Source organism: Polypterus senegalus, chromosome 11, assembly GCF_016835505.1.
Source record: "Polypterus senegalus isolate Bchr_013 chromosome 11, ASM1683550v1, whole genome shotgun sequence".
Taxonomy (NCBI): domain Eukaryota; kingdom Metazoa; phylum Chordata; class Cladistia; order Polypteriformes; family Polypteridae; genus Polypterus; species Polypterus senegalus.
The window spans coordinates 65,502,470-65,574,558 of NC_053164.1; the positions used below are offsets into that span (position 1 = coordinate 65,502,470).

At 37.2% G+C, this 72,089-nt stretch overlaps 1 protein-coding gene across 1 annotated transcript; it reads right to left on the minus strand.

Moving 5' to 3' along the window:
- Positions 1-2,884: 2,884 nt before the first annotated feature.
- LOC120539114 (macrophage mannose receptor 1-like) lies at positions 2,885-50,211 on the minus strand. The gene is made up of 8 exons (XM_039768885.1): positions 50,136-50,211; positions 39,561-39,615; positions 31,875-31,940; positions 28,856-29,170; positions 11,934-12,275; positions 11,460-11,774; positions 5,328-5,669; positions 2,885-3,181 (listed from the first exon to the last, which is right to left on the minus strand). Exons 1-8 carry the CDS (start codon positions 50,139-50,141, stop codon positions 2,988-2,990), a joined length of 1,635 nt encoding a protein of 544 aa, XP_039624819.1. The 5' UTR covers positions 50,142-50,211; the 3' UTR covers positions 2,885-2,987.
- Between the last annotated feature and the right edge of the window lie 21,878 nt (positions 50,212-72,089).

Here is a 72,089-nt window from a genome sequence, read left to right on the forward strand (position 1 = left end):
CTCCAGCCTAACTGGAGTTTTTTTGTTTTATTTAGTTTTTTCTGTCCTACTGGACATTTGAACTTACCTTTTTTGTTAAATAGAGCATAACATTGCTAATCTTGTTTATGTTTTAAATTAACTTCCTTTTATTTTATTTTGTAAAGCACTGAGCAACGTTTTTTGTATGAAAAAGTGCTATATAAATAAACATTGCTGTTGTTGGTCTGATGAGACCACAATTGAGCTTTATGTCCATTAGACTAAACACTATGCTACACTGCAAATCATCAAAAAAACACAATCCTCATCATGAAGCAGAGTGGTGGCAGCAGCATCCTGTAGGGATACTTCTTTCCAGCAAGACAACCTCGAGCATAAAGCCAAACCTACACAAGAATGACTTAAAAACAAAGTGTTAATGGAGTGGCCAATAAAATTGAGAATTTGTGAATGGGTGCCACAAAAGCTGTTCACTCACGATTCCCATGCAGCCTGACAGAGCTTGACCAGTTTTGCAAAGAAGAAAAATTTCAGTGTTCAGATGTGTAAAGCAAACAGAGACAGAATCAAGGCTTTCATGGCTGCCAAAGGTGCATCTATTAAGAACTGACTTGAAAAGGGCAAATCCTTTTTGTTTTATATTTTAAAACAAATTAATTATTTTGTGTTGCAGACATCTGTTTTCACTTTGATGTTACAAAGTATTTTTGTGTTGATCAATGTAAAAAAAATTTAATCCAGAGTGATTCAATGTTGTGTAACAGTAAAATGTAAAGATTTCAAAGGGAGTGAATGATTTTTGTAATTACTGTAAATTATAAAATGATATTATAGAAGATGCAGCATACTGTGTCTCTGAGTTAGGTGCATCATCTCAGCTATATTTTGAAGGCAGTGCATTTAATGCTTTAATTTTTTATGTTTTCAAAAAAAAAAGCAATTGATAAAGAGCAATTAACAAGTACAATGATGCATTTGAATTCTTCTTTTGTGATTCTAGCAGCTAATCAACCAAAGCTTTATTTTTCACACAAAATGTCAACTAGACAATCACAAATACAAATACAAAAGCAGAGATAACATTGGTAAACCCTTTAACACATCCGTCCATCTATCCATCTGTTATCCTAAACTGGTCATCCAAGTCAAGGTGGCAGGGCAGCTGGAGCCCAGTCCTAGCAATCACAGGACACAAGGCAGGAATAACCCCTGGACAGGGTGCCAGTCCATCACAGCCCATAACACATTAATGAGGGAATTTAAAAATTACATTTCAATGATAAATCCTGAAGACAGAATGCAATTGTGTGCCAGCTCACTGCCATCATCTTTGGCATAAGTAAGCTGTGGGAGAGGACATTTATAGAGGATCCACTGCAACATTTGTTTTTGGCTTACATCTGTGATTGTTTTCCTACAAAATGGTGATAATCCATTGTTGATTCACACGTGGCTCTTCTCATACAACAGCAGGGTTGCTACTATTCATGCACATTTTCTTGCTTGTCTTGCCCCACTATTTGGATGCTACATTTTAAGTCATTAATGTTTTTTTCTGACTTTTTCACATAAAAACAATTTCTCGATACCTGCCAGCCTGCTTTAAACAGCATTGTTGGCACCTATAATACTGTCAATGATTAGGCAGTAAATTATGTATAAAATGTAAGTATACTTAGTATATCATAATATTCAGTATAAATGATTAAGACAACAATTGGTAACTTTAGTGGTTCAAGTGAATTTAAAATTAAAATGTTCATATGGAGTATAATGATTTATAAATTGTTTGGACAAAATACACTAAGTTATGAACCTTATTTCAGAGCAATATTTTTTCAGCTCTTTATGAATGCGAAACAGTATAATGTAAGTTCACTTACAACAAGGGCTTAAATTGTGACATTAATGGTTTATTTAATGAATGGAGAAAATATTAAAATAAAGTTTAATGTTAATATAAATATGAACAGTTACAAGCAGTTACATTTATTTACCATGGAATGCAAAGAATAGAAAAGCATGAAGAATAAAAGTATGACTTATATAATGGTTCACATTTAGACAAGGAATTCAAAAATATCTCAATGCTTCGTACATAATATTAAGTATATGCATTTTTAAAATTAAGATGTAAATAAAGTTGCAAAAATTGATGTCATAAGCAGCAGGCATATATAATTTATTATGTTAATTCATTAAATGAACGTTTGCAAATTAAAGGGATCAGTTACTTGTATCAAAATCAGACGATTCTTCTGCCTACAGTGACTCTGAAAGATAAATGGATTGCATGTTTTCAAGATTGCTTAAATACAAGAGTCCTGCTTCTTGACAGGTTGATGAGGTGTGTTGGGGAACAGTTTGGCAATTTCTGGCACAGTGAACACCTGGAACTTAGATTTTTGGCATCTGCCTTTTCAACCATCTCAATATTAGTCCACTGATGACACTTGTCCTCTCTTTTTTGATGATATTTTTATGAAAATGGCTGCATTGTGTCATACTGCTATTTTTGGAAGGGGGGCTTTGACTATTAAAAGTTACTAAAAAGTATCTGTTCCCCTTTAAAATACATATTTATTTATTTTCTGATCCAGGTGCTTCGGCTTGGAGTGCATCTAAACAGAACAAGGTGCAAGACAGAAATGAACCAGATGAAATTGTAGTCTAGAGAATGGCACCACCTTATACTCAAGGATAACAGCCTGGTTCTGCAATATTAGAGGTAAAGTAAGACAACACTCAAGAAAGTACACCATTGTTGAAACCTGATTTAACATTAAATAAGTAAAATCAGAAATGTAAAAACCAAGTAAGAGACAATTTTAATTGTTGATCAAAGGAGATCTACAAATGAAGGGGTGTTTCTTTAAGCAAGAAACGGAAGTCCAAAGGAAGTTGTTATCTTTAGAGATGACAGCACAATGGTTGGAGGAAGAGATCTGTGTGGGTGAACCACTGGTCCAGTTTTGGTAACTCAAGGACGTTTCATCTATCCAGAATCAGAATCCAAACACACGGCTTTGTCTTAGTCCCAGCCACACATTGGATGAATTGGTGGTATTTACTAATGTAGCTATTATATTCTGCTCCATCTCTGAGGAAATCCTGATGAGGTTGGAGTTCTTATTTCTACAGTAGTCCACAGCCTCTTCCCAAGTGGAACTGTCGTTGACTAAGGTCAAATTCCAGCCAACTACCAAAAAAACAAAACAGTGCATATATTACCATAAATTAAAAAAAAATCATACACAGACTAGTAATACTACTTTATTATACTGTACATTTCAATTTGGATGCAAAAGATCTAATCAATAACAAAGTATTTTTTTGTGTTCATAAGAATTATGTATGAATGTTCTGAAGTTATTTAAATTTTTTTTTTTGTCCACCACCTCTTGACTCACCCATACTTATGATATACCTTTTGTCTCATTTTGATGTCTACTTATACAAGACATCAAACTTTTTGGGATTCCCCCTATTTTTGAGGGGACATCCCAAACATGCCTTCATTTTAGTACATTTTTGGACCATGATTTGTGCAGGAAGTTACGCCCTTAGGATAGAGTAAACCAATAGGTGTTCTCAGAAAAAATTATCAGAAGGACTTAAAGATTGTGCATTCCACATCAACGTACCCTAGAGGGTCACACCCTAATAGGATACGAGAGGTCAAAGGTACTTCTTTTTAAAAAAAAACCTTGAAAACATGGAGATCTGTAATGTAGGCATGTGGACTGTTGTTTCATGCTATTTGGAGGGTGTTGATCATGAATACATTTTTGATATTTGATTCTTTACCTGTGGATCTGTCCCTCTAAGAGCCACTCCCGGGAGGTGAAAAATGACAACTGTCAAATATAAACATGTGGGATATCATTTGAGACTATTACAAGGTAAGTGATTATGAATAAGATGTTAGTTTTGGTTTCTGACATTTCTGATCCTTTACTAGGCATCTACAGTAGCCCCCTACGGACCTCTATCAGAGGGTGACAGAAGACACATTTTTATTATGATCAAAAATATTTACACTTTAAACATTTAAATTGAAGCACACATTTTAATATTTCAAATATCTGACACAACTATTTTTGTATATGATACACTTCTACCTCATGAAATAAATCATTACATTTCTTATGAACACCCCAAATTAGAGTGGCTTATGCTAATTCAGACTTTTTTTTATTGTTGCCACATTGCTGGTGACCCAATACCACATGTGCTGCTCCTTGTGAATTCATTCAGACCATTTAAAAGTTTTCAAATGTCCCAAGATTACAAATGACACTAATCCCTTCTTAGCCATATCTGTCTTTTTATTACAAGGCCACATTCTTAAGAGGAAAATAAATGAAAAACACAATTAGATGCTGGCTGCCATCATGGTGAAATGCTTAGCACTCCTGCCTCAAATAGACTTCTTTTTTTTGTGATACCAAGTTAGTTTTTTTTAAAGTAAAAGTTTTTAAATGTATGCTTGTTGTGAGTTTATGTTTTCAGAACCCTTTGTTTTCTATGTGTTTATTTTATACAATGCTTATTATTGTCTAAAAAAATAATCCTCATTCCTTTTTTTGACAACTTCAGATTAATTTCTAACTGGCCTTTCTTTATTAAAATCCTAGAAAAGACAGTCACCACCTGATCGAAGCATAATGTAGCCCCCTGTGATAATGGAATGAAGACAGGTGTCTTAGCTGTCCACAAGACTAACTTCATCAAATCCTATCTTGTGAATCCTGAAAACAAAGAGGATTGATTTTTGAACATGCGTTTTAGGTAGAATGCCCAGTGGGGGGCTGGGCAGTCTTTTGTCCATAGAACCCCTGCAGATTTTACTTTTTCTCCAGCCTAACTGGAGTTTTATTTTTTTTTCTGTCCTACTGGCCATCTGACCTTACCTTTTTTGTCACTTATACTTTAATATTATTGCCTAATCTTAATTGTTTTTCTTTTCTTGTTTAACTGTTTTTCTTTAACGTTTGGTAAAGTATTTTGACCTACACTGTTCTCTATAAAAAATGTGCTATATAAATAAATGACGTTATTGTTGTTGTTGTTGTCGTCTAGGCTGCCCTTGGGTTGTAGAAGAGCAAAGCCTTAAACGGTCTGATTAGATCTAATACAAGTGTTTCTATTTCCTTTTACACAGATGCTTTCACTATGTCTTAGAGTATACATTTTAAAATGTTTTAATAAATACTTCAAACTTCTGATACTAACAATATGATGATGGTAATGTAATGTAAGTTTATATCTTTAGTTATGTTACTTAAGATTTCCTTTTTCTTTCTTGAAAGATAGTTGGACAAAACAAAAAATGTGACACTTACCCTGGGAGCAAATTAAGTGCTTCTCTGTACTGTATTGAGTTATAACACAACATCCTTTAATTTTAACCTCAGTGCAATTTTCAGGATGCTGTTCGTTGTCTAATAATTGTGATTGATTGCTGTTATTTGTCAATGTTGATTTCTCATCATCAGACCACTTGGAGGAATTCTTGAATAGACCAATCCAGAAAGGCATGTTTTGTGCTTTCTTCCTTATCTCTTCATTTTCACTCTCATTTCTTATACTGACCAAGTCTGTGTAGGTCTTTTGACAGTAGTTCAGAGCTCTGGTCCAGTTCATACTCTTATTTATCCAAATATAAGTGTGATTGTATTCAGTTTCTGTTAAAATAAAAATTTGGAATACATTTAACTTTTTAGATTTGTTAATTTAGTATTAACATCTTGCCTGAAGAAGAGGCCGGAGCTGCCTCAAAAGCTTGCATATTGTAATCTTTTTAGTTAGCCAATAAAAGGTGTCATTTTGCTTGACTTCTCACTACATTACATTTTATTAAATTTAACCTTTTAAAATGATCTGTCCCCAGACAAATGCTGGTCTGATATTATTATCATGTGTTTCATTTTCATTTTCAGTTCTTGAAGCCCTAATTACTATTGTCCACCGGTGGTAGACACCAACTGGATTATTTTCCCAAGTTAATTTTTATTAGATACAGACAGTCCCCCAAATCAGTCCAGGAATATGCCATGTATGGTACCTCCTTAGAATGCTACTTGAAATCTGTTGACACATTTGTAGATATATTGAGTGTGTTCATTAAAGTTATCCAATATGGTTCCCAGATATTTAAAGCTGCTAACTCTCTTAACTTCTTCTCCATTAAGAACCAGTGGTTGTACTGGTTCATCATTCTTCCTAAAACTAATGAGCATATCTTATGGGGTGAGATAGGAGTCCACCTATAACTTCTGTAATATACTGTAAAGGATATCCAGCTTCTTGCTGTTAAAGGCTAAATTAAAATTAACAAACATTATTTTCATAAAAGGGTTTGGTTTTCCAAGGGTATATACTGTAACTGGCATAAGGAACAGACATGACTGCATCCCCCACTGATTGATTCTGTGTATGAAAACTGCAATGGATCCAAAGCGGAACAAACCTGTAAAGTAAGGCAAGAACAAGCGACTTCAAGCATTTTGCTAAAAGTGATACAAGTGCCATTGAATGATTATCATTTAATACTATATTTTAGGACTGGGACTTTAGAGTCTCTTCCAAAAGCGTTGGCACTCTGCGCTCTTCCAGGGAGCAATTGAAAAGCTGACACAGGATTCCTGACAGCTCCCCAAATTATTCTTTAAGGACCCTTTACTTAATTAAATCACTTCCTGGAGCTCTGTAAGGCTTCAATTTACTCTGAACTTCGCAGTTTGTATTATAATTTAAAAAGATCTTAGAAATAAAAACAGTAGAATTTTTATGACTGAATGTTGTCCCATCTGGTATTACTCTAAATAATTTAATAATATTATTGTGATAAATGTTAGGTGTTCTGACTAGGAGTCTCAAAGCATGTAAGTCCCAAAAATGCCCACTGGGGGTGGGGGTGTGGGGGGAAAATCCCATTTAAAAACCCTGGCTAGCAGCAGAGCACCACATAGAATCTTTATAAAATAAAAAAGGTTTGCTACTCACAATAATGCTCAGTAACACCATGAATTTCTAAAGAGCACAAAAAGCATAAATGAGTTCCCAGCAAAGACAAACTAAGTTCCAATTCAGTAAAAAAACAATGTCAAAAATGTTCAACAAAGTGCAAAAAAGTGTACGCACGGAAGAAAAATAACACAAGTAAACTCACAGCTCCCTAGCACATATAAATAAACCACCACGGACTGTAGGAATCCCTCTTTTATTGGGTTGAGGGAAGTCCCTGGAAGTGATGAGCAGGTGATCCCGCCATATACAGGCATATAAAACAAAGCAGATAATAAATAAAAGAATCATCAACAATGATGTTAATGACTCAAAAATTAACAAAAAGGACCAAAAACAAAGATTTGAACCCTATCCAGGGGAGGAACCCTGGCTGAAATATAATGTTAAATTTATTTCTAACACCTATAATCTTACAAGAAAGTCAGTTGATAAATTTTTTCATACAGATGTGCCCAAAAATATTGTCTTGTTATGTCATTTTTTAAATTATTTAATTCTAAAGAAGGAAATAGAGGAAGGCTGGAGCCTAGGTTTCAAAGCAAGCACAAACCCTGTAACCCCCCTTTTACTCAAATAATGCACCATTCTTCTTGATAAGTATTGAAATGAAAAGATCATCCCATCTTGAATTTCCTTAGTGTCCAGTGGAACAAAACATAAAAGCCATAAAAAGAACTTGAATCTTGTTTATTCCACAATGATATTCCAAATTGACAAGGATAAAATGTTTGGACCCTTTGCAAGTTATAGGAAATAATTGTCCCGTAGTGATCCTTCCATCAGGTTAATTGACTTTCAATGATTTTCACAAGTGTCTTTAATCTTATAATCACTCATTCGACAAGTTGAAATGGAGATGAAACTCACACAAATTTTTTATATTACACTAAACATGGGAAAGAGAGGAAAAGGCAGAGGAGGCAAGATAGATAGTAACAGTCAAGCATGGTCAATGTAAAGGTGACAAGACCCTCTTCAAACATTTTAATGTTCTTGTGACCACTGTTGCCAATATTATCAAGAGGTTTTGGTCCCATGTGATTTTAGCTGACATCTGTAGATGTGACTGCACAAGAAAAAGTGACTCATAAAGACTATGAATGATGGGAACCAAGGAAAACGTCAATACATGTCCACTCTGTCCTCCAAACTCTAAGTACAATAGTTTCAAGTCACACAATTCATCGATGGCTGGATTAAATTGTAATCCATAGTAGAAAACCTTGAAAAGACCCCACTTCTATAAGAGAAACACAAACAGACTCTGCAGTTTGCCATAATGCAGATTGTTAAGCCATGATACATCCGAGAGAGTGTCCTTTTAAATAGACAAAACAAAATGAGAGCTTTTCAGTAAACCATACCAACTCTCCATTCACAGTAAAAAAATGAAACTTTCAAAGAAAAGAACACCATCCCTACCGTGAAAAGTGAGGTTTAATGATGTTTTTAGGTTGCTTTTCCAGCTTCTTTCAGCCTGTGCAGGGAGCAGCAAAATAAGAAGATTATCAGGGCATTTTGGTGGGAAATGTAGAAATCATCTTTAGGTCAGGGGTCCTCCAACTAGTTAATGAACCAAAACATACTTCAAAAAGTACTCAAGAAAAGAAGAAAAAACACTGTACCATTCTGAAGTGACCTGCTATGAGTCCTGATCTCCTGAAAAAGCTGAAAGTTGCAATTGGGAGAAGGCATCTGTCAAATCTAAGTGAATTGAAGAAGAGTGGGCCAAACAATCAATTCAAAAATGTAGAAATCTAACTCAGAAATGTAGAAAGTGCTTGACAGCAGTTATTGCTTCCGAAAGCTGTGCTGCAAAATATTGGATTAAGGGAACTAATATTTTTGCACATGCCATTTTCACTTGTTTAATTATTTTAAAATATGTTCGTCATAAATCAAAAAACAAAAATTCTGTTCTTTTATAAAATGCGATTTAAAGAACTGTAGATACCAAACACTGCGGTGGGCTGGCGCGCCCTGCCCAGGGGTTTGTTTCCTGCCTTGCGCCCTGTATTGGCTGGGATTGGCTCCAGCAGACCCCCATAAAATGGATCAATGCACAATATTATCAGCATAAAGAGAGATTTTGTTCAGTTGCTTCCTTCATAGTCAATAGTCATGTCCGAGGATGGACTGGACAATGAGGATACCTCACATGCAACGGTTAGTGCAAATCAGTGCTCAGTGCTTTTATTCACAAAAAAAGGTGAAAAAAGTACAGTGTTCAAATAATCCATAAAAATTATTCTAAAATTGGAGGTTAAAAGTCCCATAAATAAATACATCCAGAAACAGGTTAAAAACACAATTAAAGTCCGTCAAGTAAAACTCTCATGAGCCACAGTACATTCCTCTAGAAACCACATCTCTGCTGCTCGCCCATCAAGGTCTACTCAGAGAGCAAAGATGCATAACAACAAGCATAGCCATTTTTTTTATTGGCTTGTGACCGTATCACCCTGTGAACCCTACTCCTTTCTCCTGCCACCATCCCTCTGCCTTCAACAGGTTCCCACTGGAGCAGTTGGACACTCCTCCTCCTAGTACCCTTAGCAGCAGTAACCAGGCCCTGTGACCATCGACTGCTCGTTTTTCTCAGGGCCCCATTCCTGACTGCCGCCCTCCTCTCTGCAGCAGCACTGGCTCAGCCATGATTCTAACTTTTCACTTTCCTTCTGTTTAATATCCCTTACAGTATTTTGCTCTGTTCAATCTCCCCCTCTCTTAATCATGGACTCCAGTTAAATTCTTACAGGTGCAGCATGCTAATAACCATCTTCATATCAAATACACTTAATCCAGATCATTGTTTTACTGGTAAGATTCTAGCATGACAGCATTGGATGCAACCAACACTGGAAGGGTCACCATTCTTATGAGGAGCCCCATCCTTGATCACAGTAGAACTGGCAGTTCTCACCACTTAATCAAACATGCATGTCTTTAGCATGTGGGGAAAAAAACTAGAGTCCATGAATAAAACGCTAAACAGACATGGAGAGAATATGCAAAATCCACAAAGAGTGAGAAGGACTAAATTGAAACCCATGAATTCATTTATATTCATAAATGTTCAGTAAAGGTAGAAGCATGGTTTAGCTGATGAACCTGATCATTGTGAGAATCCTGCTTGGCTGTTTTGAGTGTGTCAGCTTTCTACTGTTTGAGCCTGGTATTCAAAGATCTACTGTAAGGGTCCCAAATTGACTTGAACCTGGGAATTAGACAGATATCATTCTTAGGTTAAGTTTCAAAACCTTAGTTACTATGGCCCCACTGCATTTGAGGAAACATTTATAGTTGGGTGAAGAAACAAGAGTGCTCTGCTGACACATATGTTCCAGCAGTTACCACTTTAGAAGCTTATTTTTCAAAGTCACTCATTCTCCAGGTCCTCTGTTAGTGTGCAAAGCCACTGGCTCAGCTGGTTCTTCATTTATGACATCTCTCAGGCAAAGAAAGTATAGTACTTTCAAGGTAAAATAATCCACTATTTATTAACTGAAAAATGTAAGCCATCACATTTGAGACAGGCTGCTTCTGGAGGTGAGTGATCCCTCATCAAATCATATAATTGATTGCACACTTGTGAAACCTCAGCACACAATACCTAGGACACGTCACTCAAGCAGACAGACTCTGAGGACAACGACACTGCATTTCCCATTTTCCAGAGAAGGTCTGCATCGACAGACATGCTATCCCATTGCAGCAATGGTGGTGCAAATTCATGTGCCATTAGAGTGCCTGATCACCCAGCCCAAAGCCAAATATGTAGAATATGCCATAAAATGCTGCTGTGCTACTTTCAGAACACAGCCCACCAATTTGTGTGCATCAAATCAAATCTTCAGAGTTGTTCAGTTTGAAAGTTTACTATGTTTACTAGGTAGGTCTGTGCTGGACCTCGCCAACTAACAGATGTCAAACTTCTGTATTGAACTGGGACACTTACATCTTCTTACATTTGCCACTTCAGCTCACACCACTTATGGTTTATTTATGTAAATTATCTCTTTTTCAGGTAATATGTGGTTATTCATTAAGAGTGTTTTATTTGTAAAACCTTATTATATTAAGTGATTCCTCAGTAAAATTATACAGATGCAAATTTAAATTCAATATATTAACCTGATCAATGGAAAACATTAATGAATGCCCTTTAAGCATTTAACTGGATTTTGTAAACTGTCAAACTTATTTAAATAAAAGCAACTATGAGTGTGAACACAGGAAAAGCACTGTACAATTATTTACATTTATAAAATTTGTTTCTGAAAAAATGTTTGTCCAATAAATAGATCTAGCAGCTGATGTAGATTTTAAGAGAGAAATAATAAAAGAATAAATTACTGTTTTAAATCTATTCTTTTGCAATCTTCCTTTACTATGATGTCATAGAGGCTTTAAAGGTGACATTAATAGGATTACAAAATACCCACCGTTGTAGCACATGAAAGGTTTCTCTTCACTGCAGTCTGAATCATTCCAAGAACCATCTGACTGGAGCACTGCACATGAAAACTCTCGTTTCCAGTTTGTGTATGTGAGGGGGCTTCTGTTTGACCACTGCCAGTTATCATTTTCACGGCGGAGACCAATCCAATAATTTTTATCATGTGGAGTTTTCAGATTCTGATTTTCTGTTTGGCTCTCCACCGTCATCAAATCTGTGTAGTTGTTTCTGCAGTACCTCTGGGCATCAAGCCATGACAGTGAATAATTCACCAAGTCGAATGGTGTGGTCACTTTAGACTCTAAGAAACAATGTAAGCATATTTACAATAATGTAAATATTAACTTGACTATTTTATTAACCTGATTATTCCTCCTTTCCTTAAATCTGTATTCATTGCAAACAATCTTTAAATGAGAAATATTTTTGTAATAACTAAAAACACTATACAGAACCTTACTGTTAGTGCAGAAAAAGTAGTTCATTTTCCCACAGAAAGCATCATTCCATGTTCCATCTGACAAAATCTCCACACATGCTTCATTATGACAATAATTATCTGGCTGCTTATGTGACCAGATTTGAAATGTTGAATTCTCTCCATCAGACCACTTCCAAGGGTTGTTGAACAGACCAATCCAGAAGGGACTGCCTTGTGCTTTCTCCATTATCTCCTGATTTTCACTCTCATTTCTTATACTGACCAGGTCCTTCTTGTACTTCTCTCGACAGTAGTTCTGAGCGCTTTTCCAGTTCATTGTGCTATTTATCCAAACATATCTCTCACTTATGTTGATAGTTTCTGTGAATACACAAAATATAAAGAGACGGTGTTTAAAAGAGAACAAAGTAATATAGGTCCTCCTAATTTGCCATGGCATTTTAATAGAAGAGTAAATGAGATTTTTTTTATATTGTGATGTCCTGATTTTGCATATCTCAAATATACTTAATTAATTTGTGTACAACTTTGCTGTAATTTTAAAAATCAAAAAGCTTTATGATTTTTTTAAAATTTTCATTTAGAAATTACTAGCTGGAGCACCTCCTCGAATAAAAAAAAAATGGGGAGAAACCATCTTTTGGAAATTCAACATGGTTAAGCTCACCCCACAATGAGACAAAACTATTTCTAGATAAAAGAAGTAATCAATGAGACAATGAAACTATTATTAGTTGAGTAGAAAATAATGCACCTGTGGACTTAGAGGAGGTCCTACTTTGGCTGGTAAAAAAGTTTGTGTGTGCTGATGACAATGTCTTCCCTATGTTGGTGCTGATTTTTTGGGTTGCCACCATCCCATTACAATCTTTCTTCCCAATATGCCATATAGCCTGTATTTTAAGATGGACCAATGGCAACACACATACAAAATTTAGTGACAATCAATTCCGCTGTTTTTGAGGCATTGGCAAACCAACAAACCGTCATCCAAACAACTTTTTATTTTATGTACTGTATATAGATGAGTCACATGCAAATGGCTATTAGAGAGGTGCAACATGATTAGATTTGAGGATGTGTATTCAGTATCAAATTACCAAATTTTTGTAATTTGCCAATGGCTTTGCCAAACATTGACTGTATGAAGCAACACCCTTCTGGATATTCTCTGATATTCTTTGTTTCTGTTTCTTTTCTTTAAAAAAGTATCTGTTGCTGCTCTGTGACAGTCACTCTTGTTGGGCTACTGTAGCTATCATTTCAAGGTAAGAAGCATGATCCTTTGTGAGACAGAAATGCAGTGTGACATACATATTTAGTAAATTTTGCAGAAATCACAACTTGTGAAATTTCAAAAGAATGGAAGAATGGACTGCTAACAAATTAGCTTGTAATGAGTGAGTATGCCCATAATGTAATCTTGTTTGAATTTCCAGTTGCTATTCAACCTAATGTACATATTTTTAAAATGCATGAGAACAGTACAGTGCCATGGGAAACATACACAGGAACAACATGCTATGACTCTGGGAGTGTGAAGAAGTACAACTGACAATGGAGTGACATTGCTGCCACTGCTTTTTAAAATGTATGTACAATTAAAAAGGTAGCGGCTTTCACATGATGTGACACAGTGATGGCTATCTAGAACTTAAGCTGTGTTTCATGGTGCAATTAATTGACTCTGATATTTAAATAAAATATAATATTTACTGTCACTGAGAAGAAATTACTTCATCTGTTCAAATTTCTTACTTTGCATCATTTAATGCTTCAAAGAAGATGGATCATCCTCCTTCATAATCCAAACACAGCATGGACATGTCAAATGACTTGATGTGAAATCTCGAATATATACTAACATGCTTACTACAAAAATGCAGACCAACTTAACTGACAGACATACTCAAAAAACAGACATACTCAAATAGATTAAAGAGTCTGGGTTAATTTATTCATCATGTTGACAGCCAGCCAATCGGAATATCTAACAATCACATGTTGCAAAACCCCTGCGTAGAATTTTATAATAAATATGCCTCGTCTGAAGAGCAACTTCAGAAGAGGACAAAGCAATGTCAAAGGAGAGCGAGAACAGCATCAGGAGAGGGCACCAGCCATATGCGACCGCTTTCATCTGATCAGCAAAGCATCTAATGAACAACGTCGAGTGCCAGATCAATGCCACCCTGGGACATTCATCCTTGACATCTTTACTTTTCTGTAAGCTTTTCCTAAAGACTATATCCAGATTTTACTATCAATCTTATTTTCTACTAGCAGAATACCCGCGCTTCGCAGTGGAGAAGTAGTGCGTTAAAGAAGGAAAGAGAAACAAAAGGAAACATTTTGAAAATAATGTAACATGATTGTCAATGTAATTGTTTTGTCACTGTTATGAGTGTCGCTGTGATATATATATATATAGCAAAATACCTGCGCTTCTCAGCAATGTCGTGTGTTAAAGAAGTTATGAAAAAGAAAAGGAAACATTTTAAAAATAATGCAACATGATTGTCAAAGTAATTGTTTTGTGTATTTGGCGGCAGCGTCACGAAGTTGTTTTCGTCTAGCTGCATCAGAAAATGTACCACAACGTCTGACACGCCTCCTTTTCACTGTTTTCTCACAGCTTGGATTGCTGCTGTCATAATGGGTTTGAGTCTACATATATATATATATTGTGGCAGTAGGGGGCGCTAGTGCTCCCTTGAACCCTCAGGTACAACTCCAGACACCAGGTAAAAGTCCAAGACTCTTTATTGTTTACTAACAATGTGCACAAAGCACCCTCCACACTACTCATTCAATCACTACTAACTACAATAAACCAAATATTCTCTCCTCCTCGCCAAGACACTTGCTCCTCTACCTCCCAGCTCAGCTCGTTGTCTGGACTGAGGCACCGCCCTTTTATAGCCCCTGACCCAACAGTCCACAGTTCCTTATTCCTTCCGGGTCAGGGCAATCAGTCCCTTACTTCAATACTGGAGCACGTTGTTCCTTCCCGTCACGTGACCGTGACGTACTCCCGAGTCATAAGGCACAAAAGAGCCCATAAGCCCCCCACAGCGACTCCTGGTGGCCCCCAAGGTATCCAGCAGGGCTGTGTATAAATACTACAAAGTCCATGAGGCCCTGCTGGACCTCGGGGCACTATCCTGCTGTCAGGAGAGCTCCTCCTGGCGGCCTGGGGGTGAGGACCGGCATGAGAAGCCGGCAGTCCTCCACAATATATATATACTGTAGACATACACACATATATTTATATATATATATATACATATATATATACATATACATACATATATACATATATACTGTACATATACATACATATATACATATATATACATATATACATATATACATATATATATATACAAATATATATATACATATACCTGTATACATATATACATATATATACATATACATATATATACACACACATACATACACACACACAAATTATATATATGTGTGTGTGTGTGTGTGTGTATGTATGTATGTATGTATGTATGTATGTGTGTGTGTGTATATATATATATATATATATATATATGTGAACGATAGGGGGCGCCCTCACTCCCTTGAACCCCTGTCCACGACTCCAGACACCAGGTAAAAGTCCTCAAGTTGACTTTATTTTCTTGCCACAGTGTACAAAGCACACTCTCCTCCACAATACTCATAAATCACCAATAAATCACAATAATACACAATAAACCAATCCTCCAGCTCCCAGACGTTGCCACCCTTCCACCCAGCTCAGCTCGTTGTCTGGGAGTTCCCATAGTCCTTTTATAATCCCTGACCTGGAAGTGTTTCTGCCCAATAGTCCACAAGTCCTTTTCCCTTCCGGGTCAGGGTAAATAGTCCCTTTCTTCAACCTGGAAGTCCGTCGCTCTTCCTGTGACGACCCTCCGGGTCACAGGGCACTGAAGAAGCCCTCGGTCCTCCCTGCAGCTCCCTCCTGTGGCCCCCACGGCATCCAGCAGGGCTTTGCATAAAAACTCCAATGTCCATGATGCCCTGCTGGTCTTCTGGGACCTCCTCGCTGCAAGGAGGTCTCCCCCTGGCGGCTTGGGGGTATTGGCCGGGATAAATGGCCGGCCATCCATTACAATATATATATATATATACACATACATACAAACATACACACAGGTATATATATGTGTTTCAAATATGTATGCGTCTATATGTGTGTGTATAGCTTTGGTCACTGAGTGCAAGGGGAAAATAATAAAATATAGTCTATAAGTTATTAAACAGTAAAACATTAACGTTTTAAGAAGTACAGGTACATTGAGCACTACTGGAGTGGTTGCGAGTAAACTACATTTTAAAGATTGTGTAACACAACAGGTAAGTAGTACTAACAGCAGCTAAAATGTATATGGATCATCTCTCGGTAGTAGATCCCTTTTGAAAGGCGCTACACGACGGCTGTGGTATAGAAATTACATTTTCTATGTGAACGTTCAAATTTCTGCCTCTGGTGATGTGCCTTACCGTCATTACCAGCAATTAAAGAAAATTAGTTTTGTGTCCTCTGTAGTGTTAAGAGAGAAAGGCTTTGGTTTGGGATAAAAGGAAAAAAGGTGTAAAGAAAGGAAAGTTGCCTTTTTCTTTTATATAGTATAGAGAGATGTGCTCGCTGATGTTATGATCGCCTTTTGGGGTCAGTGGCAGTGGGTCTTGTGTAGACTGGTGAGATGTCCCTGCCATTAATCGGCTGTGATGGCACTGTCAGTCCTCCACTCGTGTGCGTGTCTTCATAATCCGAGCTGATGACCTCATAATCGTATACGTGCAAAAGAAATCGCCTTAATATTAGTTTGCCGCGGTGTAGAAAAGGGGTCCCATGTTTGCACTTGTCTGGGCTATAGCTCAGGGGGAGGATGAAAAAAATTAAAAGTGCTCACTTTGACTTAAGGCAGAAGCGCAGTCAGTGTCTCAAAGGCCGGCACAGCTATGCGCGCGGCTGCTCGACTTTTGCAGGGCAGGAGACGCCACTTTTTGCAGACACGTTCACAATATCAAAAGTCTCAGCGCTCTTTGGAGGTCATTTATATATATATATATATATATATATATATATATATATATATATAGCAAAATACCCGCGCCTCGCAGCGGAGAAGTAGTGTGTTAAAGAAGTAATGAAAAAGAAAAGGAAACATTTTAATAATAACATAACATGATTGACATTGTCATGAGTGTTGCTGTCATATATATGCCTGCCTAAATAAGTCACCCTCGCTTCGCTTTTACTTTTTTACCATTCATTTAATCATGGCTAGTGGCGGAAAAATTATAAAATGGAAGGAGGATTACACTGAGTGTGGCTTTACCAAAACAATTATTGATGGCGAATCGATTATTCATAAAGCTTGAATTGGTGATCTGTTTTTCTGTGTTAACCTCATATTTTTCATTACTTCTTCTCAAACCAAAAGGGTGCGAGCGTAAAATGAATCGGGATGCGCTGATCAATGTAATCGGTGTACCAGGAAATCATGCATTGACAAAAGTTCCCCTTTGCTTGTAATGCAAAGTGTGATTAAATGCATTATTTTTAACGCGTTATGGAGCACATGCATTGAAGCTTCTCAGCTGTGCTTGTGCTAAGAAAAGGAAAGATTTTAAAAATAACGTAACACGATTGTCAATGTAACCTTTTGTAAGTAGTGCCTGGAGGATTCAGTGTGGAGAAACTCTAGAGACAGCGTGTGTATTAACTTGTGGATTTTTCTGTGAGTATTTGGTGGCAGTGTGACGAAGTTGCTTCAAAAGACGGCATTAGCCGCGGAGCAAGCTCAGAGCGAAATGAGGTAAATGGGAGGGGAGATGATGACGTGACTCCCCCACCCGCCTTAACTGTCAATTCCCCACAAACACAGTCTCTCGGAATTTGCATAAGCACACCCCTTCACCTGCAATTTTAACTTAGTTACAAAGTGATCAAAACTCTCGTTTATATCCTGCGTCCTCTCATTAAACTTGTATCCCGCATTACCCGTGGCCATGAGAAACGCCAGCGGCAGCCTGTCTATGAACTTAATTTAAAGTTTAGGTTTACACCTTGCTTTCTTTCCGAAGTAGCAGCACTCATGAATATGGTAGTATATGTGACTCGCTCGCTTCTTATTGTTTCGCTGCCTTCTCAATTATATAATGCATGTTTTCTTAAGCGCTTTTTGGAGGTCTTCCTGGTTTTCTACGCACTGCGTTGACAGTCAGTTCACGTGATTACGTGGGAGGTGTGATGATGTCACACGAAACTCCGCCCCCCACGGCTTTTGAGCTCAACTCCATTATAGTAAATGGAGAAAAATACCTTCCAGTTATGACCATTACGCATAGAATTTCTAAATGAAACCTGCCCAACTTTTGTAAGTAAACTGTAAGGAATGAGCCTGCCAAATTTCAGCCTTCTACCCACACGGGAACTTGGAGAATTAGTGATGAGTCAGTCAGTCAGTGAGGGCTTTGCCTTTTATTAGTATAGATGATTCCTTGTTCTATTGGGTGTTATTATTCATGTAATAAATACCATGCTACTTTTAGCTTTCTATAATTTGTCTTCATATTTAGAGTGATTGTGGTAATAAGGTAATTTTATTATGGCCACCTGGAGCACTTAGACATTTGTCATACACTCCATGCTGCAAGGTTTACTAAAGGCTGAGGTGTGAGCCCCACCCAATAGTAGGTAACAGTACGTAAAGTATGGTATTCTTGGTTGATAAGTGGCCTATAGACATGAATGTTGTCCCTTTGTATGTCTGAATATATTCCTAGAAACTAAAGTAATATTTAGCTCAGAGATATATTTAAAATATTGTATGTTATTCATGCTCACAATAAGTAAGTCTCTTGAAATGCTAAGAGAGTGACAATTTGTGTTATTCATGGGGCACTTGTATGGTTAAAAGTAGTAGAGAAAAACCAGCCGTGTGTGTGCCATTAATAGGGCACTGTTGAGTTTTCTGTGTGTATGTGTATATCTATGTATAGCATGTGTGTGTTAATCTTAATGTGTGACAGCACACCAACCTGGTAACAAATCTGATTAGTACACTTATCCTTAAAGAAAATAGGGTAACTAGAGGGAAATACGATAACACAACCACTTTTTCTTTTTTACTGTCATATATCAATTTCATTTGTCCAAACTAATTTTGGTTAATCTATATGGATAAAATTGTAACACCTTCTGTCTTTTGAATTGTTTGCCTACGTTTGATGTTGTTTATCAATTTTGCAAACTATGGACCTCATTTGAATCCTCACATTGCATCTTGTCTGTTTGTTTGTCTGTCTGATTGTTTGTCAATCATGCAAAAATGACTAAGTTGATTTTCACAAAATTTGGCTTGTAGGTTGCCATTGGTTCACCGTATAATATAAACTATAGGTTTTCAAAAATTGCTTTGAAGAGTGGTGTTGTAATGGGGCAACCTAAAAACTGTGATCTTAATGAAAGTTTGCAAATATCATAAAGCCAATCTTAAAATCCAGGATACATGGTATTTCAAAAATTTCATTAGGAATGGTGGTTGTAAGTGGGATCTGGGGGCTTGGATCACAGGTTAGTCAAGTTTAACGAAATTGTACATGTATGCTATTGTTTATTCAATGTAAAATCTGGTCTTCAAAGCCTTTCAAAAGTTCATTTATGAAACAGATTTGTAATGAGTATGGAAGGGTTCAAAACCAAAATTTCATTTCCATGGCAACAATAATAAAACTATGCATTACTGCAAACAGCTGCATGGATGTTAATGAAATTTTGCATGTATATTACATTAACCGAACTTAACATACAGAGTTTACAGAATTTCAAAAAGTTCATCATGAACAGGGGTTCAGTGGAGTAAACAACACAAAAATCAGTTGTTTCGTCCAGCTCAATGGTTAAATAATTCAATGAGCCATCTGATTTATTAATGTGGAATTGAACATGTGTTTGTGAAACCACAGTAAGCCAGGAAGTAGGAAGAAGTATTGTTTATGGTTCCAAACCAGTTACCACAATTACGAAATCCATTCATACACAAAAAGAACAAATTCTTGGAGAGCAGATAAAATGATTGCTATCAGTGAAGAAATATAGATGAAAGATGGGACACATGCATCCAGAAATAGCAAAAGGGTCATTATTTCAGAAATGCATAAATATTTGCTTTCTTACTTTAAATTAGCAGCTATACCACATTCACTTCAGAAAAGGTACACCACCTGAAGCTAAGCGTGTTTGGGCCTAGCCAGTACTTGGTAGGGAGACTATCTAGGAAAAGCTTGGGTTGCTGCTGGAAGAGGTGTTGGTGAGGCCAGCATGGGCCCTTTCCCTGTGGTCTGAATGTGGATCCCAATGCTCAAGTGCAGAGATGGGAACACTGTGCTGTTAAAATTGTGCCATCCTTTGAATGACCCCTAAAAGATCCCAGGGTGTCCTCCATAAAGAGTAGTGTGTAGCCCAATATCCAGGCTAAATTTCCCACCACGGTCTAGTCATTCTGGCCCCCTAATCATCCTCTCTCTATAATTGGCTATCTCTCTAACCACTTAACCTAATAGCTCATGTGTGGTGAGCGTACTGGTGCAAAAATGGCTGCCGTGGCATCATCCAGGTGAATGCCACACATTAGTGGCAATTGAAGTGGCTCCCCACTCACTGAAGCACTTTGAGTAGTGAAAAAAAGTAAATTAAAGAATTATTGTTATTATTATTATTATACACCATGAAACAAATGTACCCAGGCAACAAGAGGTACTTCGGTGTCTTAAAGGATGTTTAATATTTTTCAAGCTGAAGTTATTTCTTCAAAGTCATTGTATATATTAGTTTGCCACATGAAACTGCATTCCATAAAGAAGTATATTTTATACATTTTAAAAAATGACTAGCCTGCTCTTACGCTTTGTAATGGAACTGAAGGGTAATGCGGTCCTATTAAAAGAGAAGCCAAATACTTTGGAGTAAGAAAATGAACCTTGTGCATTTCTGAAGCATGCTTGTGACAACAAAAGTAAATTGAAATTTTTGTCCTTGATCATTTTCTTAAAGTAAAGATGTGTTTCATGCTCATTTGTGTACTTTCAGCAGCTGCCATAAGTGGGAGTTATGACAACCCAATGCCAAAAAAAACCTATACAGTAATGAAAATGGCACATATATGTTTCACTGTATTACACTGCATTGTATTTTTTAATAAAAGTTTTAGGTTTAAAAAGCCACTTTTTCTGCGGTTTCAGCACACAGAATAAAAAAAGTCAGAGAGTGCAATAGAGCAGATTAAAAGACCACAAATCAATTATTGATTTTTTAAATGCATTGCTGAGGATATGTTAATGAAAGAGCTGAGCACAATTTTTTGACTGGGTAAATTCACTGACACTCACTGAAACAATCTGCAGATACCTGGGAAGAACAGGCAGACTTCATGTGGAGGTCTGGCACTGTGAGGAAGGAATGACAGCTCTGCACTACCACTACCACCTATATAAAACATGTACATATGTACTGAACTTTCTAAACTGCAACAAGTTTAAACATAGATGAATGACCTTTGTTAAAGTTGCCCAAATGTATATGTGTATGTGTGTGTGTGTGTGTGTTTACCATACAATGGACTGGCACCCTTCCAGTTTGCAGTTGGCCAGCATTGGTCACAAACATGAGATTATTTTTTTTCTTTATCACAAATACAAACTACAAGATGTAAGTAACATATAAGTCCATAATAATGTTTAGGAGGAACATTCCTTTAATCAAGACTCTTTACTTTTCCTCAATCTACAGTCCTTCTGTACAATTTAATTATTCTTCCTATAACAATTTCCAAGTCTCTAAGTACCACCTTAGTAGTTTCTGGTGCTGTCGGGAGGTTATTAACCTCTTCACATATGTAAACATCAGAAAAATGTAAGAGCATTTTCTTTTTTATAACTCCACCCTTCAGTTCCTGACACATTTCACCTCCTTCCTGATAGTTATTTTACTACAATACTGAAAGTATCTCTTTGGGTCATCTTTTGCTTCTTCAACTGCCTTTAAGCCTTCCTAATATGTTTTTAACTGTTTGAACAGTGGAACAGTTTTTATTTCAGGTTGAAAAGCACCCCTCCACCACAACTAACCATCTGACTTATCTCTCTTACAGTCCAACTGCACATCCCCTTTACACATTTCTCAGCAAGAAGTCTGCTTGCTCTTCTTGACAAAAATGTTATAATGCTCCCAGCCCAGACATAATTTTTTCCTACATACTAAGACATTGTGCTGATCAGCTAGCACATCTATTTACAAACATTTTCACTTAGTCTTTGGCTCAGTGCAAAGTCTCTGCTGGTTTCAAAGAAACTACAAACATCCTTGTGCCTAAAAAGTAAAATAGTCTCTGTCTAAATAACAGCTCTATAATAACGATTCTTTGCCATCTCAAATCTGTCACAAATTCTCTCTTTGATCCTGATTGCTCCCCATGCCAACAATTTAGTTAAGAATGCATTAAACATGGCTCTTCACTACATCTTACAGCATTTAGACACCTCATCTTCTTACACAAGAATTGTGTGTATAGATTTCAGAGCTTCTCCATAGCAAACCTCTCTGTATGAATTTGGACTATGCCATATACAGTATCTCTCACTTCCTAAGGAACATAGGTACACAGTGAAGATGTGTGAATATCAGCCAGGGTCCCCTCAAGTCTGTGCTCTGTCTCTGTTCCCCTCTCCACGCCATAGTATGCACTTCCAGTGGCCCTTCTGGTAACCTGCTGAAGTTTGCTGATGACACCACCCTGATTGGTATGATTACAAATATGGATGAGGAGCTATATTAGGGGGGAGATGAATCAGTCTGTCTATTCGTGTACCCTCAACAATTTTAACTAAAATTCCTTGAAAGTAGTAGAAATCATTGTGGATTTTGGGCAACAACCCACCGCAGAACACACACACACCCCCACACACTAAGTACACACTAGGGACAATTTAGGAACGCCAATGCATCTAACCTGCATGTCTTTGGACTGTGGGAGGAAACCAGAGTACCCGGAGAAAACATGCAAACTCCATACAGGGAGGACCTGGGAAGCAAACCCGGGTCTCCTAACTGCAAGTCAGCAGCGCTACCCACTGCACCACCGTGCCGCCCCTTGTTATGTGTGTTGATGTAAAACCAAGAGAATATCCTAGCAACTGTGTTGTCTGGCAATAAAGTTTAAGTTAATTTCCATTTGGATTTCTGTATTTTGGGGAAAACTTGTCCTGTATGTTGTGGCGAGCGGCTGGATGCCCTAAGTGTGGAAGGACTGGGGGAGAGAGTATTTTCAGGACAATTTCTCCCCCGGGCCGACAGAGGGCAGCTCTCTTGGTTTCCAGTGGGGCCACAGGTCATGAGCATGGGAACTCAACCCTGCTGGGGCTCGTGGCCACTGCCAGGGGGCACATGGACATTTTCAGGGCCCTGTTTGGCCAGAAGATTCATTCCCATCATTATTTAGCCAAATGTATGTTATTCCTTCCAGGTGCCCTCTAAAAAAGGGGCCAGTTCCCACCATTCTTTGGACAGAGTTGGAAGAGGACAAATCCTGAAGAGGAGTGGAGGCGAATGGACAGATGGCAGAGAAGGAACTATTGTGGTGTGTCATACTGTGTCTTGGTGCTGGTGTATGTGCACAAGAACTGTAAATAAATGGGTGTAGTGTGGCAGAACCTATCTTGTGCCTGTATGTGTCCGGATTGGCTTCACAATGTAAAATATTAAAATCTTCCCTACACATCTTCATCTGTCTTTATATGTAAAACCCTATCCCAATTTATTTTATTTAATTGCTGATACATCTGCTAAAAATTTGCCCTACTACAATTAAACCTAACTGTTTTAGTTTCTAGCGCTTCTAAAACACAGTGAAATTATATTATATTATGATCACTAGAAACTAATGATTTGATGATTGCTACCCTGAGTTCTATCCTAGTTATCACAAAATGCTCAATCTAGACAACTCATAATTTTACTATATTTTATTTAAAAACAGCCATTGATTACATCCAAAATGTCCTGCTAATGTACTCCACTATTTGTAAAGCTAGCCCTATTAATTTTTTGGTAATTAATTTTGGCCTTGACTATAATATTCCCCTAAAACTTGCCTTTTGAGGATTATTAAAAAGGTATATAGTAATACAATTGTCACTATTACATGATCTATACCACACTTGTAATTTGAATCATCTATCCCCAATGTTTTCTAGTAAAATCCAAACATCCTACCCAAGCTCTAAAATGTGCATTCAAATCATGCTTTAGATAAATGGCAAATTTCCTACTTTTTCATCCTGCCAGTATTTCCTCAATGATGTGTACCCATTTAGGTTATATTCATTCCCATCATTATTTAGCCAAATGTATGTTATTCCTATTATTTCATAATTAAAGGCTATTACTAAATACAACTCATTTATTTTATTATTAACTAGGGGGCTCTACCCCCTGCTCGCTTCACTCTCCCACCCTGTACTGGATATACAATTTAAAGAGTTTGTTATTTTCATAGGAATTGTTACATATGCATTATTTTCACTTTTACTGTAAAACTTTAAAAAAATACTTGTCCTTTATTTTCCGGTGGTTAAATCTCTTTCTCGCAGAACGTATAACGCTCCTGGCGTTATCAAAGGGGGGCGGCTGAACACACACTAAGGAGATGCCGTCAGATCATGTTGTCTTGCTTCTGCTGCTGCTGGCGAGCTGCCTGTTATGTTTGCCACGCTGCACGTCGATCATTTAAAAGCCTATACAGCAGCTGTCCTTTTGCCACTTCGTGTCTCTGCCGCTCGTGTTGTGAAGGGTGGGGGAGGGCTGAATGTGTGCTAAGGAGAAGCGGTTGAATCATCTGTTGGTGAGCTTCGTGTTCTGTTTGTTGTGTTGCACGTCGATCATTTAAAAGCCTGTACAGCAGCTGTTCTTTTGCCACTTTGTGTCTCTGCTGCTCGCGTTGTAAAGGGGGGTGTCAATGCACACTAAGGAGAAGTGCTCGGATCATCTGCTGGCTTGCTGCTGCTGGCGAGCTGCGTGTTCTGCTTGTTGCTTTTCATTGTTTTAAGAGCAAGTGTCTCTGCCAAAAACATTCCAACAACTGCTAGGTTTGATGTTCCTGAACTTGTTTTAAATGTTGTCTCGCTGCCTTGTTTTCCATGACGTTAAATTGTCTCTCATGGGACGTCAAATTGTCTTCCAAGAAGATCACATCTCCTTTCCCTAGTCTCCCTCCCAAGATTTTTTTTTATAATAGAGAGATATTCTGATCATTAACACATGCATTTTAATGTATTACTTACTAGCTTTTTAACAGTGAACTAGAACTTTCACAGTTATCATATAAATGTGTAGTTATACTACTGCCTGTAAAGTTATGTGATGTTGTAAGCCTGGGCTGTCCTAAAGTACCTGTCCTCCCCCACCCTCCCTATATCTTCCAACAACTTACTCATGCACCTTCCCAAAATAACAATACTCCTTTTTTTACCATTAACAGCAGAAATGGTCCCATCTGTTACAAAATGAGTTCTAATGTCCCATAAACCTAGGCCCCTCTATCCTACAGCAAGCTTTGAGTCACATGTTAGGCCTGCTGATTTCCTTAATCTTTCCTGCTCTGGCACATGGCATATTCAGAACTTCAGAGAAAACCACCTTGTCAGTCCTGCACCTAAGTGTTAAAATTTGGATTGCAAAACTGACAGTATGTTCTTATGTATGTAATTGACAACAGGATCCACCCCCTATATTTGACCCTTCAGAGAAGGTCTCATACCTGTGGATGCAGAAGACAATACACCATATGAGACTCTCTGTCTGTGGATCAAACCTGCTCTCAATTCCCCTAATGACTGATTCCATAATCATTAACTCTCCCTTTCTAGGGACTGGTTTTGAGGTGACCCATTGGGGCTTCTCATCCCTACCTATGACACTGTGTTATGTTTGACTGTGATGAACCTATTCCTACATCATTAATCTGGATTAGTCTCCCACGCTACTTTGGGAATGCAAGATGTGTCTGTAGCGGAAAACTGGCCAGAATCCACAAGTTGTTTACTATAAGACATGCTAGCCAATTCAGAGACATTGAGCTTGAGATAATGGATCAGCTGGAATCTCTGTCACATGTAGGCCAGCTTCTAAAAATTTCAGGACATGAATTGTATTGGCCCCATGATTAAAGTTTGTTTGGGTGACAGTTAAGCTTCTTGAAAATGAAACATAAATTAATTACAAGTTTAACAGACTACAGCACCTGTTTAATATACACAGGCCCTCTATAAGCCCCTGTACTGTATTTATGGCTTAAAGATACTCTCACTACTACTTGCATGTTTTCTTCCCACTGCTACACACACTTGAAGCTGTCTGCTGAAAGAGTTTTCATCTCTTAATAGATTTTCTTTACTCATGTTTATTTCCCTAAAAACTGTCTCTTTTCTGCTTTCTTTCTATCTTATGCAACACAACTATCAATACTATGCCCTCCTTTTAAAATGTACTCTTGCCTTCTTTACCCTCACCTTCCTCCTTGTGCCAGTGCTTAACAGCTTGTGCACAATGTGCCTGAGTTAACTAGAATTCCATTACTTTCTTCCTTACTGGGAAACCCACACACATATTTACTGTTAACAGATACAAAGCTGGCTAATTAATTACTATTGTACTGCTGAGTTATGCCATGCTTGCTGCTGCCACTGCCTTTTATGCATGTGCTGCCAAGATGCACACACATACCCTTCACTCACAAGATGCCCTTAATGCAGGGCAGTTGAAAAGAACAGCCAAAACACCCTTGCAAATGTACAGAAAACTGTAAAAATTACTGCATGACCCCTTAGTTTTAGGAGGAAATGCTGTTGTGTAATTAACTTTCACGCACAACAACACACAGCACCCCACTCTCAGTTCACTCTCACCAGTAAAGATGATGTTAGCATGCAGTACACATATTGTCAGTCCGAAAAGCTTGCATCACTTAGCAAAGCACAACATGTGCCAAATTAAATTTCTGTGTGACAATTCTAGGGATAAATAGTGTCACCTGAGCTTGACATGACATGAATGACAAAACCTACGCTCTATACTTAGAGGCTACTTTAGCAGTTAGAGTAAAAGCTATTACATGTATCAGAATATTTTTAGTTACTGGTGTTACCTAAGCTGAAAATAGTAACCTGTTTTTGTGGGGCAAATGTTTAGTCTTTTCAAGGTGTTATTTTTGTAAATTCTATAGAAAAACTAAGTGTTTGAGATGAAAACTTCTATCTCTTTTAACTTGTAGCTCAAGTGTCTGACTGTGACTTGCAGGTGCTGGAAAATATCATTCAGTAAGTCTATAAGACTGTCTTTTTACAAGCAAAAGACAATAGGTAGGTAGGACAGAATTTTTTATCTTGTTTGTTGTGTATTGTGTTTGCAGATGCATTTATATATATACATTTTCTATAATCCTTGTAATACAAATTATGTATTTGTGAAAAACAAATTATGTATTTTGTTTTTTAAGTGTGTCTGACAAAACAATTTACTAGCATGCCTGCCAACTTCACATAAGAAAGAAAGAAGATTAAAAATAGTTATGAGCCCTTTATATCCACATAAACATTAAATTTGATAAATCAAAACACATTTTTCCCTACACCTGATATTGACAGTTGCTATCCCTGAAACTTATCCTTTAATCCTCCTTGATGGCTTGCACTGTATGAATCTCAAATCATCTTTTTAAACTCAATGAATTTTATTATTCCTGAAGTGAACTTTAACTCTTTAATCTTCCCACACAATATATTTATTGTGAGTCTTTGAATCTACTGTGGCCTTCAGGGTGCACACCAGTTGCCCAAACACAGCCAACACAGACACCAGGCACAAGTTCCAGCACAACACACATTTATTTTCAGTGAGAACACTTCCCTTTCATTTCCACTTGCAGCACAGTACAATAGAATCACTAATAATCACAGTACTTTCTTTCTCCTTCTCTCTGTTTTCTCTCTCTTGTCCTCCACTCCTTCGCCGGCAAGCTTCATCTCTCTCCTGGAGTAGTGACACCGGAAGTGCTCCAGGTGCCCTGCAGTCTTCTTCTGGCAGTACTTCCAGTTGTGGCAGAAGTGCTGCAATAAAAGGCTCTGTATTTCCTACAGCATCCCCTGGTAGCACTCACGGGACCCAACAGGGCTGTACAAAACTCCAACTCCCATGAATCCCTGTAGGAGTCGGTGGTGCTGCAGCAACCCAGGGGGGCTTCCCTCTAGTGTTCTGTGGTAGGTAATGCCCTGAAAATGCTCTCTCCCCTGGTGCTTTCATTCAGCTGGCGTCCAGGCTGGGCAGGGCCCCTAGATGTCTGTGACACTATCTAGACCTGGTGTCTGAATTTTCTGTTCATCACTGTATTGGTTTATGTATTGATTAAAAAAAGTTAGCTAATGTTGATGTGGAGATGGGAATTAATTTAAGCTCTAAGTACTACTGTTGAATCTCTTCCTTTCCTCTCCAGTGATATCACTTCACATATTCCAGTATCATATCCTGGATGACTACTTAGTAGAGGAAATCCTGGAAGTTTTATATCTTGTATATTATGTTGCATGTGATACATTCATATCATTGTATTATATTCTTTCATGCTTAGCTATATTATAAAATGACTTTTAGTTCATATAAGATCTTGTTTTTTCTATGCTCAATGAAGTTATCTAATTACTGATAATTTAAAGGGCCTATTGGTTTAATTATATGCTAGCTTTAGAATAATCATAGAATTATTATGATAGAATTAATTGATGTAGAAGTGGTTATTTTTTGGTTTGAATCAATAGTTTTTCAGAAGCTTTCTACATTATCTTAATTGTTATGAGTACTGTACCTTTGTAGCACATGAAAGTTTTTTGGTCATCACAGACTGAATCATTCCAGGTGCCATCAGACTGGACAAAACCACAGAAGAAATTTCTTTTCCAGTTTGAATATGTAACTGCATCCTTGTTGGACCACTGCCATTTTACTTCATAAAAACTCAAATAGGTACAAAAGTTATCCTTTCCAGAAATATTTAGTTTTTGCATTAGCTGATTCACAGCAGAAACAGCTGCTGGGTCTGAACTGTTCTTCCGACAGTAGTTGTAAGCTTCATGCCAGACTGTCACATTGGAAACAACATTAAGCACAGATGAGCTGAGCCCTAAAAATAAAGAATTAAAATTAGAAATAGAAATTAAAATAGAAATCAGAAAAAACAAAGATTTAATAGAATTGGCTGATAAAAAATAATGTTCACTTACTATATGCATTTCAGAGAACCTTGTGCTTTCACAAAGCTCAGGATGAGACTGTTTAGGATTTATTAATACTTAACAGGTGTATTGCATTTTTCGTGCCGCTATTTATTGTTTTGTTTTTATTGCATGTTGTATTTTGACATAAAATCTAGCAAGTAATTTAAAATAGCAAACCTTAATAAATATTGTATTTTGCTAACCTGCTTAATGTAGACCAGGGTCGTGGGGAGCTTGGAGCCCATCCCAGTTAACACAGACTGCAAGCAAGGAACAAACCCTAGCCAGTCCATTGCAGGGTGAACACACACCCTCACACCCCAAGCAAACACTAGGGCCAATTAGCATAACCTGCATGTCTTTGGACAGTGGGAAGAAACCAGAGCACCTGAATGAAACCCACACAGACACGGGGAGAACATGCAAACACCACACAGGGGGGACCATGGACATGAACCCTGGTCTCCTTATTGTGAAGCAGCCACTACACCACTGTGCCACCCTTGCTTTAATAAATTTTATTTATCAAAATAAATCTTGCCTTTCCACTGATAAAATTAGGAACTTCACAAGTCACCAAGTTAAAATTATAAAATCTTAATATTTTATTGTCATTGTAAACATTTTTTGTTTATTTCTCATACTTTGATATGCGTTTATCATACTAATTATTTATTTTATTTATAATGTGTATTTAGTGCTACTGACACATAGCTCCAAAGTCTTTGGACACTTTTTGTTTGACAGTTGCGTTTTTCCAGTTTTTCTCCCATATCTCAAACTCATACATTTCATACTAATCTGGTAAATGAAAATTAGTTCCCATATGAATGACTGTGGGTGTACATGACTGTTTCCTGCAATGAGCTAGTCCCTTGTCCAGAGGTGATTCTGGTCTTGTTCTGCATGTTTTTAGAAAAGGCTGTGTATCCTCATGCCCCTGAACTGGACTAAGCAGGTTTATTATACAAATATTGTCAAACATGTGTAAATAGGAGACAACTAAAGGGCCTGAATAATAGTAATTCCATGCCTGACCAGGAGGTGGCGAGGTGCACTAGTTGTCTCTCTCAATTCCCTACAGACTATTCTCAGGAAAACCCACCTGGTTCTGTCACTGCCGATCACTTCACTTCCTCCACTGGCCTTTAAAGTCGCCATCTTAAGTCAATAAGCTTAGTTCAATGGTGGACTCTGATCTGTTAAGATCTGTTATTATTTTCAAAGCATTTGCAGCCAGGACACAATATATGGGTGGCTGCCCCAAACCTTTATGATGTCTCAGAGTCATCTTTATCATAAAAGATATATTGGACTTTGCAAATTACTTCATATAGTAAGACTGACCAAAACAATCAGAATAATACAGTAATATATTTTCCAAAATTACAAACATATGAAAAAGTTTAAAATATGGGGAAAGAAAATAAAATGTACATTTTAGGAAAGCGTTGTGATATTTATGCCAATTGGAGTGTTCAGTGCCATTGTTGGCCATTAACAGATGAGGGGGTAACAAAATGATTTTAAATTTGTAAATTCAGTGTATAAAAAAGTTTTAATTACTGAATATTTCAGAAATCTACAATCGTCATATTTCTCTACATGTATGATATTTTTCAAATTAATGAAAACATTTACAAATTCAAATTTAAGGACGTGGAGTGGCACTGGTGAGGGTTTGTATTTAATCTATTTTTGTTAATGATTTTTAATTAATTCCAATCATTTATCACTTATATTTGGTTGGATATAAAACAAGTTTGATTACCAAAAAAAAGCTAGTTACTGAAAATTGACTACGAACCTTTTCAGGATCTCACAGCACATTTCCTTTCAGCCTAAATAACTAACATTTCTACTTTATCTATTGTCTGTTTTATTAAGTCTCCAGTATTTTCCAGTAAAATGCGTTTTGAATGTTCTGGACTATTTTCATGCAGTTTTAATATATGGCCACAATTCTTCTAGTCCGTTACTGTTTTATTGGCAAGACTGTAAACTTTCTTTGAGAAAAGCCTTCAGTAAAAACAACAAAAACTGTTGTGTTTCCTCAGAGTAAACCAGCTGGTCTCTTTCTGCAAAAGTAGTAGTGACCACCTGTTCTGTCTTCTCTCCTTGGAAAGATCAAATCTGTCTCTTTCTGACAAGTTTCTCTCATCATCAACTCTGCTCTCACATTACTTGACAGAGCTCACCAGTCAGCTGGGTCTAAAGGTGTTGCTTTGACAGGCTCAGGTTAGGACTGAAAAGAGGTGCCAGCAGCCTACATACCGGGAGATGTAGAGGAAACTCCAAACCCAGGGGTGTACTTGTTTTTCCCCTGCTCTAGCTAAACCACACAATTTAACCAAACAAAAAACTGACAGCGACAAAACATAATGAGCTTAATGTGTGATAGCAGGTTAACCAGCACAGAGAAGTGAACAAAAACAAAGAAAAATATATGATGAAACTTTTTCAAATAAAAGAAATAATATATCCAACATCTTTATTGTACTTTGCCACATACTTTAAACAAAAAGAGAAAATATTGAAAGAATTTTGTCTGTTGCAGATTAATTTAACCTTTATAAACATATGCAACATTTTACAGCTGGAAGTACTTACCTGGAATTTGTATACCATTGCTTGAGTATAAGTCAGCTAGTGCTGTTGCAGGATTTCCATCATCTACTGTAGATTGAATCAGATATGGACAGCCACATGAGTATATCTTATGAATTATTATCATTGACAATAGATTACAGTTAGACAAATGCTATGAAAACAATAATAAAAGAGCTATCAAATGACGCATATAAATGCAGTGGAAACTGTTGACCCTTACTTGTAAGGTCAGATTCTGAAGAACAAAGCAGCAGCTCTCTTATGAGACTAGCTTAGCCTTTACCTGGAATTTATCAGTTATTTGTGTTGTTTTAAGAAACTAATGGTGGCTACACAGGATTTATGTGTACCATAATGGAAGCATAATGATAATGTGTGTGTGGTGTGTGTGTGTGTGTGTTAGTGATGGTTGGTAAAGGAGACCTAGTGGTTTTCTGGCATAGGGCACCAAAATGGTGTTAAAAGAAAGGTGAATTATTAAGTTTCTTTCACATTTGAAGAATCAGTAGATCTCATGAATGGAGTATGTCTGTCTTCTAACTCTGTTATCTAAATGGTGAAATGACTGTGTGGAGTCTGCTCGGTCTTCTCTTGTTTTTACTGTTTTAATACTAGAATTACTAGAGCCTTCGGCCCACCTTAAATCCACTTGCACGTATCTATTCGGCTCTTTTGTCTTGTAAATGCGTTGATAATCCCAAGCAGCAAGCTGCCTGCTATAACATCCCCCCCACCGGAGAAACTGCAAAAATGTCTCCCAAATGAAGCCTTGTTTATCAGTGAGTCAGGTACCTAGGCTAAAAAAAATATATCGTTATTCGGAACATGTGCATTTCACATGTGTTCTGTGTCAAAAAAGATCAGTGTAAGTGTAGGATGACAGGAAATGTTGAACACATACCTAAAAGACAAACGTTTTCCATGTTTAATTACTAACAATAAAATTTATACATGAAGTGTATAATGTGTGAAGACTGAAGTCCAAATATCAAATAAGCACAAAAGATACAAGTATAACAGAACAAATGTGCTTTTTTCCCCTCCCAAGACTATAGCTGAAGAAAAAGAAATCAGGTTAGTGTTGCTTGTCATCCTGACTTCTTTGGTAGTACAGTGGTTAGAGTTGCCGACACCTATTCAGAAGATCCTGGGTTTGAGTGTTAACGTCTCCCAAAATAAACATTTTGAGTAGTGAGCTATTCTTATTCTTACTATTATAGAATAAAAGCATATATTTGATTTGAGTCTGTAACAGATGGTGTAAATGTATGGTACTTTTAAAAGTTTAGCATTTTTTTATTCAGTTTTATTCTCTCTGTGGCGTTCACGCTCGCCCCGATCTGACACTGCTGTTTTCAAATAAAGACATGCTATAACAAAGGTGAACACAGATCGGAGAAAGAGAACAGAAGCCCTCCCCACAAGAAATGTCCACTCACATATAAGAACAACGCAGCTGCACCAGGTGTAAGGGTGTCATTCTGCCAATCACCTGTCCTTCAAAGAAACAGCACCGCTTACAGAGCTCGCCAGCGTATTGTGCAAACTCCTGTTTGTGATTAAGTTTTGTGATGGTCTTTACATAAGAAGCATTTATATTTTACTTATATAAAAGCCAGATCGAATGTTACTTATCTTGATTTATTTACTTATCTTCCTACAGCGTAAAGTCACAAGTAGGCTGCAGAGCTTCCTCTGTTTGATCGACAAGGGAATGCTCACAAATTACGCATGTAATGCCACGAAAAATACCTGCTGACACTTTAGTACGCGAGCAATGGTACGAGAATGCAGACTTTTTTTGGGCACATACACCACACTAGTGTTTAGATCTGGATGGTGTAGTGTTGGCGAGCTCTGTAAGCCGTGCTGTTTCTGTGAAGGACAGGTGATTGGAAGGATGCCACCCAACTTCATCCTGTATCCAAACGTTGCCATCTTTCTCCTTTACGCCTGGTGTAGCTGCATTGTTCTTATATGTGAGTGGACGGGGAGAAACTGTGCGGGGTGGGGGGATGTGATAGCAGGCTGCTTGCTGTTTGCTGCTTATCAACACATTTAAAGGACAAAAGACGCTGACGGAGAGGTGCAAAGCATTTTAAGGTGGGATGGATCTACGAGTTTTTTCATAGGCTCTGGTAATTCTAGTGTTAAGACAAGAAGCAAGCAGCCTGCTATTCTATCCACCACCGTCGCAGAATGTTCACTAAGTTCTCCCAGCTATGCCTTGTTTAATTATCTGGGAGTGAACTGCTGGAGTTTTAGAGTGGAAATAATAGATTGTTATTTGTAACACATGCATTTCATGTGTGTTCCGTTTCTACAGTAATCTGTGTAAACACATTGTTAAAACAGAAACTTTTTCATATTTTAGTAATAAATGTTACAAAATGTAGGCATAAACTATAGAATGTGTGAAGCCTGAAGTCCAAAGATCAAATAAACACTTTCACAAAAGTTTCAAAGACAATACAACAGCTTCCATGGCGTAGTGGTAAGATTTGCCAGCTTATAATCGAGATTCCCCGGTTCAATCCTGACAGTCTCCTATATTTACTGTTTTTAGTAGAAAGCTGCTCTTATTGTTAATATTATACAGTACACAGATACATTTGGTTTGCATCTGTAACAGACCGTGTACATTTATAGTACTGTACTTGAAAAAGTTACCTTTTTTCAGTTTTATTCTGTCGATGATCACGCTCTAACACAAGCCTCTCCTGATCTGACGCTAAGTAACAGCGCCAGCGTAAATTCACACCTGATCTGACACTGTTCGTTTTCAAATAATATTGCATTAGTGTGATGATGTTTTCTGATTGGTACTATTCAGGTCATAAAATTATTTCTTCAAAATGTCACATATATTGTCTCTTTCTTTCAGGTGTGTAATAGAAACCACAGCATACAGAGAATTGTGCGCATTGCAACAGGTACACATGTAGTAACTGTAGGAAAGACAGTTCTTGCAGCACAGAGAAAAAAAAGAAAGAGACAAATATATGGGACATTGGGTATAAATTTATGGTACTTGTAAAAGTTAGCTTTTTTCAGTTTTATTCTCTCAATGACAATCACGTACTATCAACCCCCACCCCACCCCCTCCTGATCTGACTCTAAGTAATGGCGTCAGCGTAAATTCACACCCGATCTGACGCTGTTCGTTTTCAAATAATATTGCATTAGTGCGATGATGTTTTCTGATTGGTACTATTCAGGTCATAAAATGATTTCTTCAAAATATCATATATACCTACGTCTGTGTTTTTTTTTTTTTGACATCATACACCATAAGGTGCATACTAATTCTGCGTGAGCAGGAACACTCAATAAAACTGAATAAAAAAAAATAAAGATATGAAGAAGGCAGATTCACCAGTGTTTGTGTGTCAGCTTTTATCCCCCAGATCAGAAAATGTCCAGTTCCATTGCCTCAAAACACTACTCACATCTACAGTTATTCCCAGTTTCAAATAAAAACTAACAGCATCAGATCCCTAGGGCAGTAGTATGTATCATGATTGTGAGTGAGAGAATAAAAGTGAAAAAAAAGGTAACTTTTACAAGTACAGTACTATAAATGTACACGGTCTGTTACAGATGCAAACCAAATGTGTGTGTGTACTGTATAATATTAACAATAAGAGCAGCTCACTACTGAAAACAGTAATATAGGAGACAGTCAGGATCGAACCGGGGACTCTTGATTATAAGTCGACGAATCTTACTGCTACGCCATGGAAGCTGTTATATCATCCTAGAAACCTTTTGTGAAAGTGTTAATTTGATCTTTGGACTTCAGGCTTCACACATTCTATAGCTTATGCCTACATTTTGTAACATTTATTACTAAAATATGAAAAAGTTTCTGTTTTAACAATGTGTTTACACAGATTACTGTAAAAACAAAACACACATGAAATGCATGTGTTCCAAATAATGATCTATTATTTCCACTCTAAAACTCCAGCAGTTTACTCCCAGAAAATAAAACAAGGCATGAGCTGGAAGAACTTAGTGAATGTTCTGCGACGGTGGTGGATGGAATAGCAGGCTGCTTGCTGCTTGTCTTATTCGGCACATTTACAGGACAAAAGACGCTGACTGAGACGTGCGAATGGATTTAAGGTGGGCCGGATTTACGAGTTTTCTCGTAGGCTCTGGTAATTCTAGTGTTTAAAAGAAAATGGACTGATACTTCTCATGTGGTCACAAGTTATTATAAAAAACTTAGGACCACAGTGTATTTTGCACTTCTGAACATTACTTTGTGCAATCAACTCAGAATATAGTTTTATCTTGTCACACCACCTGAAAAGTGTTCTTGCTGCTTTTTATATAAAATGATATAAACTAGAGGAAAGGTAAATTTGTTTGTCACTGTACAGAAAGTACCCAGTGCAACACCGCAACACTTTTAGGTTTCTGTCAATGCTTAAATTATTAGAAGTGCTAATTTTTTATAACATTTTAAATATAATAATTTTCATATATATTTGAAAAAAAAATGAATATAAATCTGTACCTGCAACAGTTAAATGCTTTTTTAACAAAAATATTTGTACTGAGAAACAAACATCTTAATATATAAATCAGTTGTTGTCTGAAAACCACAATATTTCTCTTCCCTAATGTTACTCATATCTGCCATATACTGTATATTTTACTGCCCTTCTATTTTAAAATTGCACCTGGAGGAGAAACATCAGTACAAAGTCCAATATGGTAGATAAAGCTAAATATAAAGTGAAAAGAGGAAAAGCAACTATTTTTTGTATGGACAATCTTCACATTTGAATAATAAGAACACTCAGTGAAAAAAAATGAATCTAAATTTAATTACCAACTCACAATTGCAGAAACAAAGCCAAATCACAAAAGTTAGAAACCATCTAATGCCTCAGCAATGTTGCTAAGGCAAACAGGTGCTTTAAACAGAACTTTTGGGTGATCCCTGAAAGCCCTAAGCACATAATTAAAGGGAAAAGGAGCAGACTAAAAATATAAATAATACAAAGAACAGACAAGGGAGCAAGGAAAAACTACAAAAGTGGGCAAAAAAAATTAAAGGCATTACATAACGAAATTACAAGCATAACAAAGATGAACGTTGTTGGTGGAGCTGCAGGGTAGTTCAGTAAGTTAAAAGAAATTAAGGTTGAGATAAGGAAATTGTCATTATGCACTTCAGTTAAGTCTTCTTTTTATTTGCAGATAAGGCCATGTATGCCACTGAAACTTTTAAGAAAATGAGCTTGGCTGGAGTATTTGTTGACATGTTTAATATCACCTTACAGAGGTGTATGTTCACTAAGTGTTTTAAAAAGACTCATCATTATCCCTGTATTTAAATCATCTAAAGCAGGAGTTCCAAAACTTTTTTTGCCCGCAGACCCCTTTACCAAAAACTTTTAAATCCGTCGACCCCCTAGTCACATGCAACGGTTTTTCATGTCCGCACATGCTTTGATACGTTCGATAAGACGATGCATAGACATGTTTGTGCTCCATGTATTTTCATGCATTCTTACGTGTGACTCTTTTAATGACAAATTTTACCTTTTGGTTCGCAAGTTTGGTATGTAATGTGTTTTTATCAAAAGAGTGTTTTTTTGAATTATGTTACTTCTTAATTAGGTACCTATTGGAATCATAGATATTTTGAAGTAACAAACAAATATCAGTAGTAAGGGACGTCTATTTTTGCTGTCGTCGACCTCCAAATTTTTTTATTGAAACTATCGACCCCTAGAAAGCTCAAATCGACCCTAGGGGGTCAATATCGACCACTTTGGGAACCGATGATCTAAAGCATGTGGTGTTAACTACCATAGATTGGAGGCTCTCACTTCATTGGCTATGAAGGCTTTTGAAAAACTGGCTGTGTCACTGCTTTATTTATGCGCAACTCCTTACCTCATATCAGTTTGCTAACAGATCAAATAAGATGGTTCATTCCATAGTCTGGTTGGTAATTTAGCATCTACACTTTTCAAAATCTTGTGTTAATGTACTTTGTAAGCATTTTCGTAAGAAACTTCCAATGCTGTTCAACCTCTTTAGCTGTACAAAACAGTGTCATTTGGATGTCAGTCAATCAATCAATCTAATTTACATTACTATAAATACTGCTACTGGACTAGGCTCTGTGCTTTCATCAATGTTGTTTAGTTTGTTCACTAAAGGACTATATGTTTTCATGACTCTGTAAAACAGTAACGTATGCAGATATAATAACAATAATTGTAATTATAACTGATAACAATAATACTAAATATTGTGAAGAAATTGAAAAAATAACCATCTGCTGCCAGAGTAATATCTTACAATGTATAACTCAATGCCACTAAAATCAAGTAAATGCTAGTTAACTTTCAAAGCAACACTAAGCCACAATGTGCACAATCCTGCAGCTTGAAAGTCACTCAGTTGATTTGAAAGATTCATTTTTACGGATTTTTATGAATAGCATCTTATGGTGGGAACTGACTTTTCTTTCTTCCTCAACTAAAAAAATTGAACATCTCTAGACTTTTGCTTATACAGTTTTACACAGTAATAATAGAGAGAACACTCTGTTATAACCTGGTATTTTAACATTACTGAGAAAAGCAGAAAGAGGTTGGAGAGAGTGGTGAACAGTGCAGGGAAGAACATAGGCTGCAACCTTGTTTCACTTTCCTTCCTGTAATACTGCTGACAATATCACCAAGGACTGTACTCACCTATGGCCACTTTAAGTGCCTTCTTCCAATCACACTGTTTACAGTACAGTATTTACCAATACCTCCCACCACAATAACAGTTCTATTTTTCCAATGGCATGCTTTTTTATTATTTCTAGATTCACCACATGCAAGGGTTACTAAAATGATAGAGGGTTGATGACCATGTATTTAGGTGAGAAGTCTTAGCCTAATCCAATATCATCTTCAGAACCTAATCCAATATCATATTTATTTTCTTTTGTAGGCAAATGTTCTATTTTCTATCTCTCATTTGATCAATTATATATCTCAACAACTTGGAGCCTCCAACCTGGAATTGGAGTTGACTCCAATGGGTTCCAATAGAGTCTAATTGCAGACTTGCTGAGTAACATCTGGTTACACTGTGGTTAACAGTAGGGTTATGGGAGGGTTAATTGACTCAAATAATGACGACTGTCCATTAAGTCAATTCCATATACTTGGAATTCCGGAATGGTGGCTCCATATTCTCGCCACAAGTTCTTCTCTACTCCTTTGATTTCCCCCCACGACACCCTAAAGGCAACTTGAACTGCCCTGAGTGAGTGTAGTTGTGTGCATGAGTATGAGCTTCGCTTCCTGTCTTGAAAGCAATATTGTCAGGATATGAACCACCACCTTTGTCCATAGCCACTGTATTAAGTGGGTTTAATAATAGATAAATGGATTATTCAGGAATAATGGTCATTTCACAAAAGTGCTGTTATCAATGATTGGTAATTTCCCATAAAGATTACAATTTTTCATACTCAATATTTTAAAATCTGTTGCCCTTTTGCTATAAAACTTTTTTTGCAATAGCATACTGTAGGTTATGAATCATTAATGTAATACTTTTCAATCTTACCAAATGTGAACAAACTAAGCAAAATATAAAGAAATTACAAATAGTTTGAAATTACCATATACAGATCAATTGATCAATGTCAAACTTACCTCTACATGTTAGCAAAAACAGGATCATGATACTCACTTCCTTTCTTGGAAACTGCTGGTGAGAATAAAATAATATTTATTAGTATGTGTGTGATTTCTTAACATACTAATTAAAATCTAATTCCAGAGAGTTGCACTATTACCCTTATGGGAATGAAGAACGGCGGCAAATTCTATTATATAGTGATTTACAATTTATGTGAACATCAGAATCAGGTATGTATTTTTTGCACCACATACCTGATATTCATAGTTAATTAAAGAAGGAAATTATTTTCTAGTATGTAGAATCTAGTCAATTGTATCATTTGCGTGATTCTTTTCTAAACAATGTGCTAAAACATTAAAGTAAACGTTTTTGTTAATCTTGAATAGTCTTAATGGTCATAGATATTTTTGAGGTACAGAATATCATCAGGTACTGCATTGTTACTCAAAAGTAGGAAAATATTCATACTATTTATATATATATTTTTAATTTACTTTGTATTTTTAATTGTTTAAACTGGATTCTGATTGGCCTGTTCTAAAACAAAACATAACCTACAGTCCAATTTAGATATGGATTATGTGCAATCTGAAGCAGACATACTTTGATTCACAACCATTTTACTTTATGTTACATGGAATTATTTACATTTCATGGAATTTGATAAAATAAAACTCATATAAATAAAATATCAATGCAAATATACCACATAAGGAGAACAGTAGCTCTTATTCTCTAACTGCATTCAAATAACCACACTTAGACATATTCGTCAAATGAGTATACCAAACACTTCAGGACAAAAGTTAAATTCATGTATCACATAGGATAAGTGCTCAAATTGTTATTAAATCTGGTAGTCATGGTCTTAGTTGATGTAACACATTTAAAGGAAAGATGTTGAGTAAACAGAGGGTTGGCAAGGAGCAAGGGGTTGGAAAGGATATTTAGGGCTTGATGTTTCACTCTGGAAAAGTTCAGTGAATGTCCTTGAATACAAGAAGTGGCAGCCAATGATTTTAGAAGCATTGCACAGGGCTTTTGAACTGCTTGGTAGAGATACTTCCATATCAAACCTTGATGAAGTGCACATTACTAAACTATCCAAAACATGTTTTTTCCATCTTAAAGGTATTGGGAAATTCAGGCGCTCTCTAAATATGCAGGATACCGAGAACTTTATTCATGCATTTATTTCTAGTAGGATTGGCTGCTACAATGTGGCGTTCACTGACTGCTCAAATTGTTGTTTATACAGCCTCCAGTTAACCAAAAATGCTTCTGCAAGAATTATTACAAGAACAAGAAAATACAAACATATAGCTCCAGTTCTTAAGTCCTTACACTGGCTCCTGGTTACATTTAGGGCAGAATTCAAAATCTTCCTTTTAACATATAAAGCCTTAAATGGCCAAGGTCTGGCTTATCTATCTGAACTTATCATTACTTACAATTCTGAGCACACATTAAGATCTGAAGATGCCGATATGCTTATGATTCCAAGGATTAATAAAATAACAGTGGAAGATTGAGCTTTTAGCTACAGGGCTCCGAAGCTGTGGAATGGTCTGCCTGCCACTATAAGAGATGCCCTTTTAGTGTCAGCTTTTAAATTCAGGCTGAAGACTCAATACTTAAGTTTAGCATATCCTAAGTAGAGCTGCTGATTAGCTGCACATACTGCATCTCTGTTGTTAGTCATTAGTGCTAAAATAAAAGTAATACAATATTTATAAACTGTTACCAACCCTCCCCTATTCTGCTTCTTTTATCAATATCCTCATGTAGCACTGGGTGCCACTGCCCTACGGTCAAGATGTTTGCCTACCATGGAAAAGTCATCTTTAATAAAATAAAATATTTCATTGTCGAAATAACTACTTTCTTTCCCAGAATCTCCTACAAAGCAACAAATTAATAGGGATTGGTCTTCTCTACAATTTCAGATGATCCAGAAATGACTAGGACTGACTTTTACACAGTCATATAATTGAAGTCATGCGAGGTGTGTCATGAGAGGATATCCATAATGACTAGCCCAAAGGATGGTGGCGCACACTAAGCTTAGAATAGACATGAAAAATTTGTCCTAAAAAGCATATCCTTGAAAATCTTCTCAAAAGGTTTAATGGGACCCCTCATTATAGGTCACAAAATAGGCAGAAAGATTAGACATGATGCCTTTCAGTATCCATTATTGGTTTCCTTTTAGAATAAAAATCCAGTAGCCAGTAACACCAGAACTGATTGATAATCAGGTCTACCAGTTAATGAAAAAAGCTTGACAGTAACAAATGTGTCAGAAGCAGAGCTGTAGTCAAGAAGGTTCTACATGTTGTGGTGTTTATTCAAGAATTCAATGAAATTCCAAGTACAACCTTGTACAACCTCCAGTAGATAAACTACTGTATATGGATCTAAATGCACATTAAATAAGAAGTTGAGACAATCAAATACTTTCATTATGGCAGTGTTACAATTTTTACACTGCTAGTTTAGTTAGTGAGAGGTTTATGTGTGTTTGTCATTTTTTATCCAGTTCATTTCAATTTGAAAATAACATTTTTTGCTTTATATGACATTCATAGCAGCATTTTATACTTCATTTCTGCATCTTGACATCAGTCTGTGTAATTCCAAGTGGCTCCGACTCATTTCTAATGTGTGCTGTTGATTATCCTTACTAGATCTGTATTCAGTGTCCTTCTTTATTTCTTTGTTTAATCAGAGCTTGTTATTATATACAGGTATTGATATGTGAGTGATTCACTTCCAGGGCACTGTGCAAAGCAGCAACCTTTTCACAGAGCAGCAACTCTAGCACTCTAGGGAGAGATAATGCCCGGTGCTTATTTTCTCTCCGGATCCTTCCAAAATATAGGCATCCCGGCCAGGTAAGGGCCCTGGCTGTCAGCCACACTGGATAATTTGTGTATTAGTAATTGATTGGCTTGTATTGCTGTGTTGCCTGTGTGGGTAGGTCTGGTGTGATACTTTTCGAGCCTTACCAATAAGGAGCACTGCTTATCAGGCTAGATGTCTGTAACTATAGGAATCAAATCACACTTCCCCATTCATATTTTAGTATTTCAAGGTCTTCTCATGAGTTATTTTTTAAAGGGGAGCTGGAAAGAACAGCACCTCAGAGTGGCATATAAAAACAGAGGTTTTAGGAACACATTTTTAAAAACAAATGAACACACCCAGCATGCAATAAACCAAATAAAGATGATGTCATGGCACACCATGAGTGGGCTCTGCAAGCAAAGTCAGTTCAGCAACGCTCTTGGTCAGCTTCAGGCACTTGCTTGTCTTCAGAGCTTGAACAAAATTCAAGACCAGATTTATTTGTTCCAGAATTGCCAGTAATGCTTTTGTGTCATTATGATTCAAATTACTTTGATTATATACACTTTATTTCCCAAGGTTAAATCGAAAGATTGTAGGTTTCATGTTTTTATCAGATGTGGTCCTTATAGCAATGCAAAAGAGACTTAAAATTGTGTTTCTCATATGTATTTTCCAAATTCTTGATGTGTATCCATTAGGATTATATCAAAGTCATTTACTCTGAGTCAGGATCTTGTGCTACAATTTAAAGGCATTATTATCTAACTGTTGGCATGACAAAAGCAAGCAGATTGCATGACAGGAACAGATGCTGGAGCCAATCCAAAGGGGGGTAGCATAGCTGGAGGTGTTAAGAGAGACTGTGAACAGTGCAGTGCTCATGGAGGCAAGGTCTCATGTATCACAAATCCTATCCACTTCACTTTTCCAAAATAATATTAAGTCTGGTTTTGAAGGTCCCTAAAGTCATGCTGTCTATTACACTACTTGATAACTTATTCCATGTGTCTATGGTTCTCTGTGTGAAGAAAAACTTCCTAATGTTTGTCCAAAATGGTTTCCAACTGTGTCCCCATATTCTTGATGAACTCATTTTAACGTAACAGTCTCGATCCACTGTACTAATTTTGTTAATAATTTTAAACACTTCAATCGTGTCACCTCTTTTAATGTTTCCTCATAACTCATCTCCTGTAGCACTGGAATCAGCCTTGCCATTCTTTTCTGGACTTTTGCTAGTGCTATTATGTACCTTTTGTAGTCTGGAGTCCAAAACTGCATACAGTAGTTGACATGAGACCTCACCAGTGTATTATAAAGCTTCAGCACAACCTTCTTAGACTTGTACTCCACACATCATGCTATATAAACAGAGTTGGGTAGAGTAGCCAAAAATTGTACTCAAGTAAGAGTAGCGTTACTTCAAAATAACATTACTCAAGTAGAAGTAAAAAGTAGTCATCCAAAAAATTACTCAAGTAAGAGTAAAAAACACTACTCAAGTACAGAGTAACTGTTTGAACATAATAAATGATTTATTTTTTAGAAATGTTATAATAAGACAGACAAAAATATAAAATAATGTGCAAATTCTGTTATTTCCAAATAATAAAATAAAAAAATGAGTAAAAATAAATAACATCTTTACAAAATAAAGATGCACAAATAACACAAAGTTCCAAATCTCAGTTTTTCACAACAAAGCTTTTGAAGCCGATACCTACAGTAGGTAACATGTATGTTTGAACAGTGCAAACTACTTACAGTGACGAGATATCCTGTACACTGACAGTATAATACTGCATATTCACTTTGTGGTGTAGCGGGTCCACGGCTTGAAAAAAAAAGTTTCAAATCCATAAAGCCGTTTCAGTCTCCATGGGTGCAATTGCACGACCGCGGGGAGTTAATGAGGTAGTTAGAGCGAGTCACACCTGCACTAGCGATCATTCTCTATTGTTTCATTGGCTTCCTGCGGCGTGTAATTAAGGCCCATGGAGACGGGGGTGTATATATACGGGTCAGCTCAAAAAAAGGGAGGGGGAATCAAAGTAAAAGAGAAAAGACAAGCGGTTAAAAAACATGAAAGGCAGGCTTGGGAACGGCGATCTGCTTCTTTCAGTGAAGCTGTGACCATTAAGCAGTGAACAGGAGCCCCGCATAACTAAAAAGTCACTCAAAGGCTGCAAGACACAGGAAGTTCATATGTGGTCATGTGACTGCATGGCAATGTCTGACTGGTGAAACGGAGTCATGTGATTATTGTTGCTATGTCTAATTGGTGAAACAGTCATGCAGTAAATCCACTGGCGACTTCTTTCCTGCAAAAATATAGTGTAATGTGTAAATGGAAAAAAGTAACGAGTCAAGTGTTGCCCAATGTAGCAGAGTAACAGTAGCGTTTCTTCTTCACAAATGTACTCAAGTAAAAGTAAAAAGTATGATGCAGTAAAATACTCTTAGAAGTACAATTTTTTTAAAAGTTACTCAAGTAAATGTAACGGAGTAAATGTAACTCGTTACTACCCACCTCTGTATATAACCTAACATTCTGTTAGCCTCCTTAATGGCTTCTGAACACTGTTTGGCAGTTGATAGCATCAAGCACACTACAACTCTTAAATCCTCCTCATAAGGTATACTTTCAATTTAAGACCTCTCATTGTATATTCAACCTTAACATTTTTACTCCCTAGGTCTAATACTTTACATTTACTTCCTTTAAATTTCACCTGCCACAAATCTTCACAAGCCTATATACTGTCTAACAACTTCTGTAATAAGTCAACAGTTTCTAAATTATCTGCCAATCCACCTAGCTTGGTATCATCTGCAAACTTAACCACCTTGTTACTTATATTCCTATCCAAGTCATTTATATATATTAAAAATAGCAGTGACCCTAGCACTGATCCCTATGGAACACCACTCTTAACATCAGCCAGTTCTGATAGGGTTAGCGTAATGCTTCTCCTCCTTTCAATTCAATGAAAGCCGATGCTAAAGACTGGGTGGTGGATTAGCAATAAGGAGACGTGCAGGAAAAGACTGCAAAAAGCCAAACAAGTATCAGCTACATTTTTTTATTTTATTGCAATCATTCCATACAAATCAATCAATTTTTACAAAAAGTAAAATTGAGTTAAGAACAAATCGACCCCCACCCCTGAGAGAGAGAGCAAGGCAAACGGCGTAAAATTTAAGGCTTGTAAACATACCTAAAATAATAAGTTTGATAAGTCAATAGAGATGAATGCAGAAGACAAAGATATACGGAAATAGTTGCTTCCTCTGTGCTTTAAGAGCTTATTTTAAAATATTACTGAGTATTTGATTTTTCCAATTTCAAATAGTATAACACATTGGTTTCCCACTGACTTAAAAGAGGAGAGTTTGGGTTCTTCCAGTTTATCAGAATAAGTCTGCGTGCCAAAAGTGTAGTGAATGCAATCATAATTTGTTTGTCTTTCTCCACTTTAAACCCATCTGGGAGAACCCCAAACACAGCTGTTAATGGGTTAGGAGGGATTGTGAGACCAAGGCTGTCTGAAAGGTAATTAAAAATCTTGGTCCAAATGATGTTAATTTGGTGCAAGCCCAGAACATGTGACCCAGTGAGGCTGGGACTTGATTGCAGCATTCGCAGGTTGGATCATGCCCTGGAAACATTTTGGAGAGTTTTAGTCAAGACAAATGTGCTCGATATATAATTTTGAGTTGTATAATTGTATGCTTTGCGCATATGGAGCTCGAGAGGATGCAAAGACGTTGTCTATATAAAGATCTCTAAGCAAGTTAATCCCAAATTTTTTTCCAGATATTAAAAACTGCATATGTTCGCGAGGGTTGAAAGAGGTGGTTCTCCTGCAGAGGTGCCACAGACAAAAACCTCTCCATCTTAAAATGCTTTCTACATTGTTTCCATATTCTAAGTGAGTGAAGCACAATTGGGTTATCAGTATATTGCCAATAACTTGTGTTCATTGGGGCACAGAGCAGGGAATATAAAGAAGTACTGCAGGAATTTACTTCAATTGCGGACCAAACCTGTGTATGTTCTTCAATTTGTGTCCAGGTTTTTATAGCTTGTATTTTTGCTGCCCAGTAATAAAACTGGAAGTTAGGTAGAGCCATGCCGCCTTCTGCCTTTTGTCTTTGTAGGGTCGCTCTTTGGATGCGTGGATGTTTTGAGTTCCAAATAAATGAGGTTATCGTTGAATCTAATTGCTTAAAAAATGATTTATTGATGTATATTGGAATGTTTTGAAATAAAAAAAGGAGCTTAGGAAGAATATTCATCTTGACAGTGTTGATTCTTCCGGCTAGAGTGAGATGAAGGGTTGACCATCTATGCAAGTCTTGCTTAATTTTTTCCATGCAGATGGCGAAATTTTGTTGATAAAGAGCTTTATGTTTACTTGTGATGTTTACCCCTAGGTATTTAAACTGTTCTGCAATGATAAAAGGTAGGATGTCTAATCTAATATTATATGCTTGAGAATTCACTGGAAAAGTACACTTTTATTCAGATTAATTCTGAGACCAGAGATCTTTTGAAATTCTGTGAGTGCTGTTAAGACTGCAGGCACAGAATTTTGTGGGTCTGATATATACAGTACCATATCATCTGCATATATTGAAATTTTCTGTTCCAATCCTTCTCTGATAATCCCCTTTATCTGATCAGTATTTCGACAATGTACTGCCAGTGGTTCAATGGCAATTGCAAACAGTAGCGGTGACAAGGGGCATCCTTGTCTAGTACCACGTTCTAGTTTAAAGTAGTCTGAACAAATGTTGTTGATACAAACTGAAGCTTCTGGATTGGTATACAGTAATTTGATCCATGCACAAATGTTCGGGCCAAACCCAAATTTCTCCAATGTAGTAAAAAGGTATTTCCATTCAATCATGTCAAATGCTTTTTCTGCATCCAATGATAATAATATTTCTGGGGTGTTTGATTTAGTTGGTGAGTATATTACATTAAACAGGCGTCAAAGATTTGAAGATAAGTGTCGGCCCCTGATAAATCCAGTTTGATCTTGTGATATTACCAAGGGGAGCACTTTCTCCATCCTTCTAGCTATGATTTTAGAGAGTATTTTAACGTCATTATTCAGGAGTGAAATTGGTCTGTATGATGCACATTGTAATAAGTCCTTATTTTGTTTTGGAAAAACGGTGATTAGTGCTTGGCGAAAAGTTTGAGAAAGAGTTTGGTTGTCTCTGGCTTCTGTAAATGTTGCTAATAGGAGGGGAGCTAGCTGAGCAGAGAATTTCTTATAAAATTCTGCAGGGTAGCCATCAGGGCCTGCTGCTTTCCCGCCTTGAAGTGACTTTATAGCATCTAGTAATTCTGATAACACCAGAGGTTTATCAAGTTCCTCCACACTAAAAGTGTCTATTTGTGGTATCTGTAATGTATCCAGAAATGCATTAGATTGTGTATTGTCTTCTTTAAACTCAGTAGTATATAGGGATTTATAGTAGTCTCTGAAAGTGTGCATTATATTTTTGTGGTCGATGATTTTATCTCCGTTTGTGTTGGTGATTACTGAGATTGCGTTGTGCACTTCTTGCTTGTGAATTTGTTGAGCTAAAAGCTTATTAGCTTTCTCTCCATGTTCATAGTAAGTAATGATGTCTGGATTTATAAATTAGTTGTTCTGTTTCTTTAGTTGTCAAGAGGTTTAGTTCTGAATGCAGAGCCTGCCTTTTCCTATGTAGAGCCTCGCTTGGTAGTCTGGCATGTTCTTCATCTATTCTAGTAATTTCGCTTTTTATCTCTGCTACTTTCTTGGTTTCTAATTTATTTCTGTGGGAAAGATATGAGATAATCTGTCCTCTTAAGAAGGCCTTAAGAGTTTCCCAGAGTATTCCTGCAGAAATCTCTGAGGATGTATTTGTCTCTAGGAAGAAGCTGATTTGTTTGGATATAAATTCTGTACAATTCTCGTCTGCTAATAGAAGCGGGTTGAGACGCCATCTGCAAGGTGAGTGTGTGGGGCATAGTAACTTTAGCTCCAAGATCAGAAGTGTATGGTCAGAAATAACAATAGCATCATATTTGTAAGATTTAATCATAGGCAACAAGTTATTATCTATAAAGAAATAATCAATCCTTGAGTAGCAATGATGTACTGGTGAGTAGAAAGAATATATTCTTGAGTTTGGGTTATAAACTTTGTAATTATCTTTGCGGTGTTAGATGCCATTCCCCCTGTGGTAGAAGTCCTATCTAAAAGTGGATTTAAAACACAATTAAAGTCCCCAGCCATTATAATTTTATGAGTGTTCAGATTGGGAATGGATGCAAATACATTTTGCATAAATTCCTTATCATCAACATTAGGTGCATAAACATTTATCAAAATCATTAGACAAGTCTCCCATTACCATCATATATCTCCCTTCAGGATCCAATACTACATCTGATGCTACAAATGAGTCTGTTCTATGTACAGTATGAGAATTCCGACACCTCTAGTTTTCTTTGTAAAGCTAGAATGGAACATTTGGCCAGTCCCTTTGCAACCATTCATTTTAAGAAACTGACCCATGGTGTGCATATATTTCTTTCACAGACATCTAAGCAACCCCATTTAATCTTACATTGCAGTTAAATTTTATCATAGTTAATAATGTTTCTAAAAATACATATTAGCAAATAAGACTAAACACACTGTAAAAAAATGTACATACAGCAAAGGACACTGATATGACTCTCTCAACCACTTCTACTAAGTTTTTCTTTTTTCTTTTGAATTAAATGGTCAACTCTTTTGTGTTTTAACTTTGGTCTCTTAATGATATCAAATTACTGTTCAATAAAATTAGATATTTCAGTATGCAGTGTCATATGTTGAAAGCCTGAGTAGTCAGTCATCGTCCAACCTGCTATATCCTAACACAGGGTCACAGGGGACTGCTGGAGCCAATCCCAGGCAGCTCAGGGTGCAAAGCAAGAACAAATCCCGGGCAAGGCACCAGCCCACCACAGGGCATACTCACACACACACCAAGCACGCACATTAGGGACAATTTTAGGATTGTCAATGCACCTAACCTGCATGTCTTTGGACTGTGGGAGGAAACCGGAGCACCCGGAGAAAGCCCACACATACATGGGGAGAACATGCAAACTCCACCCAGGGAGGACCCGGGAAGCAAACCCAGGTCTCCTTACTGCGAGGTAACAGTGCTACCACTGCGCCACCGTGCTGCCCTAGCCTGAGTAGTCTTATCAGTAAATCGGAAAAATAAGTTAGTCAGAAATAAGCTTAAGGGGAGAAGAATGTAACCTTGAGGTATGGAATTCTTTCAGGTTTTCTGCATAATAATTATTAATTACTTTACTTGCATGACAGTGAGGTAACTTTATTCCATGTACTGAAAAATATCTTGTATACCACTTAATTTGTAAATAATGTTTAAACATTTCAATTTATTCTGTATGCTCTAAATTATAACATTCATTTAATTTTTCAAATCACACATAATACAATGCCCTTCCACTTTATATTGTATTGTGTCCAGTTCTAGAAGAATATTACTTTATTACAAGATAAGACTTTAATGATTAAAAGAAATTCTAGTCTAGATGCAAAACAAATGATAAATTAAACCAACAAATATCTATTTTGAATAAAATCATTTTACATTTAAAAACCTAAATTATTATTGTTACTTTTATATAAATACTTAGAAATATTTTTTAATACATGATCTCTTACCTTCATATCCGTCCAGTGATGCAGCCTGTCAAACAATTTCAGTTTTAAATTATTTAGTTTTTATTGATTGTTTAACTGACTTGTCAGGGAGTAAAGGACTCAAACCCCAGCAGGCAAAGAAATAAGATGTATATTTGCATTGAATTTGCATGCTTGTGCAAACTGGGTTGCTAGAGTTGTTTTCTTTGCTAAATTTAAATCCTAATTTGGGAACTGGCAATGTGTTTTAGATTTAAAAGTTTTTTATCTTGATTTTGACACAAATAGTCTACTAAGAAAATTAGGATTACTGTGTTTGTGTTAAAATATATTTTTTTATGCTGGGAAAATTACCGACGTAATGATTAAATACTGAATTTGTAAAAAGCTGACTATCTAGTAGGTGTAAAATACGCCAAAAATGAAAAAAATCTTACATATTTAACAGGGGGTCAGACAGCCAGGGGCCTTGCCAGGTCGGGATGCCCTTCTGATGAGAGGACCGGGGGAGAGGACATATCAACAGCAGTACCTTTGCCGAAACATGAGAGGGCAGCCCCCTTGGATGGCATCAGGGCCATGAGCTTGGAAACTCAACCCGTAAGTACTGCCAGAACAGGATCTGGGTTCCTATGCAGCACCTCCACTACACCTGTGCTGCTGGATGATGATCAGGGAGCACCTGGAGCACTTCCAGGTGCGGTATGAAAGACGCCGCCTTACTCCATTCAAGGAGCCGGAGTCTGGAGGTGGAGGACACAGCTTGTGTGGAGGAGTGAAGGTGGAAATAGTAGTAGCAGAAGAGAAAGAAAAAAGAGAAAAAATGAAGAAATTGAGCCATAGTTGAGGGCAGGAAAATAAAAAAACATATTTTGGCATGTGTGTCTCTGTGCGTGTGTGTGTCTGGGGCTGAATTTTCCACAACAGTTATGTGATGAATGTGCCCTGTAACCCTGAAATGAATTAAGCAAATTCAACAATTAATGGAGGAATGGACTTGCCATAATCACTGCTAAGATAGGTCTTTCTAATTTCAGACAGTAAGCTATAGTTTTTTAACATCATCAACAACAACAACAAGATTTATTTATATATCACATTTTACAGAGTTACAGAACCAGCAGCTATCTGTTGTAGATGCAACTTCCTTATCCAATATACCCCATTACACCCTTGGCAATTCTGCTTCTGCTTGCTTTCGTAACTAGGCAATTGTATCTGTCTTATTACTTCTTTAGCTTCCTGGGGGTTTGTCTCTCCCTTTCTAGTGCATGTAGACTATTTATTTCATTAACTACATCAGTATGGCTCCTGACTGGCCTTTCCCCTGTCTTTTGAGGTCTAGGACCCTCTGCTGTCCAAGGAACTCATTGCAAGCCTTGAATGCAACTTGGTAAAAATTAAAATTTCTTTAACAGATACAACTATTTGCCAACAAATCTATATTCTAAATACTACATTTGGAGGCCCTCTTTGAGTAACTGGTGGTCTATCACATAGTCTGAGACCCTGACTTTAAAAGGCATAAACATAAAATATTATATAGTGTCGGGATAAGAGGAACAATTTGTTCAGTGAGAAACTTTCCAACTAGACATTAAGGAGGAAATAATGCCACACTTCTTATTATACCAGTAATGGAATGAGTTTTATGGGTGTAAAATAAAAATGTTGCGCTGCTGAGGAAAATATTTACTCAAGCTTTTTAATTATTGCATCCCCAAAGGTTAAGCAACTTTTTACTGTGAAATTACTGTCACTGCATCACATGAAAATGAGATTGTGAGCTTTTTGCAAGCTTTCTTTATTTCATCTTAAGTTGTTTTTAAAACTTTGTTTTCGGCGTTACACAAAGTGTCTATGCATTAACTTTTACAGAATATTTCATATTTTTAGCTGTTATTAGTATCTGCCTAGGAGCAAGGTGAATATGTGAGAAAATGATGCTGTTGATGCTTATAACAAACAACTCCCTTACTTTGTTCAGCACAGGGAGAAGTGATGGCAGTTGATGTTATAGTAAGTTAATTCAAATTGCTGTCAAGCGAGAAAGCTGCAGATTATGTAAGAGATTTGTCTGCACTTGATAAACTCCTTTGAAAACTCATTAAACTGAGTGTCGATTTTTAAATAGATTTATGCCAATAAAACATCATGTTGTTTTATTCATTCTTTCTTGCATGGTTCAGGAGAAAGTGGAGCCTACCCAAGTAGTAACAGGTACAAGGGAGAAATTATTTCTGGATTGTATGCAAGTCTGTCATAAGCAACAATCACTCATATAGAACCAAAAATAATCCATCCTATAAATCTTTGGGAAGAAGCTGGAGCAGTTGGAAAAAACGTGGGAAGACAATGACATGGCCATGATTTCAATCTGTCTTGGAGATACAAGGAAGATGTGTGCAATATTTAAGCACTGTGACATTATACTATTCACTGCTTTCTTTTATTTGTTTTAAACTTTATTAAAATTTTCTAAAAGATTAAACACAGATGCCCCTCAAAATATTTTTAAACATAAGACCATTTCAATGAATGACCTGTGCTTAGTATTTGGATTCATGTAATGTTCCTGGACTTCTGCACCAGCTTGAGATGCCAGTTAATCCAGCACTTTAAAATCAGGGTTGCTGTAGCTAAAGTAGAGATTTCTAGCCTGTGTTACAAAAGGTAAATTGAGTTAAAACATAAAAAAGTTGATAAATGAGAGGAGACCATTCAGCCCATCAAGCCTATTTGTTTAGATAATAGCTAAGCTGTCCCAATATCTCATTCAAATATTTCTTAAAGAATGTCAAAGGTTTCTGCTTCAACTACTTGTCTCGGCAGTTTGTTTCAGATTCCCACGTCTCTTTAAGTAAAGAATCCCTCAGTCTTAAATGCAATTCCCCTTAATTTCCACTGTTGTCCTCATATATGTGATTCACATTTTAGTTGAAGGAATTCTGCTGGATCTACTTTTCTGATTCATTTGAGAATTTTGAAAAACCTGGATTAGGTCCTCATGCAGACGGACTCTAACTAACTTTCTCTCTTTCTTTCCTAGGTGACGAAGCGGAAGCGGAAGTAGAAGCAGACAATGGCCGACAGTGAGATGAATCGTTGCCGCTTGTCGAGGAACTCCAAGCACTCGACAAACAGATTCAGAAACTCCTGTCCAGACGAAGGTACCTCAGAGACTTGAAGACTCGGCTGCTGGACAAACCACACCAAACAACTGAAGTCGGCGTAACATCAACCCCACCTCGTGCCGCTCAAGTCCAAGGGCAAGTAAGCTTCACCCCCGCGCCTCGTAGGAACAACGACAACGCTGATGAAGACCTCGACGGGTTTCAGCTTTGCAGGCGGGGGTTCAAGGCTAGAACACCTCCATCGGCACAGGCGAGCATTCAAATTCAGAACCGATTCGACCCTCTCCACGTCCCCAGTCTGCCTTCAACCCCGGGTGATGTAATCGTGGTAGGTGATTCGATTGTACGAAACCTGAATATCACGTGCCCTAATCGAAAATCCTTTGTTTCTTGTTTTCCCGGTGCTCGAGTTCGAGATGTGATGAGGCGGGCGCTGACCTTCTACCAGAAGCACAAGAGGGCAATTGGATCCATCATTCTACATGCCGGCGTAAACGACATAAGGCACCGAGAGTCGGAGGTTCTCAAGGCTGACTTCGCAGCACTAGTTGAAGACACGAAGGAGAGGACCCCATCCGCAAAAATCTTCATCTCGGGTCCACTACCTCTCGTCAGACGATTGAATGAATACTACAGTCGTCTGCTGGGTTTAAACAACTGGCTGAGAGGCTTCTGCGAGAATCAAGACATCGGGTTTATAGACAACTGGGATCTTTTTTGGGAAAGGCCGCACTTCAAGCGGGATGGACTGCATCCGAATAGATTTGGCGCCCGGGTCCTCTCCGAAAACATCGCTAAGGTAATTCGTCTATCTTGACTGTCTACTTCTACTGTTAACCCCTTACGTAATGCTACTGCTTTGATAGGACATAATGGCTTAACAGAGTCTTCCGTTAAAGTGCACATCATTAATAATCTAATAACAAATCTTAATGCACGTAAAAAATCTAGGCAGTGCGGCATAAACACCAATAATTTAATTGAAATTACTACTTCAGATCAACACTGCATTAAGACTATAAAACGGATTGTAGATTACATAAAAAGTACACACAGAGCGGCGTTAACAAAAATAACTTAATTTTTGTTCCGATTACCAATAACACGCATAAAATTCAGCTCTGCCCTTCAGAAACATTAAATATGGCACTATTAAATGTTAGAGCTTTAACTAACAAGACATTTTTTATAAACGATCTTATTAGTGATAGAAACATTGATTTTATTGCGCTAAATGAAACATGGCTTAATTCAATGGGGCGCAGTTTTAATCGAATCTGCCTCCGGATTACAGTTTTACTCGTCAGACCGCCAGGGAAAAGGGGCGGATTGGCAAACATTTACTCGAGCGATTAAAATGTAAAGATGTTAGTTTTGGTAAATTTAAGTCCTTTGAGTATCTCGCCGTTGTTATTCATGGAGATTCTCACGTTCTCGTATTATCCGTGTATAGACCTCCTAAATATAACGTCTTTCCTTGAGGAATTCTCTGACTTAATGTCAATTTTAGTTACAAACTATGACACTCTTAATAGTCGGCGACTTTAACTTTCATGTCGACAATCAGTGTGACCAAAAGTAAAGGAATTCATGAACCTCCTGGACTCTTTTGATTTGAGGCAGCTCGTAATCAGCCTACACATAAAGCAGGTCATACGTTAGACTTAGTGATTACTAAAGGACTTAAAGTTGATATAAAGCAGGTCACTGATATTGGTCTATCAGACCATTTCCTTCTACTATTTAATATAGAAATAAAGATAGAAAACGCTCATGAGAAGCATTTTGTTAAAAAACGCTTCTTTGACTCATCAGCAGCTTTAAAGCTTACAACTATTCTAAGCAATCAGTCCGTTTATAATGCCAACTATAATAGCGAGGATAATGTAAATAGTAAAGTGGAAAACTTTAATTCTAAAGTAAGAACTGCTGTTGACATAGTTGCACCTGAAAAGACAGTTAAAAAATCCTCTAGTACTGTTATTCCATGGAAGACCCAAAGAGTGTCTGATTTAAAAAGAACATGTCGTAGAGCTGAGCGTAAATGGAGGAAAACTAAACTAACTATCCATTATAAGATATTGAAGTTAAAATAACAGAATACAATAACACTGTCCGTCTTGAGAGGCTGCTATTTCTCTAATATTATAAATAACAATGCTAGTAATCCCAGAGTCTTATTTTCAACAATTGATCGTCTGTTAAACCCAGGTAACACAAAGGAATGCCCCAGAATACTTCCAGTGAAACCTGTGAGAACATTGCTGTATTTTTCAATCAAAAAATTAATGATATTAGAGATAACATAGTATATCTCCCCAACACTGCAGAACCTCCAAAGCCCCGGTACTCCATTATAAACAAATTAAATGCTTTCACCAGGATAGATTTACCTGAATTACATAGTATAATCTCTCAACTGAAACCCTCCACCTGCGTCCTTGACCCAATACCAACCAGGTTTTTCAAAGAAATATCAGGCGTGCTAATTGACAATATTCTGGACATAGTAAATTCATCATTAGATACGGGGGTCTTTCCAGACTGTCTTAAGACTGCTGTAGTTAAACCCCTGCTCAAGAAAATAATCTTGACCCCTCTGCCTTTGAAAATTTTAGACCCATTTCTAACCTGCCCTTCTTAAGTAAAATTCTAGAGAAGGCAGTCATTATGCAGTTAAATGACCACCTCAATAAACATGCTATTCTTGATAAATTTCAGTCAGGCTTCAGAACAAATCACAGCACAGAAACTGCACTTGTTAAAGTAGTAAATGACTTGCGGTAAATGCAGACAGAGGCCATTTATCTGTTCTCATCCTCTTAGATCTGAGTGCTGCATTTGACACCATTGATCATAATATTCTTAGAAATCGCCTTAGTCAATGGGTGGGCCTCTCTGGCAGTGTCTTAAATTGGTTTGAATCCTACCTGGCAGGGAGAAAATTCTTTGTGAGTTGTGGTAATCAAATCTCAAAGACACATGATATCCGATATGGTGTTCCACAAGGCTCTATCCTGGGTCCGCTGTTTTCTCAATCTACATGCTTCCGTTAGGTCAGATTATCTCAGGTTACAACGTGAGCTACCACAGCTATGCTGATGACACACAGCTGTACTTATCAATAGCACCTGATGACTCCGACTCTTCGATTCACTAACACAATGTCTTACTGGTATTTCTGAATGGATGAATAGTAATTTTCTCAAACTAAATAAAGAGAAAACTGAAATTTTAGTAATTGGCAATAATGGATTCAATGAGGTTATCAGAAATAAACTTGATGCACTAGGATTAAAAGTTAAGACGGAAGTAAAAAATTTAGGGGTAACCGTTGACTGTAATCTGAATTTTAAATCACATATTCATCAGACCACTAGGACAGCATTTTTCACTTAAGAAACATAGCTAAAGTTAGACCTCTTATATCATTGAAAGATGCTGAGAAATTAATTCGCTTTTGTTTTCAGTAGACTAGATTACTGTAACGCACTCCTCTCAGGACTACCCAAAAAGACATAAATCATTTGCAACGAGTGCAGAATGCAGCTGCTAGAATCCTAACTGGGAAAAGAAAATCCAACACATTTCTCCAGTTTTGATGTCACTACACTGGTTGCCTGTGTCATTCAGGATTGACTTTAAAATACTGCTTATGGTTTATAAAGCCTTAAATAATCTCGCTCCATCTTATATATCGGAATGCCTGACACGTTATATTCCAAATCGTAACCTTAGATCTTCAAATGAGTGTCTCCTTATAATTCCAAAAGCTAAACTTAAAAGAAGTGGTGAGGCGGCCTTCTGCTGTTATGCACCTAAAATCTGGAATAGCCTGCCAATAGGAATTCGCCAGGCAAATACAGTAGAGCACTTTAAAACACTGCTGAAAACATATTACTTTAACATGGCCTTTTATAACTTCACTTTAACTTAATCCTGATACTCTGTATGTTCAATTCTTCATAATAACTATTCATGGTGGCTCTAAAATCCGTACTGACCCCTACTCTCTCTTCTGTTTCTTTTTCCGGTTTCTTTGTGGTGGCGGCTTGTGCCACCACCACCTACTCAAAGCATCATGATGCTCCAACATTGATGGACTGAAAGCCAGAAGTCTACGTGACCATCATCATCAGGTCCTTCCATGAAAACCCTAAATACAAAGAGGACTGTTTGATTTATGTTAGGTAGATTGCCCAGAGGGGACTGGGCGGTCTCGTGGTCTGGAACCCTAGAGATTTTATTTTTTCTCCAGCCTTTGGAGTTTTTTGTTTTTCTGTCCACCCTGGCCATCGGACCTTACTTTATTCTATGTTAATTAATGTTGACTTATGTTTATTTTTATTGTGTCTTCTATTTTCTATTCATTTTGTAAAGCACTTTGAGCTACATTTTTTTGTATGAATATGTGCTATATAAATAAATGTTGATTGATTGTTGATTGATACAACATTCTCTGCTCAAGACTAAACAGGATTAATTCTCTGAGTCTTTCAGAGTACAACATGTTCTTAAATCTTAGAAATGTACCTGGTTGTTCTACTCTGCACAGTTTCAAATGCTTCTGCTTCTATGCTATGTCTAGTTTGTAGCGTGGTGAGCAGAACTACGCACAACAGAGCAATAGTGCATTATATAGTCTAAGAATAACATCTTTCAATTTATATTCAACAGCTTTTATTATATAACATAACATTTAATTTACCCTTTTAATCACTTCTGCATATTGCTTAGTGTCATGAATAGGAGACAGAATCATATAGGAAAAGGGTTGAGGCTTCCAAAAAGTGCAACTAAAGCAGGCATTGATCGCCACTGGCCTGTGCAAAATAGCCACACCTCATACTATCCCCCAACTAGTAGCTGCAGGCATGTGAACTGTGAAAAACTCTGTCGTTACACAAATTAAAGTCTTATCTTTATAAATCAAATATTTGTTGAAAAAGATAAAATAAAAAAAAAGAGCAAAGGGGTTGTGCTTGAAACGGAATACAAAGCAAACAAATTACAAAAAAAAAATTTGTAAGCAAAATCCAGAGACAGAAAAGAAATAATCAGAAAGAACAATAAATATGGATAAAAAGCAATACAATAGTCTCCTAACACACTCAGTGCACCATTACCTGAGAATGGGGTGCCACACACAGACAGTTAGGGTCACATGTTAACAATATACTACACATAGATACAAAATAAAATATACACATAACAATATTAACAAAAATTTGAAAACCTGACAAATAAAAATAAGAAAAGACAAAGAAAAAGAACCCTGGCTAAACATAATAGATGATGAACACATAGTGTCAATGTTGCTTCATGTAGGACATCTCCTATCTTTTATTTATAATTGAGTGATTTTCTCGTATGTACCCTTAGAGATGTTGCTAGGTATCCAACAGACATGTAGGTAAGAGTAACACATTATCCTTTAAAATCGTAGCATACAAGGGGTGCAGCTGACCTGAGTACCCTGTGGAGCAGCCTGTCAGAATTTAGAATATACTGCATGTCACCTCTAAAATCAAATTCATGCAATAGAGACTTGATTTTATGAGGACACATAAACTGGTTTCCAGCAGTTAAAGGGAGTTTCATAGGTAACACACCAAATGTTGTTATGTGACTATACTTCCACTTCAGATTATCAAAATAAATAAGATTTGTCCTATTCATCTTTAATATCACTTCATGAAGTGGAAGCATTCATCACAGCAGTCTGCTGCAGCATTGACAGAATGGTCAAAATACTCTTCTTTTGTTCTAGTTTTGCAAGTGATTGGCACACAACAGTTTGGTGCATTTCCGCTCCCACCTGGTATGGAGTGTGGATCACAATGTTCTCATTACTATATTCTCTCATTCAACTTGGTATCCTTCAAAAATTGTAATATACACCAACAGCATGCATTCCCCAACCTCTTCTACAAAATATCTTCCAAAATAAGATTCACTTTCAGTTCCCTGAGGTTTTCTGCTAAAATTTTCCTATCCTTGTTATACCTCTGAAACTGTAATATTATATATTCTTTCATCATTTGTTTAACAATACTTCTCACTTCAGATTTACTCACTGTAACTGTATTTACAAAATACAAATACTGTACTAACTGTATTTGTTCATATTTTCTAAATTATTTTGCAGTTTGATCTGCTGTTTCATTACCTTAAATACCAATATGAGCTGGAATCCATAAAAATGTTACAGTGAGACCCATCATTTGATTTCTGTTTATTGAATTTCAATCAAAATGTCTGGCCTATTATTGGAGCACCTATACGTTAGGCTATATAGAGATGAACATGAATCTTATTGGACCAAAGTCTTCAATCCATTAAATCACATAACAGTAATGCAATAATTTTTCCTGCTTAAACTGATATCCCATCAGTGACCCTTTTACTCATTTGTAGACGTAATTTGGGAACAATGACTGCTCAAAATTTGATATTGAATATGGTCTAGTTTTTAATGTTGTTTTAGAAGTTGTGCTGTATACCATCCTCTTTAATAAAACCCCTGTGTGCGTCCAGGTGTCCGTGTGTGTGTGTCTTCTGGTGAAGTTCGCATGAGTAGGCCGCGCATCACACCGTGCCCCGCCCATGCGCACGGCACTGTGGACGCACACACACTGGAAGCTGGGCACACAGTGAATGGCCTTGCCACGGCCGTGCATGATAAGAAATAAAGGACACCATTGCTCGGGAGAGTGCTGATTGGGTAGTTGCGGCGCGCGCATAAAATCCGTTACTGGGGAGACGCCACATATACAATAATCAGCTGCACGCCAGCACAAATTAAAATACTTGCTGGGGAACTAAACAGTAATTGCTGGGGAGACGCCACGGGCACGATTATCAGCTACACACCACACATTACATCAGTTGCTGGGGAAACTCTGCTGATTGCCCACTGTTGTGACAGAAAATTAAAAGTCATATTACGGACATCAAAGCCAGTATTACTGTCAGAGAAAATTACAGGCATATTACAGAAATACAAACCAGTATTACTGCGAGAGAAAATTGAAGACACACAATACATTGACGCATATTACAGCCACATACAAGCCAGTATTACTGTAACAGAAAATATTACGGACGTATCTACTAACAACATGCCACCCATAAAAAAAGACACGTCAAGTAGGACAAAAGACACAGACAATCAAATCCTATATAGGCAACATCTCCTGGAAGAACGGTCAGCTCAACAAGTAAACATCAACAAAAGAAAGGCTGAAAGACAAAGAAAAATACGAGCAAATAGATCGATTAAAGAAAAACAAAATGGCCGTCAGAAAAACACTAAAAGAGAAAGACTCAGAAGAGCAAACCTTAGAAAAAGTTGGCATTTACTTGCCAGAACCAGTATTCAGCCACGGTCAGTTATATGTTGCATTATCAAGAGTTAGAAGTTTTCCAGATGTTGTTGTAAATGTTGTAGATGGTCCTGAACAAAGCAAACTGTTCCCAAACTCAGACAGAATATTTACAAGAAATGTTGTCTGTAATGAAATTGTATAGAAAAATTTCATGAGGTAAAAAAAATTTTACCTAAATATCTTCTTCAGATATTGTGTTTTACAGATTGTTACATTGTTACAAGTTTTGCACTAAGGCAATATTAATTATACTTGTGTATTGTCATATACGTTTGTATTTTATTTTTATTATTATTTTACTTTAGGCTTCTTGCAAAAATATTTTTGACAAAAAAAAAAATTGCCATTTAATATAGACTGTTCCTACTAATGTTTATGCACTACTGTTGTAGCGCCCGTTATTGTAACAGGCTTAATGTCTAGTACAACTATAATCTATTATTGGTCTAATTAATCTGGTGTATATTGCTTTTAAAGCTGATCTGTCTGCTTCCCATTTAGTTCCCACTAAACACCCCATTGTACTCATTATGTTGTCTTGTAATTGAAAGCAACAAACAAGCAAAAACAAAGCAACAAAATATTTCCTTGATACCTATGAATGGTCTCCTCAAAATGTATCAATTTATCTTATTTTTAGTATTTTAAATTATATTAAATTTATAAATGTATAAATTTTATCATACTATTACCTTAGAGCTCAATTGTGTGTCTGTTAGTTCTGATTGGATAAGTGTTTGGTGTTTGATCATCTCAAAGACTTTGGATATTAAAAATAAGTTTCTAATCATAAAAACAGCAAATTGCCTTGTTCATTTTTATGTTTGGGTAATAGAAAGCATCTAAAAAGTTAGATACAATGTTTACAATTGTTATTTCCTTCAGTGTTTTTTTGTTAGTAAAAGTGGAACATTTACATTTTGTGCTATTTTTGTACTTGGATGTTCCCTTCCCAAAAGAAAAAATTTGCAACCTTGATCTCAAAACATGATATGTAAACATACACAAGAATTAGGTGATTATATTTTTTCAAACAGTCATTACTTCCAATAGATGGTTTGTAATAGTAGATGTATTGTTCATGTAAGCCTAAACTACAGAGTGGATGCAAAACAACAACAAAATAAAAAAACGGTAAAGAAAATCGCATCAAGGAAGCTATAGAGCGACAATGATCATGGTAGATGGTAGTACCAGGACACAGTAAATATAGAACCATATTGCAGTGTTAGTACCCACATAACTAACTGTCAGTTCCATTGTGTGCTTTCTACACAGTGTGCTCTGTTCTTAATGTCCCACCTGGTGTGTAATGTTTTTACACAATTTGGAATACAAAGTAAGCAGCCAACTTCAAAGTGTACTGAGTGTCAGTAGTGCCAGTCAAAGCTCAGGTGAAGCCCTAGACAATATTCCCCATTGGCGTATTCCCCCAAAGAAACATCATGCCCTAAATAAAAGTACAGACAATACGTAGATATAAATAGCAATGGATGTAATGCCATAGATGCACACACATGAAAAAAGGTTTATAATTATAAATAAGATAATAATTAAAAATAAAAATTATCTTAAAGAGGTGTTTTAAAGCACTGATCGAAAAACATCCCTGCTTGGCGAAACCTGTACCTTTAAATGGTTGCTAAAGATGGACTCCGAAACTTAAGGCCAACATAGGAAACCTCTGTACCAGCTAAAGGGACTTGAAAGCCCTGAGTTTTCTGTCAATTCCTTTAAGTCCAAATCTTCAGGAGTTGCCTATTTACCCAAACATTTTGCACCAGCCTAAACATGGTGAAATCCTTTCAACCTTGAGAAACAACAGAACAAATTAAAATGGAGTGTTAGGTGCTTTTGAAGGAAAGTGAAAAAAAAGGAACAATGACAAAATTGTTAGAGAAAAAATGCATAGACAAGAGACTGGGTAAAAATAATCCAGGGTGGATGGAATTCAAGAGTGATGGCTATTAATTTTTCGATTTTGTTCACATTTTTGTTTTTTTTTTTGTTGTGTTTGACGTCTTCCATGATCCTATAGAAGTGATTGCTTTGTGATTTCCTTTCTTGCCAGTCCACCTCATTAATTGGCTACATGCATCATTCTTTCTCTCCCTCCTTTTCTTCTTGCTTGTCTGCTTATTGAAATGTATTATTTATTTCATGTATTTCTGATAAATACAGAACCCATCTGCATTACAATCATACCCCTTCAATCAATATTCTTTTATTCATTAGATGGACAGAGCAGTCAAATTCTTGATGTTATTAGTATCGAAGGTGGAACAGTCAGGAAGAAAACTTGGGACACTGATCATGTATGAAATGACTGTAATGCATGTAAAAGGAATTTTATTCCCTAATTAGTTTGATAATGGTAGCCATAAGCTACAGTATTATAGCTGAATTGTGAATCTAGGAACCTATTTTAGGAATCTTAAGGCGCTTTTCCACTGCATAGTATGGCACAGCACGGTTCAGTACAGCTCACCTTGGTTCGGCTCAGTTTGGCTCGGTTTGCGTTTCGACTGCAGTTTAGTACCGCTTTAGAGTGGGCGGGATTATTCATGTGTCGTTATAGTTGCGCCGCCTCTACTGCCGTGACACCGTGGAACTTTTACATCAACACGCAGACAACGACAACACTTTAGCTCGACGACGCGTAAGGGTAAGCATCTAAAAAAAGCACATCACTAGCTAACTTTTATCACTGTTGCAAAGCATAAAATGAACTTAACTGCCAGTGTAACATTAAAATGCTGATTCTGTATATTACAGATCTTCCACATTTTGCAAAAAAGTCGCCGCAATAGACCATCTGTTTGGACATTTAACTGTGCTTCAGAGTGGTGGGATGTGATTGTTCCCGGTTTTACAAACACTCAGTGGCTGGAGAACTTTAATGTCTGAAGAAACATTCATCCACTTATGCAACAAACTGCGTCCAGCGATGGAGAGACGGGACACAAACTTCTGCGTGTGTGTACCTTTAAAGAAAAGAATAGCCAGTGACGTAGTAATGACGATTTTCTCCAGCCAATCAGTGACCAGCAGAGTTTACACGTCACGTTTTGGTAACGGTTCGACGTGCTTGGAACCTCGGCTGAGGTGGTACTTAAAAAAGGACCAGGTACCAGGTACTGTTCCCAGTGGAAAACCCCCCAAAAGTGAGCTGAACTGAACCATGTCGTGCCGTACTATGCAGTGGAAAAGCGCCATTAGGAACTGGATTAGCACAACAGTACCAGTACTAAACAGCTTATCCCAACCAGTCATATAATATTGCTGTTAAATCACAGTTTAAATTTTAAAGTTTTTGTAGTGGATGTTTTAATGGCTACTTTTACTCTCTCCACCAGTGACATTCTGTTCACCTGGATCATGAAGATGCCATCCAAGCATCTGCCACACTGTTAAATCTAAAAGCTGCCCAAGATGACTTCTCCTTTGACACAGATGTTAAATTTATCTTTATGTTAAGTAATATTTAAGCTTTTTGAGTTTAAACCAAGAGTGTATTAGGGCTTTACATCTAGACTTTACTATTATTTACAGTTTTCTATTATTTATTTCACTTGCTGTTGTTCTATTCTTAATAAAAAAATGGTTTACTTTTAGATTTCTTTATTTGGTCTACATACCTTGAGTGACTAAAGTAATAAAATAAATACAGATTGCCTGGGACCTCATGCATTATGCCTTGTGAAAAGGTGAATTTTTGAGTGTCATACAGAAGCATATTAGGATCACAGAGAAGAACAAAAATAGGGACATATAGTGAAGAAAAAAAGGTTGAGATTAAAGTTAAAATGTTGACATTAATCTTGAAATTTCCACTTTAACCTGATAGTTTATTTTGTCATCTATACTAATAAAAGTCACTCACTGACTCACTGACTCACTCACTCATCATTAATTCTCCAACTTCCCATGTAGGTAGAAGGCTGAAATTTGGCAGGCTTATTCATTACAGCTTACTTACGAAAGTTGGACAGGTTTCATTTCGAAATTCTACGCGTAATGGTCATAACTGGAACCTATTTTTCTCCATATACTGTAATGGATGTTAGCTCGATGGCCGTGAGGGGGGCGGAGCTGCGTATGACATCATCACGCCTCCCACGTAATCACGTGAACTGACTGTGACTGCAGTACATAGAAAAAAAGGAAGAGCTCCAAAAGAGCGCTGAAGAAAAAAGCTGAATACTTTATTCGCGAGATACAAGTTTAATGAGAAGACACGAGTTGTAAACGAGACTTTGGATCACATTGTAACAGAGTTAAAATTGCTGTAGCGAGAAACTTTTAAGTGCCGGGTCTTAGCTAACATTAAATAAAGCCGTGGACATCGCGAAATCGCACAAGATAGCACAGGCACAGCTTAGAAGCTTCGATGCATGTACTCCGAGCAGCTCACGTGAACTGACTATGAACGCAGTACGCAGAGAAAGCAAGACCTCTAAAGAGCGTGGAGACTTTTGATCACGTGAACGTGTCTGCAAAAAGTGCCGTTTCCTGCACTTCAAAAAAGTCGGGCAGCCAGCGCGCGCGTGCGTAGCTGTGCCGGCCTTTGAGACGCTGACTGAACTTCTGCCTTAAGTGAAAGTAAACACTTTTAATTTTTTTCCTCCTTCACATGAGCTATATCCCATGCAACTGTAAACACGGGATCCCATTTCTAGACCGCGGCAAACTAATATTAAGGCGCTTCGCACTTTCTTTTACACTTATACGATTATAAGGTCATCAGGTCGGATTATGAAGACACGCACAGGAGTGGAAGACTGACAGTGCCATCCTGGACAGCTAATGGCAGGGCCATCTCTCCAGTCTACACGAGACCCACCGCGACGCTCATATCGTCAGCGAAGACCTCTCTCTACACCATATAAAAGAAAAAGGCAAGTTTCCTTTCTTTACACCTTTTTTCCTTTTATCCCAAACCAATGCCTTTCTCTTTTAACACTGCTGAGGACACAAAAATGATTTTCTTTTAATTGCTGGTAATGACGGTAAGGCACATTACCACAGACAGAAATTTGGACGTTCACATAGAAAATGTAATTTCTATACCACAGCCGTCGTGTAGCACCTCTCAAAAGAGATCAACTACCAAGAGATGATCCATATACATTTTAGCTGCTGTTAGTACTACTTACCTGTTATGTTATACCGGCTTTAAAATGTAGCTTACCCGAAACCACTCCAGTGGTGCTTAATGCATCTTTACTTCTTAAAACGTTAATATATTACTGTTTAATAACTTATAGACTAAATTTTATTTTTTTTCCTTGCACTCAGTGAGCGAGGCTAATGGGTGATCAGTTATATATATATATATGAATGACCTCCAAAGAGCACGGAGACTTTTGATCACATGAACGTGTCTGCAAAAAGTGGCAAGTCGAGCAGCCGGCGCGCGCGCGCATAGCTGTGCCGGCCTTTGAGACGCTGACTGCGCTTCTGCCTTAAGTCAAAGTGAGCACTTTCAATTTTTTTCCACTTCCCCTGAGCTATAGTCCAGACAACTGCAAACACGGGATCCATTTTCTAGAACGCGACAAACTAATATTAAGGCGCTTCGCACTTTCTTTTGCACGTATACTATTATGAGGTCGCGGAAGACACGCACAGGAGTGGAGGACCAACAGTGCCATCCCAGCCGGTTAATGGCAGGGACGTCTCACCAGTCTACACAAGAACCACCGCGACGGTCCCCAAAAGGCACTCATATCATCAGCGAAGACATCTCTCTACACCATATAAAAGAAAAAGGCAAGTTTCCTTTCTTTACACCTTTTTTCCTTTTATCCCAAACCAATGCCTTTCATTCTTAACACTGCAGAGGAAACAAAACTAATTTTCTTTAATTGCTGGTAATGCCAGTAAGGCACAGAACCAGAGGCAGAAATTTGGACGTTCAGCAAGGAAAATGTCATTTCTGTACCACAGCCGTCGTGTAGCGCCTTTCAAAAGGGATCTATCACAGAGAGATGATCCATATACAAGCTGCTGTTAGTACTACTTACCTGTTGTGTTACACAGTCTTTAAAATGTAGTTTACCCGAAACCATGGTCAATGTAGCTTTACTTCTTAAAACGTTAATGTTTTACTGTTTAATAACTTATAGACTACATTTTATTTTTTTTCCCTTGCACTCAGTGACCAAAGCTATTACACACACATATAGACACATACATATACCTGTGTGTATTTATATATATAAATATATATATATATATACAGTGAACCCTCGTTTATCACGTTTAATACGTTCCAGACTCTACCGTGATAAATAAATTTTCGCGAAGTAGGATTCTTTATTTATAAATCGAATATTTTCGCAGTTAGAGTATAGAAAACCTGTTTACGACCTTCGTTTTTTAACATTATTAGAGCCCTCTAGACATGAAATAACACCCTTTAGTCACCATTACACTCGTATTATCCAATATATTAGACAAAATAAGAGAAAATAAGACATATTAGACGTTACAAATATCATATTATTACTAGGCTCACCCGCCTTTTAAGGCAACCGACTTTTATCCTCAATTTGTATGCGCTCCATGTGTACATCAGGCGTGTAAGTGTAGGGAATGAGAACATCAAAGTGCCCATTCATAACATCTCCCGAAAACCTAAGTTTTTTTATCCCCTCGAGTGCCTGTCCAAAGTCATACAATGTCAGCCTGAATCTGTACTGCTAAAGACGGAGCTTCATGCACTAAATAAGCTATAGATGAAAATAAGCAAGCACCATCTCCCCTGATATTTACTACGCGGTGAGGCATTTGTACTATATCAATATTAATTATTTCTAGAGACATAATTTTGTCTATTTTTCCAGCGCATTGCGCACAAAAGCAAGGGAACGATGGGAGCACCAGAACTCTGCTCACATCGCGTCGCTTTGTACTGCAAGCCGCAAGTAGTAAGTCTGTGATAAGCGGAATACCACTACGCTTTGCACTCACGGGACGAAAGGACAATTCCGACCGCTTTTACATAGTAGATTATTGTACTGTACATTTAATTACACGCACACATACTTCTTACACACAACCTCTAACCTATGAAGGCACGACCTCAGTAGGAGAGTCTTCAGGTGGTGCAGTATCTTCAGCAGGTGCGTTGTTAACTTCTTCTGCTGAAGGAGTACTGTACTAGGAGTAGGCAGTGGGTGTCTGGGTGCGCGGCTCAAGAACATCTTGATAGGCAGTTGCTGGCGCTGTCTTTTCATATGCATGAGAAGAGTTTCACCTTCTCCTGGATAGTAAGCATCTTCCTCCGGCACTTAGTTTTATTGTCAGAAGGCTTAGAAAAAGCAACATGTTTAGGAGCCATCGTGGGGCTTAGATAAAAGTTCTCAGAAAGCGCATGCATAGTGACGTAAGCGTGTATGAGAAAAAAATCGCGATAGAGTGAAGCCGAAAGTCGGCGTGATATAGCGAGGATCACTGTATATATGTATATATATATATATATATATATATATATATATATATATATATATACACACACACACACCTATCTACATTATATATACACACACACACATATATATAATTTGTGTGTGTGTATGCATGTATGTGTGTGTATATATAATGTAGATAGGTATGTATATACTGTATATATATATGTGTATATGTAGATATGTATATAGATATGTAGATATGTATATATGTATATATATATATGAAGATATGTATGTGTATATATATGTATATATGTATGTATATATATATATATATATATATATCTATACTAATAAAAGGCAAAGCCCTCACTCACTCACTCACTCATCACTAATTCTACAACTTCCCGTGTAGGTAGAAGGCTGAAATTTGGCAGGCTCATTCCTTACAGCTTACTTACAAAAGTTGGGCAGGTTTCATTTCGAAATTCTACGCGTAATGGTCATAACTGGAACCTATTTTTTCATCCATATATTATAATAGACTTCTGCTCGATGCTCGATGTAATTTAGTGCCTGCCCATATAAGGCCATCCGTCAGCGGCAATCCAATAGAAACACTGCCGCTAAATATTCACGGGTGAAGGACTGTGCTTATGCAGAGGAAGATGAGATGGTCAGGGTGGTGTTTGGCACAAACTCAGCGAAACTGCGAGAGAAACTTTTAAGTGCCGGGTCTCAGCTAACATTAAATACAACGTGGACATCGCACGAGATGGCACCAGCACAGCTGGAAACCTTTGATGCATGTACACCGAGCGGCTCACACGAAATAACTCAGTGCACAGACAAAAAGCAACAGTTCCAAAGAGTGCTGAACAAAAACCGAATTACACAATTGAGAAGGCAGCAAAAAATATGAAGCGTGTGATACATACAAGCATATTCATAAGTGCAGCTATCGCGGAAACAAAGCACACGGTGAAAAAAGTCAATGTCCCGCTAAAGGAAGACAGTGTAAAAAAAAACCTGTGCATGCAGTGTGTCACATCTCAGATAAAGAGGAAGACGAGCTGTTTATTGATGCAGTAAGAAACGAATTGATGAATGAAACCTGTTATCTTTACAACGATTGACAAACACGGAATGTAACTTGAACACAACACATCCTACAAATACGAACCTGATTGAAAGAAATAATGATAATCAAATCCTTGATGACAGCAACACTCATAACACTCACAAAACAATTACTGTATATTGACAATCATGTTACGTTATTTTTAAAATGTTCCCTTTATCTTTTTCATAACTTCTTTAACACACTACTTCTCCGCTGCAAAGCGCGGGTATATATATATATACCCTGATCTACATACTCTCAAATAGACAAACCACATGCCATGGCGCAATGGTAGAGGCTTCGCCTCTAGAGCCAACTTCCGAGGTTTGATTCCTGAGAGGGGGTGCACTGAGTATGTACGCGATTAATTTTACCCTTGCATCCCCTTGGTTTGAAAAAATATGTGGTTAACGCAGAAAGACAGATCACCAATTGAAGCTTTATGAATAATGGATACAAAAGACTACCCGACGGAAGCCTTGATAAAAGCGTGGTTTTGTGCAAACTGTCCAAATCCGAACCTGATTTAAAGAAATTATAGTCAAATCCTTGATGACAGCAACACTCATAACGGTCACAAAATTATTACATTCACAATCATGTTACGTTATTTTTTAAAATGTTTCCTTTTGTTAGCACAAGCACAGCTGAGAAGTTTCGATGCATGTACTGCATAAAGCGTTAAAAAAAATAACGCATTTAATCACGCTTTCAATTCCAAGCAAAGGGGAACTTTTGTCAATGCATGATTTCCTGGTACATCGATTACATTGATGCACACATCAGAGCTACAAAAATGTTAGAGTCGGAATAAAGCTCGTTCCTACGACTGATCGGAGGAAAATTTCATTTCAAAAGACTACCCGACAGAAGCCTTGATAAAAGCATGGTTTTGTGCACACTGAAAAGCAAGCAAAATTAGATGCATTACAGAAAGTGGACTTTGTGGCTCTTACTGGGGATCATTGGACTTCCGTGACCGTTAGTAATTCTAATTACATCTAATTACAAAATGTTCAATGATCACACTGTTTTAGCCTAATGTACAAAATAATTTTGGCTAAGGTTACTCAGAGTTTAAAGGTGAAGCAGGTCAAATTAACTTTTATGTTTCTGCCTTATTTTTTTAAGAAGAAAAACTGCAGATGTTGAAATTTTTGTTATTATTATTTAAAGACAATGCCATTCTGAAAATGTACTTAAAGTACTTAAAATACCACTTTATTTTTAAGTCTGCCCAATTTTAGCCAGGGATGATATTTTTGTTTCTGTTTTGAATTGAAATGCAGTTTAAAAGCATTTTTTTTTCAGAAATTAAAAGAGCTTGAGTTTACAATATTCATGTCAATGTCTATTATTTGATTCTGTCGCCCACTAAAACCCTTTTAAATTAAAAAAAAAACATTTCCGATTTGGGGCAAATTTTCATGTGTGATTACATACGATTAATCAAAATTAATTATTACACAGCCTCTAATTAATTAGATTAATTTTTTTAATCGAGTCCCACCCCTAATATATATATGTAGATATATATATATGTAGATTTGTATATATATATATATGTGTATATACAATATATATGTAGATATGTATATGTATATATATGTATATATATGTGTGTGTGTGTATATATATATATATATGTGTATATATTGTAAACGGCACTATATAGCGCCTGACCCGACACAGATTGGACACTGGAGGCACGTGTAAAATAAAATGCTTTTTTAGTCTTCAGCTGGAGGGCACGTCGTCCCCGTAATCCCCCCAGCCACAACACAGTCCCAAGAACCAGTAACCACCAGTGTAGCACAATTACAAACACTCCTCCCTCACAACCTTGTCTTCCTCCACCCGACTCTGGCCGATGAGTGGTGGTCACTGGCTCCTTTTATAGGTCAGCTGGAAGTGCTCCAGGTGTTTGATCACCAATATCTGGCGGCACTTCCAGGTGTGGAAGCTGCTGCCCATCTGGGCTCAGGAGTCCCAAACACAGCACTCCCTGGCGGTACGTGCGGGCCCAACAGGGCTGCCCCCAACTCCAATTCCCAGGGAGCCCTGTGGGAAACTGAGGCACTTCACCAGGCCAGGGGGGCGGCCATCTAGCGCCCAGGGGGAGGTATTGCACTGTCCAGGGCTGCTCTCCTTGAATACAGTGTGCAGAGGCGTCCCGACTGGGCATGGACGCCAGGCGCCTGTCACAAATATATATATATATATGTATGTATATGTATATGCCAGCAACACTCATGACAATGACAACACAATTACATTGTCAATCATGGTACGTTATTATTAAAATGTTTCCTTTTCTTTTTCATTATTTCTTTAACACACTATTTCTCCGCTGCGAAGTGCGAGTATTTTGCTAGTATACATATATATATGTAGACTCAAACTGCTTATGACAGCAGCAATCCAAGCTGTGAGAAAACACTAAAAATGAGGCGTGTCAGAAGTCGTGTTACATTATCTGATGCTAGATGAAAACAACTTTGTGATGCTGCCGCCAAATACACAAAACAATTACTTTGACAATCATGTTACGTTATTTTTAAAATGTTTCCTTTTCTTTTTCATAACTTCTTTAAAACACGACTTCTCCGCTGCAAAGCGCGTATATTTTGATATATATATATATACAGTATATATATATATATATGAGAGCAATTTCTGTCAAACGTTCCATCCCCCAATTCCTGTCCTTCTATTTCTTTCTTCACATAACCAATCACCACACAATAAGCATCTATAAAAAAATATAAAATCAGCTGTAGGCTTAGAACACCAATTCTTCTTACAATGCTAAAGGAGCTATGGTAGTTGTAATACTTTCGCCATTTCTTGCACCATTATATTGTTACAGAATGATTACAATCAAATGCCTTAAATTTGTAAATGATATGCATTTA

What these genes read in the sequence shown, in the direction of transcription:
- LOC120539114 (XM_039768885.1), bottom strand. An exon ending in ACCTTTCATGTGCTACAACG is followed by an intron (nt 5,670 to 11,459) that starts GTGGGTATTTTG and finishes TTATTTTAACAG; the next exon opens with AAACTGAATACAATCACACT. An exon ending in GCACTTAATTTGCTCCCAGG is followed by an intron (nt 3,182 to 5,327) that starts GTAAGTGTCACA and finishes TTTTTTTGGTAG; the next exon opens with TTGGCTGGAATTTGACCTTA.